Source organism: Ptychodera flava, chromosome 19 (genome assembly GCF_041260155.1).
Source record: "Ptychodera flava strain L36383 chromosome 19, AS_Pfla_20210202, whole genome shotgun sequence".
Lineage (NCBI taxonomy): Eukaryota > Metazoa > Hemichordata > Enteropneusta > Ptychoderidae > Ptychodera > Ptychodera flava.
Window position 1 is genome coordinate 37,469,849 of NC_091946.1, and position 60,948 is coordinate 37,530,796.

The window sequence follows — 60,948 nt, forward strand, 5'->3', positions numbered from 1 at the left end:
TTGACTTATCTCATCTCCAAGTACCCAATAGGCTATGCGCACGGCTTTGAAGATAAAATGGTAATTTTCTTAATATTAAATTGTTTGAAGTACTCGGAACATCTAGGCATGTGTACGTACACACATACATTAACATTTGTTTTTTACATTTACAGAACATAAATACATATATACAATCACACAAACAGATAGACATACACAAACATACACATCGAATGTACATACATATATATCTATCTATCTATAATATATATATATATTATATAAAAAGCTTATATATGTATATATTCATATATACATACATACATACATACATACATACATACATACATACATACATACATACATACATACATACATACATACATACATACATACATACATACATACATACATACATATGCACAGACATAGACCTACATCGTCTGTTTTACCTGTCCTGAGAATGGCATGGCTGTTGATGTTGGCGGTTATTTTATCATGTATCGGAATCTACAGAGAATTTGAACAACAAACTGTACGTCTCGTCTAAAGTGTTGGCAGTCGTCGTGTGTACTTAGAAGTCACCGATTCGTGAAAGATAACGGTTAGCATAAGGAACGCTCTCGAAGACTTGTAGGAAATTATTTCAACTCAAATTACTGTTTTGAATGTTATGCAATCTTCAAGGAAGATTTTCTTACATTAAGATTTTTCTCCATCGATTTGAAATGCATTTTTGCACTTATCATGCATATCGCTTGGTTGAGGATATGGTTTCCAAGGAAACCGTGTTACCGACGAGAGAGGTCGACCATAAATTGCGTTTTTTGTGCTATATGACGTGTAGCAAAAAACACTCTGTTGTTGCCAGAAGCAGTCGAATCTTCCAATCCTAGATAGCGGCTTCTTTTGACCATTCTGTGAAAGATAATTCCTGATTGTCATAGCGTCGTTCCAAGCACAATAACAAATACCTGACATTTTCAGCGCCATTTGCCAGTTGAAAATAAGCTAGAAATCAGGCTTCACGCTACACCGATCAACCATTCCCAAAACCAAAATTTGTAGAAAGTAATTACCCAATACTACAGATGCGAATTTTTTGATCGAGTTCAAGTAATATCGCCTGTGTTTGTCGATATTTCTGAACAATTTCAGACTGTTTTCGTATTCCCTGAAGCATATAGAACGATACACTAATACTCAACGTTTGCATATACACTGCACATCTATGAATAGGATGAATTACGATATCAAGGAGTGAAAATTGAAAGTAGTGCATATTCTATGCCACGATCCTCATTTGACTATCACAGTGTAATTAGTATTCAGTGACTAAAACTTTAGAATATTGCTTTCTATGCGTCACATGTTAAGCTTCCTGAACGTGGTCTACTATAACATCTCGTGTCGCTTAATTGGAATATAGAACGGGATCACAAGAATTTGGTCAAATCTTGGCCAAGGTAATGAATGTAAAATACAATTTCGTCTGTGATGTTTTTGTCGATTAGCATGCATATGTCACCGTATGAACTCTGTCAGGTTAATCAGTTTGTTAATTCAAAAGGGTCGGTACTCTGTGGCATGATATGGAGAATTCCAGCACTACACATCAGTTTTCCAATATCTCAGCCACCGTCCTGCCCAAATGGTACCCTGATAAATATCGAACTGTATCCAAAGTTAGACAAAAGGCTGCCGCTTACAAAATCCTCGGAGGATTATTTCACAGATATTCTCAGGGTTAATTGTTTTCGATTGGAACGGCATTCCTGTTCACCCCTTTTAAACTAAATCTCGTCATTAGTTACTCATTTATCTTCTATTACGTCATTCATCGTTCCTGCTCTGATAAACCCCTGTTCAGGTCACAAAATGTCAAGCGTATAACCCACTCCTCCTCAAAATCATTTTCCATGCTTAACATGTGAGACGTGACTGTGTCTATGGCAAGGTAATTACATCTTGAATTCCGTTAATAGCGTCAGAATCGATTACCTGTGTCTTCATTATCCACTCTACAAAATTGTTCGTCCCCTCTGCCCAAATGGTACAGCCCGATGGTATCGAACTTTCTCTCCGGGAACTCTTCATTTACTGTTTTATTTGAAAATATTTCAGGGAAAAAGTTGGTTAAAGTCATAGGTTCGACTAATTGTGGCATAGATTTTCCCCTTTATCAGTGGCGACTTACAAATTTCACAACAAAAGATATTTTTGCATCGGAAATTTTAGCTGTGGTTAGGATAATTATCCAACCAGAACTGTTGTCTAACTTTTCGTTATCTTTCTGATGCGTAACGTCAAATGACAAAGTATAATAGATTCTGAGATGACTAAACTCGCAAGTATAAGAAGATGCTTCGTAATTCAAGCTGCATGAAGCTTTCTCACTGTCACTTTTACCCAACGTCTATACATCTATAGATCTATACGTCTATACATCTGTTAAAATTCGTTTACTTTGCTCTTTTTTCATTTTATTTCACACTCTATGCAGCAGGGTAGGAAACCCTATAGTAGTTGCCTCACAAGAGCAGATAAATTTTTGGCTTGGCAGGTTACCTTTTACAGTTACAAAACCTGAAACCTGTCTAAAACCCTTTTCCAAGTCCCATTCAAATAGAACTTTATGTTAAAATGACCTCTATAAACCAAACACCTCTCCAAACCGAACAATTTTCTCAGTCCCTTGACGGTTCAGTTGAGACAGGTTTTAGTATACCTGCCCGACGAATGGATGAAATACTGTCCGACCTTTTGGTGGCAAAGATGCGAGGCAAGGTACAACAAGTATAGGGTATGAAACAGGCAATTTATCAAGTTACTTTATTCCTCGAGCAGGAAACTTTTCAACTGAAGTTACCTGCCTGGATGTCTGGCTGGTTATTTTCCAAGAAACTCCTACATCGTATGCATGATTATTCATTAAAACCCTAATGGCTGCGAATGTGTAGTAAACCGACTTCAAAATATCCTCAGTTTTCCAAGAGTTTTCTTTGAATAAAACCCATTTAAGATATTACTGGAAAAAAGTGTATAACACTGTCATAAGTGGCGAAAGTGTCATGTAAATTCACGCGTCGTCAAAGAATTTTAGATTTCCGCCATTTACAAAACCTAATCATGTGACAGGGAAAATAAAGATTACAACAACAAAATGTTGACCATCGTGTGTTGTGCATTCAAGTGAATGGCATCATGTTTGTTTCTTTTATGAGCACGATGTGTATATGCAGGAAATACTGCATTAATTTTACTTTTCCGTGGGGCGCCATTTTATGAGTGCGGCACTCGTTTATTATTTAACCTGTTGAAACCTGTAGTCATAGTCCGAATCAGCGAGCAGTGATACTTCTATACATTTCCTTCAGTTATCACATTTACATAAACCAACTTTGGTTTGAAAATAAAATCACGAAAATGACGCTTAAAATTCTCAGCTATTGGGTCTTTAAGTAAAACATTTGTAGGGAAACAATTACATTAACTCTGATGATACTCACTTGGCACAGCTGTAGACTAGAATTACCTCACACTAAATATTCCCAATGCGGACATCGACACATGATGTGGAAAATACAGCATAATGAGCAGAACGACATCAGAGCAGGTCCAATAATCGGTATCATCAAGGTAGATAATTAATTTACCACGTCCAAGGAACAAATCGAAAATAACCAATAGAGTCATCTTAATTCACTGATCAGTAGTGGTACCAGGTGTCCAGAATGGGTAAGCGTAACCTGCTAGCATGCTACACACGTCAAATTGATCCCAAGTGATAAATTCAGTGTAATTTGACAACGCCTCTACATCAATGTGTGAGTGAAAGCCACCTTGTCACTCATCATTTGAGAAACAGACGTTTCATATTTCAATATCACATCTCCATATCTAAAGAATCGATCTGCTATGACATACCAAGATAATTGTTTTGGATGGAAATATCGCGTGGTACGTTACAGTAATATGGCAAATTACCATTAACAACTGATAACCCTTTTAATTTATTTTGCCAGTTAAAGTTACGGAGCTCACAATCAAGCACTTCTAAAGCAGGTTATCAAATTCTTTAAATTTCAATATGACGGAATCGTCTCAAGTAATTTTAAACACGCGACTTTTATAAAATTATTTTCGTGTAGGCGAAGGAAAAGTAATAGAAATAAAAACACAGAAAAAGTCATCAATCTCTGTAAAGTTTGACTATTCTCTGTCAAGGGTGATCATTTTACCAATACATCAACTGATCATTTAGGTATTCCCAATGAAACTATCAACTAGAAGATAAATTGGCAAACGATTTATCTGAAAATGCACACGGGTAAGGATAATATAACACATAGAAGTTTAAATCGGCAGGTGAATTCCAATCAACGAATTTGTCTCAATAATTTTGACATCTGGCTACCAAAGAACAGTTAAAGATGCGGTCTAATATGCCAATCATTCAACAGTACTTTCTTACATTCGAACCGCTGCAGTGCGACGGTCCCTGACATAGTCTGAATTAGTCAGAAGTCAGCAGGGAAAAAGACAAGGCGTCGCCGTACACATCGTGATAAAAAAGCCAAATCAAATAAACTTTTTAAATTAATATACATATAGAACGGTCGAATTCTTTATCATCTCACGAGAAGATGTTACGGGTTTCGACTATATTAGTCGACAAACACGCCAAAAATTGACAGCTGCGGATATTGATCAGAAATTTCAAAAAATGTCAAATTTGTGTCTCATCCAGCTTTCAGACAATTTTTACATTTCTAGATATGTCAGGTGTTTTAAACATGATCCTTGTACAAATTTAAGATTTTATCAAAATTATTTAATGCCCTGTCCACAAGGACATATAATCAGTTGTGCTATAGCAACAGCGTATTTACATCGGTGGCCGTAGTGTCAGTCACAAAACACATTTGAGTTATCAACACATTTCGTAGCACCGTACGCGTATGAACAATAAATAAGTTGTGGTCGGAGGACAAGCTGGTTGTGTGATCAAATTGTGAACGTTAATTGGTCACAGTACCGAGAAATTCTTTTGTCATATCGTTTTCATTGAAACGAGAGGAAAACTTGCTGGCTATTCTTGCCCCCTGGTGAAGGAGTTTCCGCTAGTACTTCGCGAGAACCAGTATTTGGACAGAATTGAAATCGTTGCTTTTTATAGTAATCCAAAGAATAATAGTGAAGTAACGTGAAAAGAAGTATTTTACGCTTTTTACTCAATGATCCTACTTTAACACCATTCTGAAAAGAGCAAGACTGGGTTGTCGCAACCTCGATCTAGGTCACTTCTAGATCTGAGTAATCGTTGAAATTACCAGTTACTTTCATCATCCATCTCAGTGTTAACTTGCGAGTTTCATTCTCAAAATATAACTCATCGGTGTATAGTTTGCAATCAGCCCTAGTCGTACTTCGAATTTTTCTAAACCACTACACTTCAATATAGCGTATCTATTGCCGGCAATACTGATACTAAGAATAGCTATAGCATTTCAGTGATGTAGCGCAATGATTCGTAAGTGTCATCCGTGTGACGTTCAAGTGTCATTATCGATAGTGCTTCTTTCGGCGTGTTGCAGTAAAAACTAATCGAGGGTAAACCGTAAAGCCAGCAATCTTCTTAACGACTTCGTACCCTTTTAGTGCAAATCATCGCTAAAGATCCATTTTAGATCAATATGTACTCTGAAATCCCGAAAGAGTACATATGTTCCTCTTATACAGGTTACTCCTTCTGTAATGTTCCATCTTTGGGGAAAATGTTCAGAAGCTGAAACTGAATCTGAATCTGTCTTAAAGATAACCAGGCGTCATTGAGGACAATGTGATGTAAGTACATGTACTAATCTGAGGTGAAATTTTTCAGTGCTTCTCCAGAAAGTACATGAGGACATAGAAGCTTTATTCCTGTCACGTTCGTTGATGCATAATCCAGCAGTACCGGCGAGTTTGGCTTGTTTGGCGTATAGAAGAGCGTGGAGACTGTAACTGAAAAAACAACCTTTTACTGGGGCTTTGCGTCACGCCCAAATGTAACAGATATAGATACACCACAAGGCAAAACTAAAATGTCTGTTCGGAGAAAACGCGAGCGCCGATGGTGAGATATTCCGTCGACATTAAGGAAAGGTTGGCTGTTTTGAAACGACATACGTCAAAGACGCTACTGATCGTCATTTGGCGCAGGCGTGTCTCTCAAGTCAAAAATGATTGGTTTTTACCGATGGAACCACTATCTAAGTTGTTCAGTCACGTCTCTGTAAAATATGTTGGATTTATCTTATCTTACCAGCGCTTCAACAGTTTTACAATTCGAAAGCGCAGCCTTTGGTTATTTTTATACAAATCTTCATTTCGTAGAAATATTTACGTCTTTGTAAAACAAAGTCATAGGAATTAAACCAGTTCTAGTTTGTCTCAAGATTGCCTTTAGAAATTTTCAAATTGGAGTGCGATGAAGAAATGCGACAAGAAATAATGAAATGAAATTTCGCACGCACACTCAAAGACTAATTGTATTGTCTTCAGGCTAGAAAAATTGCGATGTTGCATGAATGTAAAACATTTAGTCTAGTAAGAGTTACAAGCATTGCTTCATGAAACAAGATATATTTGACGTGGACGTTTTCGAGCAGACAGGACAGGATTCGTACAAAACAATCACGTTTTGGATTCAGAATTTAGATGCTTACTTTTCTCATAATCATTTATTTCTCAAAACTAATCAGATTGTTTTTCGTTTACGTCACATCTATAGTCGGGTTACTACTCGCTTTCAATTTTAACGTATAATTTGCTTTGCATGTTAAACAAGTTACGACCGAGAATTGGCACACACGCTGCCGCTGGGTTATGTAGCTCACCACATTTCAGTTATTGTAAATATTGTAACTCTTACTAGACTAAATGTTTTACATTCATGCAACATCGCAATTTTTCCAGCCTGAAGAAAATACAATTAGTCTTTGAGTGTGCGTGCGAAATTTCATTTCATTATTTCTTGTCGCATTTCGAAGTTTTAGATGCAGTGAGTTTCCTTTACATCATTGTATGTATCTATATTCCAGTCCTCTGACCTCACTGGCTATGGATGGAAATCCTCCCACACTTTCAAAATCATTAAGGCTGTATTCACAAACACCTCTGGAGGGGGGGGACTCAAAAAGAAAGTTCTCATTTTTTTTATTAAAATTCCCCCTAACAAACTCGCAACGTGTTCAGATCACCCCTTATGACTTGCTATAGCCTAATGTTGAAATCCCCCTCCCCTCAAAGGAAGGCAAAATGTGGCCGATATAGTGCTTCGTCCAAAAATATCAAAGCATAATACACGGAAGTTAAGTCTATTGGGCAAACTATTAACATTTTTTCCTTAAAAACAAGCTATATCTCAACATTTATATGTGTGTGATAATTCATGTAAATGTACCTTGCTTGAAGTGGCAGGTAAAAAGTGCATTTTTTGTGTGTAGGCCTACAAAAATTTGATGTTTGGATTTCATCGATAATGTTGTTTCACTATACATGGTAGTCTATGAGAAAACTATGAACGCGTATTTTCCTATATAAGACTAGCAATGTCTGTTCATCTGTAGACGTTTGATAACTGAATAGGGTGGTTACATGTGCATATGTGTACAAGAAATTTATTTTTGGAATTTCGCCGAAAATGTTGATCCACTATACATGGGGGTCTATGACAAAACAGTGGATATTTTTTTACATTGCAAAACTAGCTAAATCTATGTACTTATAGACGTTCGATAATTGATATTAATGTACTTTATTAGACTAAGATTGTTACAAGTGCATATGTGTGTAAGAAATTTGACTTTTGGAATTTCACTGAACATGATGATTGACTATGTCTCTTAGTCTATGAGGAAACTACGAATAACACATAGGTTATCATCTGCGAAATTGTTATTCAAAAGTTGCTTGACCTAATGCTTCCAGCTATTATTGATGACACTATGCGTTATCCTAAACAGTTTGTATTCTGTCAAAGTCCTCAAAAATAAAATTTTACATACCACGACATGAACGTTCGACACTGACCTAGCCCCAATGTATTGTCAATGGGAGAATGTTATCAAATAAGCTATATCCACAATTGTTATTGAAAGATTAAAGTTGAAACTTTTGGTCATTAGGCCCTATAGAGGACAGTTTTACACAACAGGGGGGTTGGGTAAGTAGAAATCATGACAACCTAAATCTTTTGCCTCAAGGTGGCTGCTTAGATCATCAATAAATTGTCTAATATACCCTTAAACTTGTGCCCGAAAGGCGCGCCGAAAATGGAAATGACAGGAAATGAAAGTGCCATTAGGTATTTGAAAGGAATTTGACATTCAATAAATTTTCAAATCCCCCTTTGCAATGTCAATTTTTTTCAGATCCCCCTTGCATGTTGTAAATTTTTTCAAGTCCCCCTGAAATCCCCCCTCTGGAGGTGTTTGTGAATGCAGCCTATAACTTACAAGGCGCTTTGGCGAGTGAAATTCTCTCTCTCTCTCTCTCTCTCTCTCTCTCTCTCTCTCTCTCTCTCTCTCTCTCTCTCTCTCTCTCTCTCTCTCTCTCTCTCTCACATATATATATATATATATATATATATATATATATATATATATATATATATATATATATATATATATATATATATATATATATATATATATATCTCTCAATACAAATTGTTAATTCTGTTTGGTCTCTGATGCGACATATCACGATGTCCATATTTTTACTACAGATCAGGCTCTGAACGTATCGAGATATACCTGGCTACATACTAGGCACTTTTTCTTCTAGTCAACTGACTGGGAAGGTCTTCATTAGCATTAAGAGTCACGTGACACTCATCTGGAAAAATATTGATTCCCGTAAGAATGGCGGTATTCATCTATCATATCTATCCACAGTCCCTCCCTCCTCCACATTGAGGGACTGTGATCTTTCGTTTTATATATGTTAATACTTTTAATCTTTAAATTTCAAAGCCATAGCGATAGAATTAGAAAAATATTTATTGTACATCAGATATCGGTTGGGTCAAAATCTCTGCTTATCCGATACCAATGCTATCTTAATCTATCGCAATCTTGAAATGAATCATTGAAGGTGACTGTAAGCTAAGTCATCGATAAACACAGACGTCTGGTCGACCGTTAAATGATCAATGTGTCTAGCATTCACGTCTCGGCCACAACGGCGCCGCGTTTTCCTCTGATTCACCCAGTTTTGAGATATTTATAGTAATTTAAAATTCAACATATTTTCGGTATTCTCGCACAATCATATTACCAAAGGATACATTTTTATCTAAATGAATCATAGAGAAAAACATGGAGAGGGTTTTAGTGAGAGTCAAGCAAAGGTGCATAAGTCCTGCAGTTCATGCATCTTTCGTAACAGTAAAAAAACCGTTCTTAATCGTGTAAACATGTGCTTCGATGGGCGTAAAACGCAGATCATCGTCTCGCTGGACTTCAATCGCAACTTTAATTTAGCAATATCCTACGTCACAGACAGTTATGCACATGATGTGAGTACGATGCGCGAACAGTTACTGTAGATTTTTAAAAACGCGCGAATCATTTTAGGTCGCTTCAATTTTTTTATTATTATTCACGATGCCTTTTTTGCAGCTCCAGCGGAGTGTTTATTGCACAGACAAACGTCAGCCGTGTAGAACGTCAGTCCATGCAAATTATCCGTATTTTTTGATCTGTACAATATTATTCCAGATTTCAGTCAGAGACAAATCCTTCTTTTAAACCTTTCACGTCAAAGTTTCAACATTATGGTACAATACATTAGTCTCTACATATGAATCTTTGGAGATGGGCCACCCCGCTGTCTTTACAGTAATCAGTTCAAAAATTAATAATCATACAAAAGAATTCGTTTTGAAAACAAAATAGTATGCAAATTATGCATTGTAAATAATCGGTCTCTGTGAAGAACATAGTGCAGTAATGTACAACCTCGTACGTTGAACTATTGTAGTATAAATTTCGAAGAAACCATTAAATAACCATAAAAGTCACATTCTGCAGGTACTACAAATGTCACAGTTTTGGGAAGCAAGTTATGACCAACTGAAGGGGTCATTCTCTGAAAAAAGGTAGCATGTAAATTTCTCTTGTCTTTTCTATTGGAAAAAATCAATATCCTTTTGTTTCATAAAACAGGTGCAACTAGTCCCCCTACTTTCCATCACTTTATTCTGTATGGCTGAGGACACAATCAGTGGAAAATTTACAAAATTCTTTCTCTTCTCTCAATCAAGCACAATTTTCTTAATCCTTTAAAATGGGAATGGAGAAGAAGTTTTTTAAAAGTACGTTTTCAGAATTTTACAACTAGTCCAGGAATTTGTATACACATGGGAAACATTGTAGACTTCACAGGGGAATCTACGTTGGTACAAATCATGATGTATTATGGGAAATCTCTAGTACTGTGAGCTCGCTCCATGTATACGCAAACCGAGACATGTGATGAAGTGGTTTATCTCAATATACCTATCGCTGGCATGGTTTATTGCTCGATTACAGGACAACGCTTCCATATCCTGCTGTCTCTGGCAGTAAATTAACGCCACAATTGACGTCGATCTTAGAATCAAAACATGAAGCTGTAAATAATTGTACATTTGATTGACAAACAAACCACCGAGAAATGATGAATAGGAGGATGCTGAATGAAAAACAGTGGAATAAATTGTTTAGATACATCCGGGGTACTGTTATAATCTTACAAGAGGTACACTGAACACGCATACTTCAATCTTGAATGTTGTTTTGATAACTTCTTTTCAGTTCGATCACAAGGATTCAATTAAGCCCATTGCCTAATGAAATAAAGAATGTTATCAACAAGAACTGCAAGGTGGTTGAAAGAATTCCAAAAGGAATGATATAAGTTCTCTTCTCAAAATCGACGCTAAACGTGGTATGCACATAACAAAGGCGACCCTGTGTCGCGTATTAGCGACAGGTTGGCACGCAGCAAGGACGATTGGAGCCTTCAACTCAGACATGCCCTGTAAGAATACTTTTCATCACAAAAAATACGCCGGAAGGAGAGGGCGACTTTAAATTTCATGACTGTATAATGACTGTGTACTGATAATCACATCTCCAGGACATGTATTGTGTAAGGACGTCCTTTCAATGCTATCGCAGTAAAAGTATTTCACCTGAATTATTCTCTTCTTGATAGCCACACTGTTGATGAAACAATCAATTAATTAATCATCCAATTATAACTGATTCTTTCCCTGACAGTACAATACACTTACCCAGTCTGCAAAGTATAACGTTTCACCCAAAATGTCATGTCAAAGTTACGATACATTCAGAACCTTTGATATGTTATCATGTACTTTGCTCTGCCACATTACGTAGCCCTTTCTTCTGATGATAGCAACTATTATTTTATTACATCAGCAAATTCATCTCAAGATATAATTCAATATGTATGATTTCACTGCAAGTGGGTGCTTTTATTTTATCCCGTCGTGGGCTATTTCTCAAACGAGCAAAGGCGAGAAACAAGACCATGACTTCGTTAAGTGAATTCCAATGCAATCCAGTATGGCTTCCCGTACTATGGTAAGTTTTCATACGTACCTATTACACCGATGTGCAGCGGCTCGGAAAGTTATCGCTGATTGATAAATTGTAATTATCCCCAACAACTTAAGGAGTTTGAAACCAACGTTATCGTGTAGCTGAGTGGCTGTTTTTAAATGATTCGTTATGTCAATGATATTTAGCGAGCCAATCGGCGGCAGGCTTCTAAGACGCTACACATTGCAGTACATTGCCTGCATGTACGTCATTCAACCATGCAGTCATCATTACGGCAAACATGCACTGCTTCCTTGAGCGTTTTGAGAAAGAGTGCAACCGTTTACCAGAAGACAATCAAAGTAGGGTTCCTAATTTTAATCCAGGTGTGTATCCAATGTCTGTCACGTATTGGTTTGAATTCTACGCCAAACTATGTACGTCTGTCACTGTTGATTTATGATGAAGTGTTTGAGTTTGACTTTGAACGTTCATGGCGGGTTATAAACGATAACTCTTTGTGATTTCTCACGGTCATTGCTAACGTAGTACGCACCTCGAAAGTGAAAGGCAAACACTTACTAAAACTTTCGTCTATGAAACTTTCAACCATACTCCTACTAAATCAAAATAAATCAGGGGTCACCTTGCAAAGTTTGGTACTAGAGAAACAGTTTACTTATATTTACGGATATTTGAAATTCAAAATGGCCGCCATCGCTGTGTTAACTGTTAACCATGAAGAAAAATTTAAAAAAAAACACTTTCGAAAAACTAAGACACTGAAACTTGTTCTTCTTAATTTCTTCGTAAATGTAAGCCTATCACCATATCTATTGACGACTTTGAAACGAAAAATTGACTCTAAACTCGGTATTTCATTCTAAATTTTTGTTTTATCCCAAATGAATACACTGCTGATATTTAAATAAAATACTGGGTCCAAGCCATGCGTCACCGTCACTAAAGAGTTTGTCAGTTCGGAGAAACAGATCGATCTACCCAACCGTGTGACGTCGTCAATTTTTCATCATCAACTTGAAACTCCCTGGCTCGAAACGCTTCACTAACGAGCTGTAAATCTGACGAGCAAGACCTGAAGCGTGAGAAAACGGCTAGTAGTCGTGTGTACTTGAAATTGTTGGAATTGAATACTATCATTTATTGACGTGCTTGTCCATTTGTGGAAACTTACTTCCATGAACCAGGCACAGTCAACCATCTTGAAGGTTACGCTGACCATGAACAATTCCTGTGACCTAAATTTTCACTCGACAGTTTTGCGCATATACGTTTGAGTCAAACAACGCAAGGCTTACATTAATGCTGTTGGTACTTTTGAGGGTTTTTTATACGGTGGCAATGATATAGTGAGAAAGAACAATTCTCGATCAATCTGTTGAACCTGTTTGCAATATTTTTGTCATTTCATATAGGTCAAGTCATTCAATATTGTGTAAAACTAAGGGTACCCAAAAGTTAAACGTAATCTAAGGGGCGAAATACAGGAAGGGGTGCCCATCACCCGCTACCCAATAAACCAATGAGGAGTTAAGTGCCTTGCTCAAGTGCACAACACCATGCGAGAGTCTGGAATTCTCAGACCTCCCGGATAGAAGTCCGGTAACTTAACCACAGCGCAACGATGCCTCCGTAAATCTAAATGTTCACACCGAGAAAAAGCGTTTGTGTTCATGGGTGCTTTTAGGAGTTTCTTGTTGTCGCGTGCGTTAAAATAATTCGAGCAGAACCTGTCTTACTTTACTTGTTTCAACCCCCTTTACGTCGATATCGACAGATGACGCTGGTGGGGTAAACTTCAAGAGTTGTCAGTGTGCAAATAATCTACTACTACTACCGCAAATGTTTGAAATGAAGTACACATGTACTGTGCCGCGGCATATAAGGCTAAATGATAAGACTACGGGAACAAAAATAAAGTGCACGATAACAAATACGGATATAAAAAGCAGTAAAATTGAGAGAGAGAAGCAAATGTTTGTAATTCCAAATAAAACTTTGTAACAGAGTGGGTTTTCAATTAACGTTTAAAAAAGTCTAAAGTATAGATCAATTTTCATTCATATTTGACTTGAGAAGAGAGAAAATACCTTTGCCATCTGTGCTCAGTGACAGCAGATACACGTACTCAGACAGACTTAATGAGAAGAGAATGATTGTAGGAGTGAATGGCTTCTCGTAAGAGAAGACCCTGATTTTCATTGGACGGAAATTGAGTTACATTTCGGAACGGTCCACTGGCACTGTGTTTGCAGACAATGAGTGGCAGCTTCGCTGATACGAGAACTGCACTTTGATACACACGTAAAAGCCTCAAACAGTCTGTGCCACCACTAGGGTTTGACTCGTGGATCCACACAGGGGTTGATTAATTTTGTTTTAATCTAATGAGCGAATATTCGAAAGCCGTTGCAAAAAAGGTTGACGAACAAAAATCGAGTAGAGGTTTCATTCCGAGAAAATGCAGTACATGAATGCTCGGCGTATTCCTAAAAAATGTTAACTCTGTTAGGTTGAAACTGCTCATCTTCGATCCGATCATCCAACCTTCAAAAATCGAATGATGCGTCCCTGTTACTAACACAGGGTTGGTATGATAGCCCCGGGATGACGGTTTCCAACACGTACACAACACTTTCAAAGAAGCGCGGCAGATATATCAAATTTCGAAGGTGATTTGTCCGAGAGCTAGTTTCCAGAAACCTAAGATGTAATACAAATAATTTAAGATATCAAGCCATATTCGCAATTCAAGATTTGTCATATCGATCCAGGCTCGTTGTTTTTGTTTCTGCAATCATGACAGTCCGGAAGGCCTAGTGCTTACGATTGGATAAATTTGGTCACGTCACGTATTACTGTATACGATCTTCACAGTTACACAGTTTGACCCGAGTATGTAGAAAAGTTCCATTGCTAAAATCTACGATATAGGACGTGCTTTGTTCCAAACAAAAAACGTGAGTGCGAATGGAAAATCTATTTTCCGCATATTTACACTTTTCATGTTCTTTTTTGCGATGACGTCACAAGTATTTTTCAAATGTCGCTGTCTTTAACTGCCATATGTTCCGAAGAGTGGGGTTCTTTAAACGAATTATATAGAACAGTTCTTTCCTTTTTGCGTCATTCTCTCCGATTAAAAAGGTGATCTAAATATATTATTGTTGATTTCCTATCCTTTCTCCTTATTCTTAAGTTTGAGTCCATAGAAATTCCAAGCAGATAAATGAAGTTCGTCATACGGAGTTCATCCGTCAATGTCTGTCGCTCTTGAAGAGCTGAGACGGTGACGAAAACAGGAAAGAAGCCCATCGGGTCTTTAGAAGCCGAAAGAATGCAGGTTTACCTCTCCCTGACAAATTCTAGGATTTAATGAAGACGCTGGTGATGCATCCCGTCGAGAAAGAAGATTACCAATGTTCAAAGTGGACATCTGGATTGTGACAACCCTTCGTCAGACAGTCCACAGTACAATGAATGAAAACGATTCAAGTCTGTAGCATACATAGGCAGATTAATTGAATTTATTCAATTCATCGCCGAAGAAAAGCATGCAATGGTGGCTTTAATTAACCGAGAGGCTTTAGCCGTCGACTGTATACCACATACTGGATAGTAACACAGTTTAGTGTAAGAGAGCAAGTCATTTCTTCTTCTCAACTAATCGCCTACTGTACCTCCAAATGTAAAAAATTAAATCATAAAGGTCACAAGTTACGCTACTCTGCTTGTGTACATTATAATAATTTGACATTTGAAAGTTATTGATAACAATCCTATTTATCAACATTTTCTATTCTTTTTTTATTATATGCTAAAGGGTAGAAACGCAGATTTTCTTCCCGTGCTTACGTTCTTTCATCGTGTTCTACGATCAGTCGTGGCATATCACAGTCCAAAGGAGTAATCCGTACACATCCAATGAAACTATAATCCATCTCTTCAAGGACAGGAGATGATATCGCTGCAACATCACAAGTATGGGGTTCCACTTCATTTTTTTTATTCACGAGTAACGATGCCTTGTAAATGTTGTTTTGACCCTTGTCTTGCTGAGTTCATGTGTCACCATCAGCTCGACTTGGTTAAAACCAGTGAGGTATCAGATGTTCCATGTGTCAGATTTTAACAAAAACTTAAACATTAGAAGGGCCCGGAAAAGATCAAGCATTATTTTTCCTGACTGAGGTTGCTGCTATATACCATGCCAAGTAGGTGAAAACACGTATGGTTTTGGCTCAAGAACGGTTTTAATGAGTTGGCAGATGGGGAAGTGATACTGTCGGGCAGGATAAGTCTCTGTCTAAATATGTGTCAGAGCGTGAATGCAGATAAATGTAAAGTTAAATGTTGTGTTACTTCATTAGTGCACCTATTTAAGGCACCTTGGGTATATGTAGAATCTCAAAGTCTTAAAATTATCTTGTCTAATGCTTGGATGAACTAATTTTGAAATCTGATCATGATAATCTGTCACAACAGCTTTTGCTTAGAAACAAAAATTTAGTTTTTCCTAGTTCATGTCACACAGAGTGTGGCAGCCGATATGATTTCAAATCTCGGTGGACCTGAAATGTAGGTATTTTCTTTTCTAATTCAAACCTTACTAAGGCGGTCCCTATTTTTATTACTGAGCATGAAAAAGATTGGTTGATGAGTTTATGGAGATAAATAAAAAAAACACACCTTCAAAGGATCGTATTTCTATAATGGTGACGCAGAGATTAAGAAGCGTGTTTGTTTATCGGTGTGTTGTTTCTTTTCTCCGTATACGCACAAGCCAATAGAGTTTACTTTCAATGTGACCTTTTCCAGGCTACCTTACTGTCGACAGCAGCGTGGGCGGTTTTCGCCCTTTGACTGTTGCTAAGTAACAACTCGGCATTCGCCAGCGTACCGAATGGCTCGACTCTCGCTGAATCAAACAGGTTAACGTAGAGTATGCCCACATACTGACAACTCGTGCTATACGACTTGTTATGGCGATGTGAACAAAATGTCAATGTTTGCAGATACTTTGAGCATATCCATCTCTGTTTAAAAAAAAAAGTCAACGTGCTATCCTTTTTTGGTTGAAAAATGATGAAAGATTAAGCGAAACTTAAAAGTTGTATTGTAATATTTGGATATCGTGTAGGCAAAAGTAGCGATACTTATGCGTATATGAGGCTTGATCGGATGCACGCACGCTAGTACACACATACTTCTAATCGCACTGTATGTATGTATGTATGTATGTATGTATGTATGTATGTATGTATGTATGTATGTATGTATGTATGTATGTATGTATGTATGTATGTATGTATGTATGTATGTATGTATGTATGTATGTATGTATGTATGTATGTATGTATGTATGTATGTATGTATGTATGTATGTATGTATGTATGTATGTATGTATGTATGTATGTATGTATGTATGTCTGTATGTATGTATGTATGTATGTATGTATGTATCTATGTATCTATGTATCTATGTATCTATGTATCTATGTATTTATCTATGTATCTGTGTGTGTATCTATGTATCTATGTATGTATCTATGTATATATCTATGTATCAATGTATGTTTGTAGGTCGGTCGGTCGGTAGGTATCTATGTATCTTTGTATGTACCTATGCATGTATCTCTGTATCTATGTATGTGTATATATGTATGCATGTATCTATCTATGTATCTTCGTTTCTATGTATGTATTTATGTGTTCACGTGTCGCAATCATGTAAATAGTAAATATGTACAAATGTCTGCGGTGTTTACTGTGCATCTGTGTATTGTCTATGTATGTATCCATGTATCCATATGCTTTTGCTGGGGTCTTATATAGATTATATTTTCCGCGACAGTGAATGCCATAATTGTATCGTAAATTAGTATCATATTTTCGCCAAATAAAGCAAGTCCATCTTTCTTATCGTGATTTCTTCAATTGATGGCAACGCTGTATATGCTGGTAGGCGATTTATGGCGGGATAGCTATCAAACAACTTTAGCGCTATGCAATACGAAGCCATAAACAGTAAGCTTAATAAGAAGACTTTTCACAAAGGTAAAACGCAATGACAGCCTTGGGTAATCACATTCTCAATATCGCCACAAATGTCACAGAGACCCGTAAAATTTTTATGGTGATTAATGGCACTCTTTTACCGTCCGTTAGTTAGAATGCAGTAAATTGTGTTCAAGGAGGAATATCTAGGAGGTTAAGCATACTAACGATATCGCTTGTTCCACAGTGTGTATAACTAACAGCAGGATCATCAAAATATTCATTTTCCATGTAAATGCTGGAAGCGTCTCATGTCATTATTCCTAAATGCATAGTGGCAGAAGGATTTGTATGGAAGCGTGTGTTAAAATAGAATAAATAATTCACAACGTTCACAAATATAGCGCATTCTGCATTCGTCTGTTTTCATTTGCCTCATATAAGCTGGTTCGCGCCTCGAAAATAAAAGACTTAACTTTTGATCCACTTTAAATGTACAATATTTTCAACCGTTCTCTTTCAAACTCAAGAATAAAAATTGTGGATCATCGTGCAAACGTTTGAACCAAATTACCCAATATTTAACGATATTTGAAATTCAAAATGGCTGTGTTCTGGGGGAATAAAATTGCCGATTTTCACAAAACTAAACCGGTTAAATTTGATTTATCCCATAAGCTTCAAATTAAACCCCTGCAAGTGGTTAATCAAGAGAATATTGTAAAAATTCGAGAATAGCAATATCTGCTCAAGAGGAGTATTCTTGTCAACACTTTGATCATCTTATGCAAGCTAGACTTTTCACAATATACTGTCTCAACTTTTTAAAAAATCATTCGGTTTTAAAGTACATAATTAATTTTAGGTATAAACTTCACAAAAATCCGTGACTAATAGCTGTAACTCTTGAAATTTTTTGACCTCAAATATCTTCCTATTCTCTCCTGGTTTTCTCTGAATTCTACCCTCTGAAGGGATATGGGCTTTTACTGCATTAGGAAACCATTCCTTTGTGAAACATTTGACAAGTAAATTCAAATTTTAACGGTCATTTTGATTTCCCACCATTTTCAAAAAGTTGTATTATTACAAAGGAAACTGAACATATAATGTCACAGTTGAAAACATTCACCCCTATGCATTACATTGGAATACTCTGTGCAGTTTGTGTAAAAATTTTAGTGCAGATATGCATCGTATCCATGGTTATTGCTTTTCCGCATGGGATTCCTGTTAAATGTTTGGGCTCGCATTTAATCGCAGTGTAATCTTTGTCTCGTTCAAAAGTGCGTATACAGTCCCAGGGGGTTATGAATAATAAGTGTATACATACACGTAAATTAGTACATTCTCACGAACTTATTTCAGCTTGAAAGTAAAATCATAAAATTAATGTTAAAAGATACAGCTAGTGAGACTTTAATTTCTTCAACCAAAGTAAAATCTCACAACAGTCTGGGAACCTCATACATGAAGTAAACCAATGGAAGTCAAGAAAGACTGCTTCCGCAATGTCCTTTTAAACGGAATTAAAAGGCGGATCCTTTAGTTGTGTATTTCGCGTATCGTTTCCACCAGTTGTTGAGAACAGATACATGCATCTCTGAGTAGTAATCGATGACGTCATACCCCAATAGACATTCAACCTTCTTGTAACGATCATGGTGGTGTTGCACAAAAACCACACACTTTAAAAGTTCTAGTAGAACGCGCTTCGGGGACAGAAATTCGGGCTTTAAAATTTTACCAATTCTCTTCTGACCTACCACTTATAGGGCACATTTTAAAGCTCTTTATGAAAGAAAAGTTTCAACCGTCTTAGTTTTTCGAAAGTCGAAAATTTTATTTTTTGCCATAGAGTTACAACAGTGATGGAGGCCATTTTGAATTTCAAATATCGGGAAATCTTAGGTAATTTGTCTCTCTAGTACCAAAGTTTGCAATGTGACCCCTGATTTTATTCTTGATTAGGTAAAAAAATGGTCCAAAGTTTCATTGAGGAAATTTTAATTAGAAGTTTAAGTCTTTTACTTTCGTGGCGCATACTACCTTAAGAAGGGTTGACCATCATCACGCCTAGTGCAGTGAAATATCTAAATTTTCATATTAGAGAAAATGCTGTTATTGGTTTTCAACCATAAAGATCATGAGATTTCTGGCACCGTACTTCTGACGTAATGGGCTAAACAGAGAGTCGTCTAGAGTTTCAATTTCTAGAATTTCATATGATGATACTGCCTAGTACGAAGACTGATACGGAGACAATATATGCATCAATATATCTCCATTTCACTGGTATCTTCACAGAGACACTTTTAGAGATACCCGGACCTAATCTAGTGTCTTTGCTGATGCAGTATCTTCAGATACGTTTCATGAATTTTGAGTTTGTGTTCGTCCTCGATAGCTCCTCAAACTCCCCAGAGCATTGGAGTGAATCGATACCACTGTTTGGATAGATATTCTTTACAGCGAAGAGGTTTCCAACTTGAAATCCGGGTGTTCAAGGATCTGCTGCAGCCCCCGCTGGGCAATGCTATTCATTTTACCTAATTCTGCCTTTCGGCATTTACCTTGCCCGGTCCTTTATCTCAGCCACGCTTATCTTCATTGCGGCATTTATCAGGTATGGAGAATCAGACGATAACAGAAACCAACTGTCCTTGAGTCGACCTCATAGCACTGTCCACATACGCATCCCCTCCCCTCCCCTTGTCAGCCTGCCTCCTCACTAGCACACCTATTACATGTACATCATTTTCGAGCAGAGTATTATTATTACAGGAAATCTATCCCACAGAAATTTACTTCGTAAGTGCCTTCTGAACAAAGAAAAGTAGAAGGACGATGTAATTATTTATGTTCACACATCTAACGAATAGCCGATTTTTAAAGTTTAATGTTATGTGCTAATGTAGAACTCAATTATTCGTACCGAGCCCTGAAGCGTGCACGGTTAGCGAGAGATTTTCCTGTCAACATTATTTCTCTGACACAGAGCTTTACTTCCCGCATGTTCTTTTTTTTGAAACTTTGCCAATATTGTGACGTCTTCTAACAAAATTGTCTTCCATCTGTACGATATACTGTTGAATCAATTAAAAGCGGATTAAATTCGGTCGTCTGCCGTCACATGGTTCCGATGTCGTGATCGTCAAGATCAACAAATCACGCGCCACAAGCTTCGACACCTCTACAAATTGAAACGCTTGCTTTGACTTTTTGAATCCTTACGGTTCCCTGAGGCACAGATTGTGCCCGAGAGCATAAACCGTATGCAGTAATTAATTCCCTTTGGGTGGCACAAAATATCACGTCTCGCGAGCATGCGCACTTGGTTAAGCAGGACTCGGAATATTTCGAAATGTTCGACGTGTAGGGTTTTAAGGGTATCTTAGTCACGTTTTACGAAAAAATAAAGGGTGTTGCAATCATAAAATAATTTAATATCATTATTACAAGTGTACTACGAAATGATTATAGATGCGTGATTCTGCGGAAGAGTTCCAACAAAATAGAGACAAAGTTAACTTAAACTTGTCAGAGAACAGAGAAGGACAAACAGAGACAGAGAGACAGATAGAGACAAAGAGAGAGACAGAGAGAATGAGACAGTGACAGAATGAAGGACAGACAGACTCGGAAGGACAAATAGAAGGGAGTACACAATTCACAACAGTCAACATGTAATGTACGCATTACAAAATGTACGAATCGTTGGATTGAGTCAAGCTGCGAATGACAAGACGACTTCTTGATCGGCAATGCATACGTTTGATTATATTATTGATCGGAAAAGCGAGACATATCCCAGAGTGAATTCGTCTCCATGGTTTATTGAGTTAGTCTCAATTTATCGACTTGGCTGTGTAGATTTTCATTTTGATTTGCTACATGTATCTGTCAATATCAGCGTTTGCTCGTTAAACTTTTTGTGTGTCCGTGTTTATTAATAACTTCAAAATATCGCTTTTGTACGGCTACAAACTTGAAGCGAACAATCCCGGTGGATTTTTACCTTCTCTGAACAGAATTGTGAAATATTTAAAAGCTATATTACATGTGCTAGTTTTTGGCAATATGTGTTCGGGAAAGTTAGGGCTTCACTTTCGCTAAAAGCCATGGCAGTTATAGCATTTACTAACTGTTTTGGCTTGGAGCATATTCATGTCGTGATTGGAAAACGAACAAAATGTCACCCATAAAAAAAACAACAATTAACACGGCGACAGCCTACATATATTTGCATTACACATATTGTATTTAGTAATGCCTCCTAAGGCATGCAGCCACTGACTATGTTAACTTACCAGGCTGTCACGTGACGACAATATTGTAGATGTTGCCATAAGTCAAATTTTACGTGGGACAATAAAAAAACCTAATTATTACAAATCTCATGAAATTTCAAAATAGCTTTGGGTCTTACATGAACATGTATGAGCCGTTTTTGTCACGTGTTCTTTAAGTCGTTTTTCAGTCGTTTGTCTGGAGGGCGGCCATCAAATACATGTTTGTGTTTTATATATAATGTAATAAAAAAGAAACTGAATGAGATTGACTGGTACATAGTTTGAAAGCATTAAAAATGGCAGTAAAAGCAATTTTAATCCGAAACGTAAATGTTTGAAGTGTGTTTTCGATTCAGTACGAAAGAAAATCACATGTATATGTAACGGACTTTAATTCGTCATGACAAGTCACGCTCTACATGACGTACAGGTAGGTACATTGGATCCCGAGGTTGGCATTTCTGCTGATGCAAAGCCGTTCGAGTGCCAGTAGCAGTAATTTTTCATGTTTTTTTTCACCGTTTTTGTTTTCAATGTCAATGATACTTTCTTTTTCTATAAATTCCCAAAGCATCACACGATACACTGTAATCAGCTTGCCATTCAGCTTGTACATGTCGAAACTCCATTGTTATTGTTATCAATTGAATTCTGGTCCGGACTAGAATTCAAATGTAAACAGTAACAGTGCATTCTACACATATAGACACTACTGTTGGCAAGCTAAATGGTAGGTGTTTTTAAATGCTGTCTGGAGTAGAACAAAACTTGCAATTGACATCCTAGATACACACATCATGAATAAGTTACAGCTTTTGGCCCTTTTAGATGTAAACACATACTTTACACTGAGTTTACTCCGCACAGCTTGCTTGCTTTACTTTTCCACTTACATCTTGCCTTCTGCTTCAATGCACGTGTCGTGACCTTGTCAACATCGATCATCCTTACACAGTGTCGCGATTTGTTGATATGACAGATCTTGGAACAAGCTTCGACAGACTATGAACTTCCGACCCATCAGCAGGAATGATCTCCGTCCCATGTTGCTTTTTACAGTGTCAAAGTGTATATTTCACAAAACTATGCGAAAGATAAACTGACAGATGCCCTTGAGGTAGGGCAGATGAGTTCAGGGATTCTCAGTCGACTGTTTGGTTCACAACCTTACTCTTAAAACGGTGTACAATACATTTTTCTAAGATGCATAGCACACGGAAAAAATTACAAACTCGCTTACATAGATACATAGATACATAGATACAAAGCATACATACATAGATAGATACATACATAGCATACATACACACACACATACATACATACATACATACATACATACATACATACATACATACATACATACATACATACATACATACATACAGTCAGTCAGTCAGTCAGTCAGTCAATCAGTCAGTCAGACAGACAGACAGACAGACAGACAGACAGACAGACAGACAGACAGAATATTTTCTTTAAGCGACTGAAATCCAAAAAGATACTGATCATAGACGCGTTAGACCTTTGGAGCAGAAGCAATGAATATTTAGATTATGAGTTAAGAGAATGCAAAGCTTACAAAGATGCCTTGAAATAAATACACATACCGGTATTAGCTGACAGACTGATTGACTATCTATAGGTGCCGTATATCGATGAATCACAGTGGTTAACAGGGACTGAGGGTGGATACGTTATAATATCTCACGAAAATGTGGCATTCTATACAGAAAGAGAGGTTAACGCAGTGATTGGTGATAAAACAGTGAGCGTTCCTCTCTGAACTCAACAAGGTGAAAACCGCTGCACGAAAATGAGAAAAACCTGATGAAATCAAGGTGACTTGCAGTAGAACTGTAAAACCTAAGCCTCTTAGGGAGCGTTCAGTTATTATGGCCGGGGGTGGGCTGGCAATTCTTCCTGCGCATCAGTCAAAATAAGTGAACCCCCCTACCCATTGTACCAAAAACTTGATGAACCCCCCTTTCAAGATGACAAAAATTTCATGACCCCCCCCCCCCCTCACATTGCTTGAGTAAAGATGTGGAGCAATAGAATCCCCCCAAAAAAGAGCTTAGATTTTTCAAATGACCTTCCTTACAAACTCAAAAGGTGTTAAAGCTCAGATTTCCACTTCTGACGTGCTATAATTTTGAAATTACCCTTTAAAGGGGTTGGACAGAAATTACTGGAGGATCGCAATTTTTTTTGCAAGCGTGTGTGTACAAAATTTTGATATTTGGATTTAATTAAAAATCAGCTGTTGATAATGTTGATTCACCATACATGGTATACATATATTTTCTCATACATGTATGAGAAATCTATGTAATACTTATTCAATGCAAAACTATATCTGTGCATTTATAGATAGTTGATAATTTACATAAATGTACTTAAATGAAATATGGTTGTTACAACTGGCATGTGGACAAAAAGTTTGACCTTAGAATTTCACCAAAAATGTTCATCCACTATACATGGGAGTCTATGAGGAAAGTATGAATATTTTTTTTCCAATACAAAAATAGGTAAACCCATGTATTTATGTACTCTCGATTATTGATATCAATGTACTTGATTAGATTAGGGTGGTAGCAAATGGATGTGTTCGCCAGAAATTGGATTTTGGAATTATACCAAAATGTAGATTCACTGTACATAGGAGTCTATGAGGAAAATGAATAATTTTTTTCCAATACAAAACTATCAAAATCTGTGTATTTATAGACATTTGATAATTCATTTTAAAGTACTTAGTTAGCCTAGGATGGTTAAAGGTTGATATGTGTGCAAGAAATTGGATTTTGGAATTTCACCGAAATGTTGATTCACTATACATTGGAGTCTATGAGAAAACTAAGAATAATTTTTTTTACAATGCTAAACTAAATTAATTTGTGCTTTTATAGGTGTTTGATAATTGATACAAATGTACTTGATTCAAATAGGGTATTTAAAAGTTCAAATGTTGACAACAATTATGATATTGGAATTTCACCTAAAAGTATTATTTAACTTTTCATGTTACTAGTAGTCTCAGTACAGGTAACTGTTAAATAATTTCCCTGACAAAACTTGCTATATCTCTAATATGTAAGTAATAGGAATTGTTCATTGCCCTCAGTGCAGTGAGCTTGATTTACAATAAGACAAGCCTCAGAGTTGTCAAGTCAAGATGTTCATGTGACAGATAATTATACTTTTGTTCAGATTTACAGGTGAATAACTTCAGAGAATGAAATCATGCAACGAATCATTTTTATCTCCCAGAAAATTTCTGAACACTGAAACTGCTTTTTGACGGGACGGATACTTATGAAAATTAAGTGACCCCCCCCCCCCTCTGAGCTGTTTGAAAAATACATGACCCCCCCCCCTTGCAGTTTTCAAATTTGAGGTGAAACCCCCCCCCCCTGGATTTTGCCGGCCCACCCCCGGCCATAACAACTGAACGCTAAGCCCTTACAGTAGCAGATAGCGCAGGGGAACATAAGCAATACTAGTGAATGTAAAAAATCCTTCTGAACTGTTGTTCATTGTCTATGTTATGCTGGCAACAATAGATGAAACTGCATATCATGTTGACATATTTACATTTTATATAAAACTTGTCTGCTGCATTGTCCAAGTGAATTAAAGTGTTAAACACGCTTTATAAATTTCACGTGCATCCCGATGGGGGAAATACGGATTCGTTATCCATGAAATAAAGCGAACAAGTTCACTGTGAACTATTTTCAATGCAGCATTTATGATTAAAAGGTAGGTGTGCATGTGTAAGCCTATACAGCTGATGTACAAGTACGTGTCTTCGTTTCTCTCCCCATTAGCGTGTGATTTTTCATTTTCACACGTCTATACTAAAGGCGCCCATCATTACGGTCGACGCAGTGAACAATTTGACACCAAAGTTCACAAGAGCCCATCAATTTCAATCCGGCGTTCCCACTTTCAAATGACAAGCTCGGGGTTTTTACCGGTGAATTTGCATATTTCGTGTTTTTCAGATTACCTGATTCCTTGCTGACAAAATACATGTATCGAAAATCAACAGTGACCTAGGTTTTTTACTGTTTAGATATCCATCAGATAATTGACTTCAGGGACAATTGCAATAACGACCTAATCGTCATCATTCCTAATTATCTATTTTTGCTGTCTGTATCTTTGATCTTTGAACAATCGCAATTTCGCCTTATTTTAAAGGACAAAAGCCATAACTTTTACCACATTTTCACGTTTTCTTAATCTTTTAACTTAATCTGTTTTCGGGGCTAGCTCATCATCAAATTACTAGTTTGTCTATGACACCACAGAGTGACATTTAACAAGGATATTGAATACTATAGTCAGTCTTTTTCCTGTTCTTCACATTCAGACGTACATTACCAGGAAAGAAGAAAAATACAGACGATATACAGCCACATCGGAGGCCTGACACCCTCTGTATTGGATTTCTGACTTAGGTAGTAAAATGAGTAGTGAGATAACTGGTAAAAAACACGTTTCAATTTTGATCGTGATTCTCGAAAATCCAGAAGTAAAATTATCGTATTGATGTTTTCGCACAGAAGATTTCAAAATCCAGCGCCAGCTGTGAACTACTTTACAGACATACATGTCATAAATATGTATGTATCTGGTCATATTCGTATCTACTGGTATGGATTTATCTACGTATGTACTTTTTTGTATCTATGAAAATCTCCCATCGTCAATTATCGACGACATTTCTGTTACTTTTCTTCCACCTGCGATCACAACTCATCGTAACACAACCTTATAGAAAACGTGCATATATATATTTTAAATGCGGCCTCGTTTCTTGCTGAGTCATCGAAAGACGATCCTTTGCAATGCCGCGGTATAAAAAGAGATTAACGGACAACGATAAATTGACCCATTCTTACACAGCAGGGCACGTCTACCTTTACTTGATGAGGAGCATGACCTTGACTTGACTTTCAGGATTCAGTGTGCACATACAAGGAGCACAATCTCGGACATCCGCCGACGAAAACGGGTCATGATCATCGAATTTCCATACTCCAACAGAATTCATATACACACTTTACGTAAATGAATTCTTATATGGCGCACTTCGAGCAGCAGATAATTTATCGTCAACTATGTCTCGTACCCATAGTGCTGTAAGGACCTCACATCTCGATAGTTCTATTGTAATCATATTTAAATAAAATCGTAATCAAATAAATCAAATATTGCAATGAAAGTGGTACGACGGTAGAGATTTTATTTTTTTAAGGATAATGTAAAAACAATGTATACCCTGACAATAAAAGATACTTGTTCATTGAAAACACTTTTCCCTGGGAGTGTGTGAGAATAACAAGGGCTTAGAGTCATGATATAGCGTAATCTTTTTCTGCAAAGAAAGCGCATCTTCATCCAATCTACGTGACATCACCATGGAAACAGAATCGGTACTTTTTCATACTGAGATTAGGGTCGATAAACGAACTTATGACACATGAACGGATGTTTTTTTGTCTCGGAGTGAACTTGCATACCCTTTTAAATGTATGATATCTTTGCGGATCGGAGAGATCGATCTACATTGAATTTGAGTGTGTTATCACCATATGTATGAGCAGCCGTGGGGCACACTGTACCTTGGACAGGCGATCCATACGCTTGGCATACAACAGCCAAACATGGTAACAGATGCAGTGATACGGGCAGACGAATGATGGTAAACACCTTTCGCCGACCAGTAGTGGAGCCATCGATTCGTTTATTCGTTATACATCATGGTGCGAACTATACTCAATATATTATACAGTAGTAGCCTACTAGGCTACAACACACACGAGAGAGAGAGAGAGAGAGAGAGAGAGAGAGAGAGAGAAAGATGTTTTGAATGAGTATGTCGGTGAATCTTTTTCAAGACGGTCAGCTCGAGATAAGACTTGTAATGGCATATATACATCGCTTTCTGCCTCTGTCTATAGATGTCAAGATATTCAATTGAGATATTCAACGGAACGTTTTTTGGCACGACACTGTGATCCTCTTTTTAAGATAATGACTCATTCTTACATAGATGTGCCAAAATTGAATCGTTCAAATCAGTCATTTCGGTAGTAGTCGTTTTACCATAAACAACCAACTGATTTAATGCGGAAGCTCATACAGGTATCCAATTGGCCAATCCAGGTATTTGCCACATATTCGTCTGCGATTCTGATGAGCGATATTGTTGTCACGTGTTTCCGGATTGAAGCAGAGTTTGATTTGATCTGTGAGCGCATCGTATTGCAAATGATTAGGCGTGTAAAACAAAGCGACATCCGTACCCTTAGTTAAAAACAAATACCCTTGAAAGAGGTGTTCTGCTGCTATGATGGTCGGTGATGGAAAGTGAGAATATTAATGTAAAAAATGATCGGTGCTCTGATAAACATATTGCATGTTGCTGCATTGAGATTTGTGTCCTCGTCCTCAGGGACGGTTATTCGGGCTTTCAAACCGTTACAATACTTTTTTGGTCTACCGCTTGCGGGGCTCACCCGGGGTAACTAAATATTTCATCTGCTTATTTTTGGGAACATTTGATTTTTTTCTCCATAGAGTTTACACAGGAATGGTGGCCATTTTGAATTTCAAGTTTCGGTAAATATTGGGTAATTTGTTTCTCTAGTACCCAATTTTGCACGGTAATCCCCGATTTTTATTTTTGACTTCGAAAGAAAACAATTTAAATTTTCCTTGCGGAAAGTTTAAGCAAAAGTAACACGATTGGAACTAATTTGGGATAATTGGATGGTGAAGTAATGTCGATTTAATCTTCAAATGTAATCTCATCTGTTTTTTCTTTTTACATTACACACTTGTTTTTATGAGTAATTTGTAATATCGCAACATTCAGCTATATGGCACCTAACACTTTTGAAAAATTTTATATGAGAATCCAGTTATCCCAAATTAGTTCCAATCGTGTTAAGTGTAAATCTTTTAATGTCGAGGCGCGCACTACGTAAATTAATAATAACCACCCGATGAATAAAATTCTAGAGTAAAATCATTAAACCAGATCAATGATTTCAATTCCACATACATATTAGTGTTTAGTGCTTACCAGCTAAATGACTGTACGTCGTCGTTATTTTTGTTTATTGATTCTTTAAAAAAAACTGATACGGACTCATTAACGTAATCCTGTAGGATTGTAGAAAATGAAAGCCATGTACTTCAATTAACCTCAACGAAGAATCTTTAAGGGATTTAAAAAGGAGTATTAAAAACAAGACGGAAGTATTCATTTGGCCTTACGTCAATCATATTCAAAACAAATTATAGATGAAGATTGTCGAGCTATTAAGTTTAAGGACAATAATTCGATAATATTTGAAAGATGTACTTATTCCGAAGAGGAACAATTGAAAGATTGTAACGATTCATTGGTTTTATTGGACTTAATGTTCCCAATATTGATAGTGTTTGCAATGCTTGTTTGACGTCGATAGATTTCCTAAGTCAGAATGTGTTTTCACTATAGGCCACCTCCTTTTCGACGTGGGTGTAGTCTAGTCACTTCACTTCGCTGTTGCAATAGATGCAGGATTTTCCACCGGTATTGAAACACTAGAGAGGCTATTTGTCTGCCGGCATTTGCTGTTTGTGGGATTTCATCGCAGATGTAATCAGATCGGGGATTATTGCACAAGTTCTACATGACGAGAGAGGGCGCTCGTACAAGTAACTAAAACTTTGGTATACCACATGGGTATATCACCAGGGGAGGGCGCAAGGAATGTGTGCACGTTCCTCATCCTACAAAAGACATTGCTTTGTAATCAAAGGGGGGCAGATATTTGTAGAAATTTGTCAACTTTCACTTTATTGTGTATTTCTTTTCATTTAATCAACTTGATGTTTGCATTTCATCAATTTGCAATTTCATGTGTGATGAGATGTTTTTGTTTGAAATGATAGATTGCCACCACACAGTGAAGCATAACGTAATACAATGCAAGAAGACACCCTTGCACTCAATTTATTACAATAGATATCACAAGATGAAAACACCATTTCACAGATGTAACTGGCATTGCTGGGTACAATTACAAAACAGAGCCCAGTCTTTATTATTTTGTTGTAAGAGTTTTATTCTGATATACAGATAGAAAATTATTTACTAATATATTACTAATACAGTGCAATAGGTACATACATCAATGTTACATCTGTAAAATTAATTTCATAATATATCCAAACTCATTTATTTAAGTACCTCTGCTCAGCCCATAATGGATGAAAGCAAACTCTGCATGACATAATGAATGAGGTGAAGCCGAGTACATTATGGAGTGCAAAGTTTGCTTGAGTCTATTATGGGCTGGTAGAGGGTAAATTATTGCAATTATTTTATAGTTTTGGCAATGCCAGTGAATTTGTAGATGTAGAAAAACATCTTGGTTCAATGTTGGAAATGGGATACATTATCAGCAATAATCTGGGGAATGACGTCACAAATTCACTGATGTTGACAAAACTACAATAGAATAAACTGATGGGAGCAACTTCATTATTTACACCTATCTGCATGCAATCATGCCTGGTACACATTTAAAACAATATTGCATTTAATAGTTGAAGTCATTTTTTGTTCTTAATGCATTGTTTTGTAATAATCAGCGCTGCACTTTGAAGGAGTGTATACAAGTGCATCAGTGTGTGTGTGTGTGTGTGTGTGTGTGTGTGTGTGTGTGTTTAAGAAAGAGAGAGGGACAGAAGGGAGCGATGGAAAGAGAAACAGATGTAGATTGGCTCTATATATGTATGTAATCATTTACCTGTGGTGTATGCCATTTAAGATTAAACTCTACATTTTGTAGGAGCACAAATTAGCAATCATCTCAACCCCTTCTCAACTACAAGTTCATTTTCAAGACCATCTAATAAAATCATTTCTGATCGTACAAGAATACAGTGTCATTTTCATTTTCAGTTCCGGCAATGGGATGGCAATCTTTAAATTCAACAGCTTTCAAGGCTTTGTTTCTGTCTTGCTTTCTCCTTGGTGCTCGATTGTAGACAGCGCTGTTTTAAACTTAGCTGTTAGATAATCATCTTTTCATTCAACAGCTTTTAAAGCTGTGTTTTTATCTTGTTTTCTCATTGGTGCACGACTGCACACAGCACTATTTTCAAATAAACTTTTAGATGATAATCTATAAATTTACCAGCTTTTAAAGCTGTTTCTATCTTACTTTCTCATTGGTGCATGGCTGTAGACAGCTACAATTTCGATTTGGCTTTGGGATGATGATCTTAAAATTCAACAGCCTTCAGGGCTTGTATCACAGCAGCAGCCGATGGTCTCTGTTCTGGTTTCTCATTGGTGCAAACATAGAACAGTTCTATCAGCTGATGATACACCCTGTTTGTTAGTAATTCATCTTCATTCGGGATTGGTGGTCGGGTGCCAAGTGCTGCATTGTACATTTCCTCAGCAAAGCTTTCATCAAAACTTTCACCACTATAGTCTGTCAGGATTAAACCAGATATGAGATCTTGAATTGAAATAATATTTTCATGACTTATTGTGTATTCTTGATGGAACAATAGCAATAACATTTGACAAAATTTTCAGTATTATTGTTCAATGAAACAATTACTCATACATTTTTTTTATTTGCCACCAAAAGTACATTGGAAGATAACAGCGTTTACCTAAGAAAGTGGATGCACTGTGAATTACATACTACTGGCAATGAATTCTACTCTGAACACGATTGGAACTAATTTGGGATAATTGGATTTTCATATTTTTCATATTTCTCAAAAGTGTTAGGTGCTCTATAGCTGAATGTTACAATATTACAAATTACTCATAAAAACAAGTGTATAACTTAAAAAGAAAAGCAGATGAGATTGCAGTTGCAGATTAAATCGACATTACTTCACCATCCTATTATCCCAAATTAGTTCCAATCGTGTTTCTGGACTAAACATTGAAAGTCACTATCGAATGTCCAACCAGCAAACCATGGGTCAATGGAGGACAAAACTCAAACCTCTTCACTCAAGGCTCAATGGAGGACAAAACTCAAACCTCTTCACTCATGGCTCAATGGAGGACAAAACTCAAACCTCTTCACTCTTGGCTCAATGGAGGACAAAACTCAAATCTCTTCACTCATGGCTCAATGGAGGACAAAACTCAAACCTCCTCACTCATGGCTCAATGGAGGACAAAACTCAAACCTGCAAACCATGGGTCAATGGAGGACAAAACTCAAACCTCTTCACTCAGAAGATTGCATTAGACACAAATAACAAAATTATCTTTCATAAAATTTTCTGTCAAAGATAAGAAACCGATGTTACTTTTTCAACTTGCACTTTCGGTGAAGGATTTCTGCAGTGTGATTGGTTTCTGACGATATGCTGTGTTGTGGTCAGACCACAGTGTCATGAACTCTCTTGCTATTTGCTGCATTCTATTTTTGTAAAGGTGTTCTTTTTTCGCTGATATCTTAGCCAGAAACTGTCAACAAGCTTTCATCAACTTGAATCAACGAAGATGAATAAATATCATTGGACATCGTTCACCTGTGTTTTGATGTTTTAAAGCCCCACTAGCTGTAACTCCTGGTTTTCTTTGAATTCTACCGGTACCCTCTGAAGGGATATGGGTTTTAAGTGCATTAGGAAACCATTCCTTTGTGAAACATTTGACGAGAAAATTCAAATTTTAATGGTCATTTTGATTTCCTGCCATTTTCAAAAATTGGTAATATTACAAAGGAAACAGAACGAACATACAATGTCACAGTTGAAAACATTCACCCCTATGCATTACATTGGACTACTCTGAGCAGGTTATTGAAGATTTCAGTGCTGGCAGATGTACGCAGTATCCAAGGTTTTTTGCTTTTCCACATGGACTGCAATTTAATGTTTGGGCACACAGTTAATCACAGTGTAACCTTCATCTTGTTGAAAATTGCATATACAGTCCCTAATTTGGTTCATTCTCACAAACTTATTTTAGCTTGAAAGTAAAATCATAAAAATAATGCTAAAAGATACAGCTAGTGAGACTTTTAGGAAAAACACTGGAAGGATAAAGAAAAATGTGAACACCCAAAACTTGCTATCGTAAAAGTTAGACTGCTTTAATACCCAGTAAATCTGTGTGAGGCACTGAGAGTGTTAGCATCTCCCATATGACGAGTCCATAGGCATAGATATCTGCCTTGTCTGTGATCTCACCACCATGAACTGCTTCACTACACTTCCATGGTTCACTGCCAATGTAGAAATCTCCTTGTCTCTGACAGAAACAAAGACAGAATTTTACTGTAAAGAGACAGTAGCTGTAACTTTTGACAAATTTTTGTTTTGTATTTCAACTACAATTTCTTGTTCTACTCCTCAAAGCATGTTGAGATACACAGTATCCAGCTTGTCAACTCAGCCTGTACATGTGTAGACTGCATTGTTATTGTTGACTAGTGAATTTCGGTCCAGATGAAAAATTCAAATGTAAACAATAATGGCATTTTCAATGTACAGACAATGTGTTTGACAATAGACCCTCGAGAAGAGGGTCTGTGTTTGACAAGCTTATTAGGGGATGTTTCAATTTGCTTTAAGGAGTAGCACAAAAACTTGAGATTGACAAACACACAAAATAGTGAAAAAATCATAAATATTAGTTATACTGACCCTTCAACAAATTCCATCACAAATCTTTCATGATGACCTTAAAATTCACTTAAACAATTACTTTTGGTATACTGACATAATATTTTGATGAAGAAGATACTATCTTACAGTCCTTTACTGATGTTGCTACAAACTTTTGATGCAGCAATGTCAGTCAGGACTTTGATCATGACGATGAGTTCACATCCATCCTTCATCAAACATGATTTCAAATTGGAACATTACTACTGATACTGGAGATGCACCTTTAGCAATGCAAGAAAAAGGATTGCTGTTTTTATAGACTATGAAGTACTCCTTTATACTGTTTTTCTAATTAAAATAGATATACTTACATGTCTCGCTAAAATTTAACACTGAATTTTTTTAACAAATTAAGAAGAAATAACTCCATCTGCTGGAATAGCAAAATATATCACAAAATAAACAAGTTTGTTCTTAACCAACCTTCAATCCAGAAAGGTCATCTTTCAGTTCAAGAGCAACACCAAAGTCACAAAGTTTCACCGATTCAAAGTCTTTACTGATGATTACATTTCCACTTTTCAAATCACCATGGAGGATTTTCTTCTCTGAATGGAGATAGTCTAACGCTGATGCAAGAGACTCGGCAACTTTATAAATTTGTTTCGCCGGAAAGGGACCTGTAACGTCAAATGTGCGAGATTTATCAGAGAAGAAAATGTTCTTTCTGAAATACATCTACCGGTATGTAATTCATGGCATTGTACAATATGATTACACTTTGATAAAATCAAGTTGGCTGGGTAATAGTTCTCAACCACTTCCCAGGAATGCAATCCAATTTGTATATAAAAACAATCATTACAACTGTAGAATCATTTAATACACCAATTTTTTCATGCTGTACTTTAAATTCTGTCACAATTATGTATTTCATAATAAATTAATTTCACAGACACAAGCCTTGAATTGATTGTCAATATTACTCAGGTGGTGGAGACATGTAATGATCAAACTGAGATTTGTTCAGGTACATACCGTACTTTGTGAACAAATCCTACAAGGATGAATAATCAGGAAATTTTGAAGATGTTTTGTCTTTGATTTCCAAAAAGTTCACAGAAGCAAATTCCGGAGGTAGTACCGTAACGATTGTTCAATAGCGGATTGCAATGCTAATATTAGGGATGCAAATTCAGGGACAGTTCAATAGCAGATTGCAATGCTAATATTAGGGATGCAAATTCAGGGACAGTTCATAGGAAATGCAGCAATGTGAATGTAATGTCAATGGTCACATGACAGTTACTCCAAGTGGACAATTAGTCATTTGAAACTTACCCTATACCCTAACTGTGGTGTGTCCCAATGGTAAGTTGATACATGTACAGTAATTGTGTTAAATGTAAGTGTCCTCACACTGTGTGAGACGTTGGTAAGACTATGGCATGCTGGGATACATATCCTTGGACACTGATTGGCCAGTACTATTGATAATTTTTTCCCTACATTTGTTTTGTATGTCAATCGCCAATTCTTGTTCTACTCCCAAAAGCATGTTGAAATACCTACTAAACAGCTTACCAACTCAGTGCTTGTATGTGTAGAATGTGCATTTATTGTTCATATTTGAATTCTAGTCAGGACCAGAATTCACTTGTCAACAATAACAATGCAGTTTACACAAGCTCAATACTGAGTATCTCACCATGCTAGTAGACTGAGAAACTGTTGTTACCATTAAAAAATTAAAATAGTGAAAAATAATCATCAAAAGTTACAGCTACTGGCCCTGTAGTGGACCAGACACTCATACCCTAACCCTAGCCTAATCCGTATTAGTGACTGTGAAATGTCCCAAGGGTAGATATCCATGAATTAACCATTCTGAGACCAATGTCAGAAGAAATACTGATGTATGGCAATGTTGGTTGTGTAGATTTACAGATGTTTATTGTGCCCTTGACAAACAGTGATCAAATATTGAAAAGCTGAAGATTTACATGCAACCACAGTGCAATGAGAGATGTGCAGTAAAGAACTTTTGTGATGTGTAATTCTACACACCAACCAAAAGCTGAAAAGCCGAGGGTTTTATGAAGTTTTGAACTCCTATCCATCTTTATAATTATACCAGCACTGACACATAGTGAGATCATTTGTTTCCTATGGAAAGTGTGAAATAATTTTTAGAAACTTGCACTCTGTGAGGTGGAATGTGATAAATGTTTCAGCCCGTATTTTTATATCAATGTCTTTAGGTGTAAATGTCTAGTTTTTAAATTAGTCTGATTTCATAAAAAAGCTAAGATAATGGAAATAAGGCTACAAACAAAGGTGTCATACCAAAAGATTCATAAATTGTTCATAAATGTCTCATTTGAATGCACATTTGTTATTTGTTATTATCTACTTTTGTTTCTCAGCCCTGGTCAATGACTCATTTGCTTTGAATGATACTGATTATTGGACCTCAGCCCTGGTCAATTATTCATTTGCTTTGAATGATACTGATTATTGGACCTCAGCCCTGGTCAATTATTCATTTGCTTTGAATGATACTGATTATTGGACCTCAGCCCTGGTCAATTATTCATTTGCTTTGAATGATACTGATTATTGGACCTCAGCCCTGGTTAATGACTCATTAACTTTGAATGATACTGATTATTGGACCTCTTTTGATATCACATGGAATACGCATTTACAAGATCATATAAATCACAGACTTGAAACCCTCACTGGGGTATACCAGTAGTCTTAACAGGTATAAGTAGAGATATTGACAGGCGAAAGCTTTAAAAAGACAAAACAATTATAGAAAAACAAGAAAGTATTTTCTTACCCCTGTCATTATCTTGTCTTTCATCAATCAAATCCTGCAGTGATTTTTCTCCACTTTCCATTGTCAGACACATCTTGCCATCGGATGATTTTGTAAAACCACGATATCCAACAATGTTAGGGTGAGTCAAGGTCTACATGCAGTATAGGAGATACAATAGAGAGTGTGTGTGTGTAGTAAATAATAAAACCACAAAACTTATGATACACATACCGGTAAGTACTGTGAATTAATATGAACAAATTAATAATTTAATACAAACTTAAAGGGATAAAATCATAGAGTCAGTAAAAATCATGTTTACAGTATCTCTGTCTTCAGAGACCTTAAAATCTTCAAGTCTTTGTAAAATGCACCGTATTGGAAATGTTTTGCTTCGCTAGTTTTAACCAACTTGACCTGAAATATGAACTTGGCAGGAAATGTCCGATATACATGTGTATATGTACATGTATGTGTAGGACTACCATGTCAGATGTATTACTGAAAATGAAGGTCCTATTTAGCTGGTACAGTGCTAGAAAGAGATATCCAGCTGTGTGCAGGAGATCCCTTGCTCCTCTAGGTCCTGTTTCAAACTCAGCATCTAGCACATGTACATCTCAATTAAAAAGACATTCTCACCATAGTCAATATTGTCATAGTCAATAGCCATAGTCAATATCTTAAATACTTGAACGCTAATTACCAAAGTTTGCTAAATGCACTAAAATGGATGCTACTGTAGCTAAAAATACATGTTTACAAAATATTTTTACACTGTGTTACCTGTAACTGATGCTAATGCTTGCATTCACATTTTACATCACAGCTAATTTTACATTAAAGTATGTAGGATTGACCATCCATCAGTTGGTCTGCTTGGCTCACCAGAGGTCAAACCTTATTCATCTATTGACTGACCTGCAAGTTTTTACTTAAAACCATATTTAACTCACTTTCAATATATCAGCTTCCTTCTTCAGTCTCCTTTGCATATTTTTGCCGAGTGATAACGTCCTTGCCTTCACTTTCTTGATTGCCCATGGTGATCTGGTGACACCACCTTCCATTGGACTCCTTAAAAGTTAAATGAAATTAATTTTAAAATACATGTGCAGCACACATTGTACACTATGAAATGAGAAACATAATAGTGTGCTAGTGGTCTGTGGCAATGTTACACAATAGAACACTGTACATATCACTCACACTACCTGTGGAAATTCAGAAAAAAACTCTGTCTACATGTGTGCTAGATGACAAGTTTGACACTGGAGGTAGAGGAGCAAAGAATCTCCTGCGGACAACTGAATCTGTCGGTCTACTTACAGTATAAGCATGCCTAAATGTCTAATGCCCATAAATTGTATGCACCTTGGGGACAGATATTTAGACTCTAAAACCTTTACAATTTTCTTCTGATCTACCACTTTGTGCTCATTTTAAAGTGCTCGGCGTCTTCACAGTCTTATTTTATCAGAAAATTTTATTTTCCACCATACTTTTAACACAGCCTACTGGGATGATGGCCATTTTGAATTTCAAATATCGGTAAATATCAGGTACTTTGTTTCTCTGTTACTAAACTTTGGACTGTGATCCCCAATTTTTATTTTTTATTTGGTGAGAGAATGACTGAAAGTTCCATTGAGGAAAGTTTTGAGCAAAAGTTTATCTTTCACTTTTCACTTTTGAGGTGCATGTAACTTTAAATGTAATTCCTATAAAAGTCAAGTGCATAATTTCCAAGATCCTTGTAAAAATTGCCAACAAACTTTTCTCAATGGGCACTGTGTTTTTGGCAATATCAAATGCAGGAAGCCGGAAGTTTTCTTTGAGACACTTGTATGTATACAGAAATACAGAAACCAAGAGTCTATTCCCTCACAGTGCTGAAAATAACCAAACTAAAACCCAATCAGAGAATGGTTTACATGCGACCAATGAAATTGTAGCTTTCAGACATATGACAATATAGTTGCTCTGTGACTTCCCTCCATCAGTCCATAGGCTAACTGACACACTGCATTACTGTTACACAGCTAGTGGTTCTTTCTCCCCTATACTCATCTTTTTTCTGGTGTGGCATTTGCCTCCCAGGCGACAAATTTTGTTTTTTTCTCCTGTCTCCCTCTATTCTTTTATCTCTCTCTCTCTCCCTATCTGTTTGCCCACACAGTGACCCTTCCCTCTGGCCCCATCTCCGCCCATTTTCTTCATCCAAAGTGTTTAATGCATTGAAACTACTTATCACCTAGGCCTCAACTTTCATTTTTATGGTCTGAGCATTATGAAACACAATATACTGGAAAAAAGTATCGTTTCATGCTATAGGCAGAGATGTCAACAGTGAAGCATAAGCACTGTGATGTGATGCTGAGGCAGCTACGCTGACAAAATAAATAATAATAAAAAGGTAACTTTACTCTATGCCTCTAAAACATACCATGCTGCACTATTGAGCCAGCCTGCTTACCATTCTATGATATAGTATGAAATAGAATATTTCAGTGTATTATTTAGGCTACAGTACATGACATAAAAATTGGTACGAATGCACATCCTACTTTTTCAAAGATTGCAGTTGAATATCTTGTGTATACAAATGTAGCACTATGGATCCTTAGAAGAGGAACTCTGGACATTTAATGGCGGTTTTCAAGCATTGATACACCAAGACTAGACACATATTTTAACGTCATAATAGTATTCAGTTGGATTGCTCAAAGATCATTAAAATATAATCGATTAAAAGAGTTGCATTGTGCCGCAGTCAGGGAGTCATGTCAACCAGTGTTAGCTCTGATACTCGTGCAGCACCATGCATTAGCCAGTTGATGTGAGCGCCACTGACCATGAAGGTAGAAAGAAAGAAAGAAAGAGTCTTTTTTTCTACCTCCATGCACTGACAATCTTAACTGGGCTTTCCATTTCAATAATGTCTTTAATCATGCCTTTTTGCAATTTTTGTCTCTAAGACTGACCCCTGCAGGGAAAATAAGGAGTTTACATTCCTTATTCACACCGTTGCGGGGTGACACTGACTAAGAAATTTACAGTCCTTGTCCACACCATTGCAGGGCAAATAAGAAATTTACATATCTTATTCCCACTGCTGCGGGGCAAATAACATCTTCCACACAGAAGCACTGAGAGGCATAGATGGGCACATACCGGAATGTAAAAAAGAGATCCCCCCCTCCCCCCCATTCAGACCGGACCGTTCACGAGTTCAGACAAACATGTCTGAGTGTTTAAAATACATAACGTTTATCTATTTATCACATTTTATGAATCACGATCCTTTTGATGAAACCTCTCCGTTTTTCAAAACATTGAGGAACACTTCAAATTACCTTTCGTATAAATAAACTGTCACGCCGGTTCCAACTCCGAGAGTCTTCATGAGTGGCGATGCGGGAATCGTTATTGATGAGGCTGGGGACCTGAATGATGCTTCTGCATTTGACAGCAGTCGAGTTTTCGTAGGCAGGTGCACCGGAGTCGAAAATTGCTGTGGTTCAGCCATACCGACGTCAATCATGTATATCGTTATCCTTTCAGTACGAGGCAACCTACAAAGGTTTGTTGAAAAGCCCACGACGGCTTCGTGTCTTCTTCGTCCTATGGAAGGGTGATGTACTGTGTTTTCACAATTTGAATTTGGCGCTTCCGGTCTGATAGTGACGTAATGGGGTAACTCTTTGTGATGGGTACCAGCTCAATGTAAGGTGCCTTGTTAAGTACCATCGCATGATCTTTAACTTGAAATAAAGAAAAGACTGGCTGTTCACTGTGTTTACCCTCTTCTTCAAAATTCTACTGCCTAATCGCATCTCAAAAATAGTGGGAATAGGGTCGTACCATGGTCGTACTAATTTGCTGGAGTAAACCCCCTGGTGAGGTCAAATGAGTTCATTCCTTTGAAGTGACCTTGGAAGCTGACAACCATTATTAGTTTCAGCATCAGATGCAAAATCATTCGATAACTACATCAACACCCTTTCGTTCGGATTGCCTAGATCTTAAAGAAAAGACCATCCCGGGTTTTTTGAAAATAAATATTCCATTTTCGACGAGTACTTTTTTAAGTGATGACGTGGATTTTGTGGCTTTAGCCGATTTGATATATGACCCTTTTCTCTGAAAGCGAATCTGAATCTGATGTGACACTGGTTGAAATCAGGCGAAGCACTCGTGACACTAACATGGCGGAGACAGAAAACGAGAAGTCGCCTCTTCTGAGGGATAAAAATCTTCCGAAGTCTGATGATGTTGAACTCACGGGTTGTGGTGCGATGGCCGCATGTAACCCAAGAAATCGACTACACAGATATCTGGTCCTAATATTGATGTGTTTTCTAAGCTACGGTAAGAAAATCGAACTGCAGTGCAATCATAATGTTTTGTGATCGTGTTGTGCTGCCACAGGACACTTTCACGTGACAATTACAAGTACGGCCTGAGTGTACAACAACCAAGGGCAAGGCTATATCTTTTCCGGTACCGCCTTGAGAAAGCAGAAATGCTCAAAAGCTGTGAACTAATACTCGAAGACAACAGAGTTGAACTGTTACGTTAAACAAGGTGTGGTTTTGATCAGAATAACATGATAGTAATTGTTGTCATCGCGTTCCATTCAAGAATGATTCAACCCCGGAAGTATTTACTAAAGTCCATCATACCATGGTTCCATAATTTTTTTAGCTCTATCATCATACCCATGCCATGTTCACGTAGATACAGCGAAAGGGCTGAGTTATAGTGGACACAAATCTTCTGTTATTTCTAAAAGGGTTTTTCTTGGAGGCTGTTGTTTTACCGCATAACCTATATGCAGCTCTGTATGGCAGTGCTGTTTGCTGTTACCCGCTGTGCTTCCAATCACAGCCCTGCTGACTGCCATGGGCTAAACTGCTGACATGCGCATCAGTTTCATAGAGAATGGACTTTTCTCACTGAAAATAACTGACTTTTAATCCTGCTTAATTTCTCTTCTTTTGAAGGCTTTATAATAATAAAATAATAATAATAATAATAATAATAATAATAATCCAAAACTTGCGTCGATCATAGTTTTCGCTACCAGTACCTCATCAAGGCACACAGTATGCTCAGCTGCGCTTCTTGCAAACTTACACAAAGCCCACTTTTCTGCCTGTATGCAAGGAAATTGTCTGTATCTGCCAACATTGCAATGACAGAGGATACTGATTGTTCTGGTTTCCTATAAATGCGGAGATAAGATACAGCCCTGTCGCATAGAGCTATCAGTGACCCTTACCCTAATGACTCTGCAGTTTGCTAATGATTACTACTGAAACTGTCTGTGTCCTCTAATATACACTTCTGCAGAGTTTTAAGAGTCTATGATGATGCAATTCAAAAAACAAACAGCTGAACAAAAACTGAAGTTATTGTCGACCAGTTCACAATTTGGCCAACGTGAGCATGCTGGTCAGTCATATTAATTAGTAAGCCAACAAAAACAGCTTGTATCAAATTCTATTTCATTAAAATTCATCATATATCCTCAACATATGTCTGTGATTGCATCGATTTTCAAAGCTATGTCCCTTTTACCACATTGCATTATCTACAATGTGCATGTACAGTATGTTGCTGTAGCTTTCATGGCTTTAATGACCGCTTACTGTAACCGAGCAGCCAGCAAGGGCTGCTTAGCCTGGCTTGTGTAGGCATTTCCATGCATGATATGTAGGGCCACCCAGCTCTCAAGATATTACAACTATGCCTGATTTCTGAAGGAGTTGAATTTTTTTTTTTTACTTTTCAGATAAATTGAAGCATCCAAGATTTTCGTTATCTCTTTTGTGTGAAGTTAGAGGTCATTAATATTGTTGTGTTGAACTGTTCGGCTGCAGGCAAACTTTCTCAGTAGGTGACTTAACCCAAATGAATGCTGGCCAACTTTTGTAGTGACCTACATGAAGTAAACGTGTTACCCTAAACAAGCATCTCAGATTGAGATCTTCTGTGTTAGATCAGCCTATGATGTGACTTTTGTAAATGCTTCGTAATTAGTTATCACTTGATCAAAGGAACAGTGGGAGTATAGAGTGATTCACACCCGCTGTTCATGCCCCTTTGGTGTTGACACTTTTAGGAAAAAGGTTACAGTCTTCCCGTTTTATTGTTATAAGGGAATGCTTTCTATTTGTCATCAGTGTTCATAAAATCAAATAATAAGGAAAAATTACTTATAGAACAGATAAGAATAAGGTAATGTCACCTACAAAGAATTAACTGTACAATGGTATGAAGTTTTCAATTTTGAAAATATGGCTGTTTTCCATTTCTGATAACCTCCTATATTTTATCCAAAAGCATTCCAGAAATAGGATATTTTTAAATTTATGAGAATAAGTACTGCATATCCAGCCATCTTTTTGGAATCATCTTCAACTTTATTCTACAGTAAACTTTATTAAATGCCATTGTTAGGTTTATATAAGGGTACATGTACGGTAAATTAAAACTGATGTGGTACATAGCATGTATTTTTAGCCCCTTTATGTGTTAGTTGTAGTAAATTTAGTGATAGGAACCCAAGTGAGACGTGTTTTTCCAAATGTTAGCTCTGCAACAATTGGTTGAAGATCTGACCTGTTGAAATAGATTTGACTCTTTTCAAGGGTAAGTCCACATCTATGCTTACACTAGTGTACCGGTAATCTTATTTGTATTAAATGTGAAATTTGTCGAACTTTTTCCTTTGCAGGAAGCTACTTTGTCTATGATAACCCTGCTGCCTTGCAAAAACATATGAAGGAGGTAAGAATTAAAACTCTCTACAAACATTAAGAAAATTTAACCTGTCCACCCCTTATGCCCTGTAAACAGGTCCACATTTACCATTCATAACAATTGGTTTGGGCTAAACCATAGTGGTGACAGGGTTAAAAAGCCTGAAACAAAGGAAACTGTACCACAATATGATATCATGAATATTTTTATAGACGCAGTGTTTGGATAATTTATTGCCTAATAATTCTTATTGTGACTTGATCATGGGTCAATTTCATTCACCTCTCCTTTTATGGGTTGTAAGTCTCTTTGTATGCAAATTACCAATGAATGATGTTTTGATGTGTAGTCGTTAAATTTTACAGTGTGTGATCTAAGCAACATGAATATTCACCATTTGAATCATCGTCACTGGAGAATCACAAATGAACACAAATTCAGTAAAATCCTGCTGCAAGCATTGGATAGTGCTGGCATACAGTGTATACTGGTACTTCACACTTTCAGGGACACAATCAGATCAGACATTAATTCATGTATGGAGGATAATTGGTATAATATTGCACAATTTGGCAAAACAAACGTATCATTTATCAAATCATTTAAAAATCTGATTTTTAGGAAGTGTTTCTTCAGCAAAGGTAACACAACTGTAGGAAATGTTTCTTTGACCAAAATACCACAACTGTACATTTAGCTTTAACTTCTGACGGTATTTTTTACTGTTTGTGACAATATTTAATGGCTGGTTCTAATTCTAGTTCTTGTTCATTTTTTTTTTCTATGCACAAAGCATGTTAAAATGACAATTATACAACATATCTACTTCACAGTCAGAATTGCTGACTACTATGTATATTTTATCTCCATGAAGCACACAGCATTTCAGAACAGTTGAATCATATCAGCTGATAAGATGATTACAGAGGTGTAGCTTTGGTGTTTGAAGTTTGTTTAGAGAAATTGACGTACTGATAAATCTAGAAAAGAAGACATTTGATGAACACTGAACTGTTTACCATTCACATCAACAAATACAACGGTGTTGAATTATTATTGCCTGTTACAAAAGAACTAAAATATGTGGTTAGATATTGACATGTTGGTACTAGCCCATTCAACATACCTTATCATCTACCTGGTACTGCACAACACGACAAACTTGTTTAAGGCAGTATGCACCTCTAAGGTGAAAGACTTAAACTTTTGCTCAAACTTTCCTCATTGAAGCTTTCGACCATTCTCTTAGAATCAAAAATAAAAATCAGGGGTCACCATGCAAAATTTGGTACCAGAGAGATATATTACCTGAGATTTTCTCGATATTTGAAATTCAAAATGGCTGCCATTCCTGTGATAGCTCTATGTGGAAAAATAAAATGTTTGATTTACAAAAAAACTAAGATGGTGGAAAGTTTTTGTACACCAAGAGCTTTAAAATGAACCCCCACAAGTGGTTAAAATGAACCCCCACAAGTGGTAGATCAGAAAAGAATTGGGAACAGTTTGAGAGTCAAAATAGCTGTCCCTTAGGCTCGTTCTATCATAAGTTAATCAAATTAATTTATTTGTATTCATTCTCTCACAAGGACCTTGACTTGAATACTAGTGACTTCATGATGTTCTATTCGTTGTACTCCTGGCCAAATGTCATTCTCTGTTTCTTCGGAGGATTTCTCTTAGACAGAGTGTTCGGTGTAAGGTAAGCATATACAAATCACAGAACCATTTCCATGTGTAATGTGCTGTTACTACACTCCTCTATTATTCATATTATTGCCCCTGTCCCACCTCCTCTTTTGTGAGCTGCACTTCTGAATGTCCAAATACTGCAGTGATTTAGATATTTGAATGTTCTCCGCTGATGAGTCATCGTCATCAGATTTGTATATTTAAACAATGCTGATGATGCGTGAATGAATATTCCTTTATGAAAGCAATCATTTGTCATTGATCGATGGCAAAATAGCAAAGACAGGGACAGAGTTCTCAGTTTTGTATTCTAAAATGTTGAGCGTTTTGAGTGCAAAAGCTGTTAGATACACTGATGTCAACTCAACCTCTATTGATTTTTTTTAATTTTCAGATTGGGAGCTATTATTTTCAGCACTTTTGTTGTAATTGGTCAGGTATGATATTTTCTATCTATGTCTTCAAGGAATTATTTTCAAAGATTTGCAGAATGTCGATGTACATTGCTATTTTTTTAACAAATGCAACTTCTCAGGTAGCTTTAAGCTTTGCCAAAATAAAGATTTGAAGAATTACCTGTATCTCTTTCTTAATTTATAAAACATGGAGAACACTTTGTCTTATCTTCTTCATGAAGACAACATGGTTTTCTCAAGGAACCTTTCTTTAGCTTTGATACAGGGAAACCATCATCAGAACTGCATCTGTGCTAGTTTCTTGTTAACTGCATCTGTACAAGTTTCTTGTTTACAAACAATGTATTTTGTGCACTATATTTAGATGCAACTTATCATCGTAGCTGCAACATCTAAATTAAATACAAAATGTGTACTTAAATACAAAATGTGTACTTAAATACAGAAATGAGAGCAAATTGCTGTTCAGTAGAAGTAATAATTTTCCAATTTTCTTCGTAGAAGACGAGTCGAATGTTAGCATTCTCAGAGATATTCAAACACCTTCAGTTAATCAGCAGAAAAGTTGAACTTTGTTTTCTTTCTACCATTGCAGTGTGTATTTGCCCTTGGAGCTACTCTGGGTGGTCATGTTGGCTACATTGTAATGTGTACAGGAAGATTCATATTTGGGTAAGAAAATTTCAAATTCATAAATCCCTGTTATACTTTGAATTTATTTCTGTGTACTTAAAGGGCCAGTAATGCTAACTTTTGATGATTTTGTCATTTTTTTATAGCATATATCAATTGTAACTTCTTATTCTATTCCCCAAAGAATGTTGAAACACCCACTATTAAGCTCATCATCTTAGCCATTATATGTGTAAAATGCATTGTTATTGTTTACATTTGAATTCTAGTCCAGACCAGAAGTCACTTTTCAACAATAACAATACAGTTAACACACATTTGGGCTGAGTCAACAAGCTGAATGCTGTGTATATCAACATTCTTTGGGGAGAAGAACAAGGAATTACGGTTCACATTCAAATTTAAAAATGCTGAAAATATTATGAAAAGTTAGCATTACTGGCCTTTTAATCTGATCATATTTATTAAATCTTGAACAAGAAGATCATTTAAAGGGCAGATTGTTTATCAACTTGATCTGAAGCAAATTGACCAACCTGATAACAATTTCAGTGGAAAACAGTGGTCTAACACCATGTAAATACTTAATGTCAGCATGAACTAATGTGAGAACCAGGGATTGAGTACTGCCCCTTTAAGTACAGTGCATTGGTTTAATGAAAGGATAGCCTTTACAGGTTCTCATAATTCATCTTTCATTTTACTGACGTTGTCACGTTTGTTATCACAGATTAGGAGGTGAGAATCTTGCAGTTGCACAGAACACCTATGCTGTAAGTTGGTTCAAAGGCAAGGAACTGAACATGGTATTTGGTATTCAGCTTAGCTTTGGAAGAGTGGTAAGTGAATCATGTTCCGTGTCTCAACCAATCAGTGAGCACATTGTACATGCAACCAGCCAATCAGCAATGGTTTTCCTTGTGAAATAACAAGGAACAACAGTATGTCTTTTCACAGATTTGTGCAATTATCTTTCATACTTTTGACAGTCAGGACTGCTTAGTTAGTTTCAAATCTTAAAATTGCAATCTATTTTGATGAACAGTTCAAAGCACTGGTGGTCACGTATTTACTTCAATTTTTGATAATCTCACATCTAAAGGAATTCTACTTTTCAAAGCACTATATAAACTGCACATGCAGCTGTAAAAGTAAACAAATTGCTTCATTCTCTGTGAGGCTGTGAAATAATGGGGCATTGATCTGATGTACATGAGATGTAGTGAACTCGTATTTTGTGTACATGTAACCTGTTCATCCCCAAATCCCTGTTAACTGGTCCTTAATCACCATTGATTACAATTGGTTTGGACTAAACCATGGTGGTGACAGGGTTGAATGCTTCAAACTGAAAATCATAAAAATAGAAAGCATGAGAAAAGGTCATATGAACAAGAATGCCCTGCTGTGTGCAGATTAAATCTTGCTCAAAATGATGGTATTTTGTGTGTTTATCAACTTTCAGGGGAGTACTGTCAACATGAATATTATGGGACCAATTTACAGTTTGATTGCTCACTCAAATCCTGACTGGGAAGGCTATAGAGTATTAGGTTATACTCTCTGGGTTGGTGAGTACTCCTGTCGTTGACTTATTCATGCTTTTCCAAAAAAGACACTGTTACTCTGACTGGTGCTTGGCAGTATCAGCTATATCCTTGATCTGTGTAGAATGTGACAGTTGACCCTTGTGTACCACTTTATCAAAATTATATTTATTTGATGACATGAAGGAAATTGACTTTGCATTAAAATCATGACAAGGTCAATATCTCATCACTAAGACATTTGTGTACTCTGAATTCAAATGAACAGGAAAATCCATCTTATGTCAGTGCTGTGTGTATCAGCAGTTACTCATTCCTGTATTTCTTTTAAGGTGCTGGGATGTGTGTTTTTTCATTACTTTGTGCAATTATGCTTGGGTATTTTGACAAGAGGGCATCAAGAATTCTGAGGAAAGAAGACAGTAAAACAGGTTTGTTTCATCTCCACCAGTATTTTGAGGTTTCTTGCAGAAGAATGGGAGAAGATATGTTTGTGTAATTATAGAACAAAAAAGTGAAAATATAAGCCAGAGTATACACTCCTTTATAAACTGTAACCCAGATAAAATTTCTGATCAATGATTTTTTCTAGATTTTTACTATAACTTTAATCAAAAACCGTAGCCCTTGAAGTGATATTAGTGTGATCCAAAATAATCCAAAAATTACAATTCAACATGGCTGCCATCCCTGTGTTAACTCTATGCAGAAAAATAAAATTTTCAATTTAAAAAAACTAAGACGGTAAAAATTTTTCTTACACCAAGATCTTTAAAATGAGTCCCCATAAGTGGTAGATCAGAAAAGAATTGTAAAAGTTTGAGAGTCCGACTATATGACCCCGAGGCGCATTTGACCTTAACTTGAACAGTCAAATGAAAGAGTTCACAATTCAACAGTGACCTCAATCAAGTGTGAACTCTTCACTTTTAATGATGTTGTATTCCTATCCTGTCCGTCTCACTCTTCCAGAGACTGAACAAATTTAAAACCAGCCACATCGACAAAGGTTGTATTGCCGCCTCATGCTGTGCAACAAGTAGCACTCTACAGAAACTCAACCACAAATTTGATTTGATTTAGTTTACAAAAATAATAATCCTGTGTTTAACTGTTCCATAAATTTTCATTCCATTCTAGGTGAAGTCATTCAGTTTTCCGATATCAAGAATTTCCCGGCTGAATTGTGGTTGATATTTATTATCTGTGTCACCTATTACGTCACCATTTTTCCATTCATCGACCTTGGTGTGTAAGTTATCAGATTTTATTTTGGTTTCGTCCCTGATAGCTCTCTTGAATATTGTCAATTGTTGTTTATAATTTAATAAGAGTACATTTTTCAAAGTGGCCTGAGGTTTGCTGATTTCAAAGAATGTAGTTTACTTCTCACTGTACATGTAGGATCTGGAATTGATTACTTAGTGTGTAGACATGTATCTGTGTGTATTTGTCATCAGATATTTTCCCTGGTGTTGATAATCTACTACATATTTAGCTCTGTTTCAATATTTTCTCCAGCTTCATAGATTGGTAAAAATTGTTTTCTTTTCCAAGAGGGCAACTGATCTTACTGTATCCTTGATACTGTAATAAACTCTATCCAGCAATATGACACACCCATCAGTGGTGAACAAATTCTTTTCGGCTCCACTAGTCCCTGGGCGAGTAGGTCCAGAAATAAGCACCAGCAAACTGTCAGAATTCACTGGCCCCTAGGTCAACACAGTTGTAAATTCTGTTCAAGTTGTATTATAACACACTCATCCACAGTCTGTGTTCTAATTCGTCAATTGATAGTCACGTGGGATGCGTTCTTTTTGTGCTGATCCACGTAAACGATGTCATCAGGCATCATTTGTCGGAACTGTTGCCTGCCAGGCATCAGTTCCGAAAAATGATGCCCGCCGACTTCCAAAATGACATTTGCGCCATGTGCGAACTGGAATGTAATAAAAATGTTGTCTGCAGCTGAGCGAAACAATAGTCGAGAAATTTCTCAGGTTATCCTACTTTCTGAAGAAGACTGAATGCTGATGTTTCCAATAAGGGTTTGAATAATAACGATAATCAAAGGTGCATTGAACATTTCGCAGAAGTATTGTGATGCTGTCATGAAAAACTTTTTCTTACTTAACCACTCGGATATATTATATGCAACAAGTTTTGTGTATGGTACGTTTTTATGCATGACTGTGGATGAGGTGTGTTATAAAACACATATTGACTGGCCATGAGGGCAACAGCATACGTCTTTAACCCCTTGGGCCCGTGAGTCACCCCAAAAAACAGACTGTTTCCCTATGCCTTTGGCCTCAGGAAACAGTCAGTTTTTCAAAGTGACTCACGGTCCCTCGGGATAAAATCATATGCTGTTGCCCTCATGGCCAGTCAATATGTGCAAACTGTCTCCTGTCGAACTAATCAACCATCTTCAGAAAGTGTTTGCATGTTGGAAATATTTAATATGTTGCAGATTCCTAGCAATGACATTGCAGTTTGTTGAGTTTCATGCAGTACAATCTTTCTCCTCATCGATTTCCCAAATTCATCAGTTTGCTAGATTAGTAGATGTGAAAAAGTACTAGCCAGGACAGAAGAACTTCTAACCCATGAGGTCGACCGGTCCAGCGAGTGTATTTGCTCACCGCTGCACATTATATATCGCCCTCAGTGGCAAAGATGAGCAGTCCTTTTGATTTTTGCATAGCTCAATCATATTGCTTGCATCAACCATCTTTGCTGCTGATGTTTCATTTAACTTTTTCACTGACATGGTTTGTCTCACACTAGTTTTCAATTTTCAAGTTAGGACCTGTAATCAAGGATATAGCGATGAAAATGTTACTTCGTACTCAAAGTGACTAGATTTTGCTATTTGGAGTTAGCAATCTATCAGCAAGCCCATTTGTGAACAGATAATTTCCATTTTTAGGTAGCAGTTTGATAAACCAATGTCCTATTATTCAGGGCTCGCAACTAACACAAGACAATTCTATGTCGGCAGGGTTTTCTTTGAAGAAAAGTTTGGCATGGATCCCAGTCAAGCCAATGCTGTTAACAGGTTTGTAGGTTTCTTGAATTTAATCTTCAAGTAAAATAATGAATTCCTTGGGATAATGAATGCAAGTGCGTATCATGTTTGGACTCAAGAAATAGACTTTGATTTAAAGAATATCATTGAGTATTAAAATCACATATGCTCCACTATTTTCGCCTACTTCAGTTTTCGTGTCAATCTCAATTAAGCATTAATATCTGATCCACTGATAATCATCATTGTTAAATGCTTACCAGGTTTACACATGGTCCACAGTCCATTGCAATGAACAGGTCTGCAATTCAGCATGGAGCCAACACAACACATTCAGCAATTGCACTGCAGTCTAATTCAGTGACGTGTGAAGAAGTGGCAACTGTTTTGAGAAATTAGTAGTCTGTAGACAAGATTCATTCATCATTTTACCAGGGACAACCATTAATTTTGAGCCCTGGAAGCATAGGATGTAGTTGATTTAAATCTGCACACAATAATAAACAGCGATTTTGGTCTTCCAAATTCATGTTTTAATTGCCCCTTGGCCCTGAATCTTACTATTGATTTTCTGTGTTAATTTTTTTTTCCCAGTCTGGTCTACATCTTGTCAGCTGTGGCGTCCCCATTCTTGGGTTTCTTGGTTGATAGAGTTGGAAAGAATATATTCTGGGTGTTTTTAGCCGTCGTCGGCACACTAGGAGCTCACATGATGCTTGCATTTACATTTTTGAACCCCTATGTTGCAATGGTAAGTAAACCATGAATATTAAATTGTATGTTAATGAGATGCAGAAAATTCAAATTCACAACGTCTTTCATACTGCTTACATATAAATGCTCAGAAATCAATAATTTCACAGATGATAAGCATATTGTCCTGAGGGTCTGTTTGTGTGCATAAAAGAACCAGTTTCTGTTTTCATGTTGTACCTTTGTCTAGGTCATGCAGACCTAGACAAAGGTATTATATTGTCCATTTGATAAACTGAAAGAGTCAGTTTACTCTCTGTAAATAATACCACATGTATGTATGTATGTTGATTTGATACTGTAAATATTAATTGTGTGATAATGGTACGTGTACACAAATTCAAATAAATCTGTGACAGAAAATATCGGAATGCTAGATTATTAGCCCCTCACAAGAATAACCACAGATTCATGTTGCCGAACCAGCGTTTTATAAGTTATACTCAGATGAACTTGGTAGTTTTACTTGTTTATGATGTCAATAACATGGTGTCATTTGTTAAGTAATTGTATTAGTTATGCAGTTAGGCACAGTTGTTTACAATATGAGATCCTTTCTTTACAATAGGGTATTTATTTCAGTCAGGTAGCATTGCTCCAAATTGGTTCAGTTTGTCTATTTACTTTCAATTCCAATTCTGTACTTCTCATCTCATCCCTGCAGGTTCTGATGGGAATGTCATACTCTTTGTTGGCTTGTGCACTGTGGCCATTGGTGGCGTTTGTTGTTCCTGAAAATCAGCTCGGCACTGCCTATGGTTGGTAAGTGAGATCCTGAAACAGATTCTCAGAAATATTTACTTGATAAAAGTGGTGTTTCAGTGGTCTGACTTCACAATCTTTGCCCATCGTTTACACTCTAGTTTCATTTAATCAATCATTTTCATTGCAGATGAGTATTATTTAATAATTTAAGAAAAGTTATGACAAAAGGACAAACTGATTGATTTACAGGGCCAATAGGTATAAATAACTTTGATGATTTTTTTACTATTTTTCTCGCTGAGGAGATGAGAGGGAAGGGAGATGTTATGATGATGTGGACATCTCAAGCTCATATGATATCACTTCTGTAAACATCTACTTCTGTCACAGACTTCAGTCAAATTCCTACATGTTCCAGTCTTATTTAAGGGGGGATTCTATGGCTGGGGTGTGTGTTATTTTCTTTTCTGTACATGTACAGAACAGATTAGCCACAGCCAGACACAGCTGTGATCTGTGTGTCAGTGCACAGTCTGCACTTGACTCTAGAGCGGAGAGATTCCAGAAATACTGGTTAACATCAAAGGTATACTGTCACCTTTACCACAGTTACCATTGAAAGAGAAAATCTAACCAATCACAGATTTTAAGCGGGTGGCCGCGTTTTAAAAACAGCGCCCTCACATGGGCATTTTGAATACCAAGGAACGCCCCTTTGACCGTATATGGGCACATTTAGATTACAGGTGACTGTATACCTTTAATTCTTATGAGAATATATAAAAGGAGATTAAATTGTATGCAAATATTAGTATGGTTTGTTAGAAAATTTGACCCACCGCACAGATGATGTTACTGGTATATGTCAACCCCTTCATCCCCCAAAAACTAACAATATAAACAATTTTCTGACACACTGAATAGGAAAAATGTCTTTTCTCACAAAGCAGTGCTTTCCAATACATGCTCAGACCACATTTGTTAAATGTTTCATTTCTTTACTTCAATCATAGCATGCAGTCGATACAGAATCTTGGTCTCGCTGTGATTGCCATTGTTGCTGGAAAATTGGTAGACATCAAGGGATACTTGCTTCTTGAAGTCTTCTTCCTTGCCTGGCTGTGTCGTAAGTCCTGATCTTTAATTGCATTTATCTTTCATTGTGTGACTTCTGCTGCCATTTGCATTCATTAATTTCAAAATAAGTTATGAAATTACTGACAAGGGAAATATTTTTGTGTTAATGCAAATTGTCAAACTATTAACATCCAATGACGAAGCAATAATATTTTTACAAATCTTACCCAGACTTAAAATCAACAAAGATAGATGACACTGATGTTGTGATTGAAATTTTCATGAGGCAAATGTTAAAGCTGAATTTCAAACTTGTGTGGTTTACTTTATTTGCCAGTTGCACTCACTGGTATTTTAAAACTGTATCTTTTAAAATCTGTTGTTTGCTGTTTTCCAGTTGCGCTCACTGGTGTTTTAAAGCTCTAACTTGTAAATTCTAAATTCTGTTGTTTTCTTTTTTTTTCCAGTTGCACTCATTGGTGTTGTAATGCTGTATCTTGTCAACTCATCCAGAGGAGGAACTCTGAATCTATCATCCTGGGCTCGCAACAAAGCTGCTTTACAAGAAGAGTAAGTAACAATTTCAACCATTATCGTCTCCTGCAATGTTTTTTACCTATAAATGTTGCACCATTATCCTGACAAGTCTAAGAGATGCAGGGTCCATACACTCCTGGAATGTCCTGGAAAGTCCTTCAAAATGAATTTGAGTCTTTGAAAGTTGTTGAAAGATGACGGATCCACCCCCAGTTTTCAAAATGACAAGATGATCAGTTGTGAGAATGTAAAAATGATATACAAAATGAAATATAAAATGATATAATGCAATAATGACACATGGAAAGTGGTATTTGGACCTTTAAAGTGTCCTTAGAAATTGCTGAAAATGTCTTTGAAAGTTCTTGAATTTGAAGTGATTTTGAGCGTGTTGACCAAGAAGATGGTAAAGAGCCAAAATCTATTTTTAGCATGTGTCATATACAGGAATGTACCGTCATTTGCTCAGCTTTGCAGTTTTATCAGCCCTCAGAATCCACCAAACATAGACTTGGCTTGCAATTCCATAGACATTACTTGATTTCACTAACTTGGCAGATAAGAACCTGTGAATACCAGATTCAGGGCAGCCGGTAAATTCAGTGACTATGTAGGATTATGGATAAAGGAAGATATATCTTTCCCTAAGATTTGGTTGTACAAGCCATCACAGAAGTAATTGTCCCACCTTGAAATAGACATGATGGAATGTTTTTTCCAAACAGCCTGTGTAGCCATTTGATTACTATTAATCAGTACATGCTTGGTTTTGATGTTGTCTAGCCTGAATACAATACTATTTGTTTTTTTCCTTGAAGAGCACGAGAGAAGGAAAAGAAAGCTGAAGTTACAAGTCCCATCCGACCTAGGTCTGACTTCCAACTCAGAAACAGATACTTATCAAGAATTGGTGCAAAGGTAAGTAGTTTAAAATAGTCCTTCACACTCTACAATGATCAATAAAATAAAGAAAATTCCTTTTTTTTTGGACCGACTTACATCATTTTTTGATAGTTTATTGTTGTGCAAAAAGACTAACAAAACAGAAAAAAACAAAAACTCAATGTATGGCCTGTGAATATGATTTGAATGTCAGATATTATGCCAGTTTTGAGTTAACAAGAGTATCGTTCAATGAGTGCCAAGATTTTAGCCTTCATTTTGAGAAAATCTTGAATGCCCTACGGCAACTTAACTTGAAAATGTTGTCAGAATATAAACACTGCCCTCTTTTGTCAGGAAAGAGAAATTCTAGTGTGGTAGACTAGCCAAGTTATGCTTTAACCTATCTTTGTCAACTCTCTCAACAAATGTTAGGCTTTAGGGATCTACTCATAACTACCATTTGAACTCAGCAAAAATCTTTGATCAAAGGAAAATATAAAATTTACCACGTTTCATTTTCTGATCTAGGGATCTAGATTTTCCTAGAAAACCACTGAATTATTTATTTGGTTTTTCGTAACAAGTAGGTCACAAGGTTAATGTTCAATTACAACCACATACTTGGCCATTGAACTTTACTTAACACATACTTGTAAGGTAATTCATTCATTTTCTTTACTTACTCAGCTTCCAGAACACTACAACCATCATCTGTCAACGCTGTCAAGAAGAGGTGTACTGCAGTAAAATTCAAATTTTTATTTCTTCGTTTAAGTGTGCTGTACTTGTACTTTTTACATGTTGTTCCATCAAATGGCAAATCTTATGTGTATTAATCACGGTTTTTGTCAAAATAGGGTGTTGTGTATTCAAGCAAGAGAGGTAAAGAGCCTTGCATTAAAGTCACACAGGAGAAATTGATTTCTTTTTCCCATTGCATTCTACTTTAAAACATGGCTGGAAATGACGTAAAAATTCTGTGACTCAATGGCTCGCACTCACTGAGAATAAATATGAACTTTTTGCAGAAATTTCACTTGATCAAGAGAATACAGAAAACTAATTGTTGGTCATTGTCAATATTTTTCATGCCACTGTTTAGCCCTTTTAAGGAAGGCTTTGGACAATATTGTCGAACAATAATTGATATATATGGAATGAAATATTGAATTCCAAAGGGAGTGTCTGTTCAGTATCAATCCTTTCATTGTTACAAACTACACCATGGCATTACATAACAACAATGTGAACACAGATCAGTCCCATTCAACTTCAGGTCAAAAATAACACCATGGCTTGTGAGAAACAAATCAGTCTTACTCCACATCTACAACTGATTAGGTGCTAGTTTTACTTACCATGGTACTATTCAGTCACTTTTTTATCGGGAATAAATCAATATAACAATTTGAAGAAGCTATAATATGTGAATTTACGACAGGAAAATTTTGTTTTGCCTGTGGATTCAAGACTTACAAAGATGTGTTCAGTAGCAGTGTGATGTAAAGTTAAGAAGTGTATATGACCTCATTTGCATTTGGCTGCCAGAAAAGAAAGAAAAAAAAGACCAGGGTTATACATGGTTTCCTTCTGTATGATATTTACCAAGAATAACTGCCTTCAGTGTGAGTACTAACACTTTTTGTATTTTTTTTTAAGCACCTTCTAGTTTTTCCCAATTAATTTCTGTATAATGCACTTATTTACCGACATTGACCAACATTGCTGTACTGTGCATAAGTTGAAGTATAATTGATGAAATAGTTATCACTGATGAAAATGTAACCATTGTTAATATTTACATTTGCCCGGTCAAGTCAGGAATTGTAAATTTTTTTCTGATAGTTTATGAGTTCATGGAATCATAGAGTGCCCACTGAGACTGTGATGGTATCATTGTATCATGTTGTTATTTATTTTTCTGAATAATGAATTAGGACTTTATTAGGAGCAAGAGTAAAAAACGGTTTTGTCATATAACGTCTTTTTGGTATTACAAATATTGTCATTTATACCAGTAGCTTTACAGTGGTATGTATCCATCTTGTAGATGTTGAGTTGCCCAGATTGTGCATGTCAGATATCAATGTATAGGCAATTCTTTGATGTTCACAAATGTCTTAAAAACGGTTTTGTCATATAACGTCTTAACATCCAAAACTTCTTCACAAGTGTCATATGAATCCAGTGTTTCTGACTTTAAATTTTGTTTCTCCAAATATGTATGACCATTGATCGGAAAAGAATGAACTTGGTTGTCACAAGCTGAAGGCACAAACAGCACTCCAATGTATTCAACATACTGGATTCATAGCCATTTATGACAAGGAGTTTGAAAGGGCAGACTTGTTTTCTTCTGAAACCTGAAATATGTCATTTTACTCAGTTACCGACAGTAACCAGGGTACATAATCAGGGTATGTTTATCATGGTAAGTTACAACTTAACACAACTCTGCGGCTGTCGTCATTCACTAACATCGATGTTGCTGCAGTCTTGTCTGCTCTGGGAACAATAGGGTAAAAAAATTCGGCTGACTCGCAGCGTGTTTGCAAGGTTATATCTGATTGGTCGATTGTCACTATTCACAGCAACTTAGGGAGTTTATTTGTATTATTTCATTATAACGGTACGATTCTGCCAACCAATTGGATAACAGCTTCGAAATCGCTGCAAGTCGGCCCAAAAAATTTCAAACACAAGAGTTTCCGAAAAGTACAACAAGGATCAAACCAAAATTATGTATTGAAAACCCCCCCATGTAAATGTTTGCAGTGTGTGTGATCTTGATATTCAGAATAAACCATCGAGTGAGACACACTTCTGATATTAGCAATAGTCTGACTACACAGGATGCAAGTCCATTCTTTGATAATGGGGTGATTTTCAAATTTCTCTTTTCTCACACAAGGACAAACCATGCCAGATTTCATGTACTTACATTAAGCTGTGATATCAAATGCATCAACTCATACCGTTAAGCACATCGGAAGATTCTATTGTATATATTTTTCAAAGTTTCAAACTTTCATTTACGATCCATTTAGTCATTTAATTCTTCTGACTGTCGTTCATGGCTCACTGAATTTGAATTACACTGGTGCCTTTTCACTGTGGCATAGTCTCTAATTGTAAGTTTCAAATTTAAGCCAGAAGAATACCTGCAAAGATTGCCGTTATCTCAGAGAGTGTCTTTCAGTTTGTTAACATTTCAGCATTAGGACTTTTCTTCTTCCATTTAAATGGAACTGTTTTTCTGAGCTGCGCCTGTGTGAGTTTGTTTACAAACAATGTATTTCATGCACGATATCAAGATGCATCTCATCATCATAGCTGCAACATTTAAATTTAACTTTCATCAATGACCATCGTACCTTGGATACAGTATTTGCATTGGTCGTACAGGTCTTCATACGACCTTTGAGCGCAGTTCCGATGACTGTACCCCTTTTATTTTGTTTGGTCCTTCTTCTTACACACAGAGATTTTTTTATAAAATCAGCCAGTGAGATGAAATTCCCTTATCCCTGTAATTTATGTGAGCATACACATCGGTAAATAGTTCAAATAATCCATATGAATTTTTGTATCCTGAGGAATCTACTATATTGATGGTTTGAATAAAGATGATACAACATTTTACATTACTGTACTGAGATCTCATGTATACACCATTGTTCAGCGCCTGTGGTTGTCATTAAACCTTATCAGGTAAAAACAGCTTATCCAAAGTTCATGTCATGAAAATTTTGTGGCTTGATAAATTCTTGTCTGCCTGACAGAAATGTTCAGATTTGTGAATTGATATTTTTGTGACGAGTTGGTCCAAGTCTTTAAAAATTCATGTTGATGCTTTGGTGACATTTGAAAAGATCACTAGAAAAGGTGACAGTATACTCAGAATGACAAAGCAATTCACAGTTGCTGGAATATTCTTTTTTTTCTAAAGTTTCGGGATCAAGACCTTCCACAGGGATTTTTGAAGGGAATTGTAAAGACCTGGTGTAACTGGAGCGTATCTTCCTGTCCACAAGGTACCTTTCTAAAAATGTCATTTGATATATTCCTCCAGGTATTACATCCTGTCTGAAATTTAAGACATGACTTCCAGTACAATGGTGTATTTTGTACAGGTTGTGCTGAATTTTTTAGTGTAAGAAATGGTGATATTGTGAAAACAGGTTGCGAGTCAACATTTAAAAATTGACAACCATGGCTGTACCATCTACATATGAATACACATACCATCTGTCATCTGCAGTTTGTCAGTTGTTTCTAATAAACTCTGTACATTTTCTTTATGTATTTTACTTTCTTTACATATTTGAACATTGTCATCAACTGTCCATTTATTTGAAAATGAGTAAATTTGCTGCAAATTAATTGTGGTTCTTGTAAATTATTCCAATCCAGTTTGCCATCTGAACAATGAAATAGTGACTCACTCTAATCATTGAGCATTATCTTCAGACCATTTTTTGAAATATTTATATTTGTTCAGTGATAGTATTCATGATGATTGCAAAGGTACAGCATATTCACGACATTAAGGTGAGATGTAAAGCAGTATTGACTTCCTCCCATCATCACATTAGCAACTGATTTTAATAAATATGTGTACTTGCTGCTCAGATTTCTTCATGCACATGCTGGCATACACACCTCCATTGTACACTGATTGAACAGATTTGTTACTTCTGTGCTTTATTTCACAGTTTGAGTCAGAAAACAGACACAAAGCGTAACATGTACATGAAAAGTTAGGTCTTAAAGAAGGCATATAGTGACACTTTTTATGTCTTTTCACGGTTTTAAAGTGCCATGCAAACTAAAAAAAACATGAAAAATCAAATCTGGAAATTTTTTTAAAATAATCTAAAAACTGAACATAGTCAACAGAGTGTCTTCTGAAGGTACGTAACAAAATTATTCTTACAAATACTCATAATTTAGAAAGTTGGCTAACATATACCAGGATATACATGCAGGGTGCAATTACTTATCCATAGTTTTTCAGAATGCTCATATAAGATGAAGAGTGCCCTCTATATCTGTCAGATTCAAGCAGGGATGGGTTTGTAAATTTCTTGCACCGTGCACATGTCAAACGCTATTGCACAGTAAAGTCTTGTAAGTGAATTAGTCTGTGAGCATATATCAATACTGCTTGCTACATGCTGCTGAGGTAGTACCAGTGTGACCAGATACCAACACTTCATTGACGTAATGTCTGAAAAAATTCAAAAAATCATAAAAGGCCTCACTTTCTGTCACAAAATTTCTGGCGTTGCCTGTGAAAGGTTCTACATGTTAAAGTCTTATCCCAACAGTGATTTCACTGGAAAATTATGATATAATCCTGGTAAAGGCATTGGAAATATCGATACAGACCCTAATTTGCATTTGATATGAGCAATTGCACAGTACAGAATATGATTCCCTGGTTCATCGATGTTCTTTGGTATGTGGAACTGAAGATCAATGCACACACCAGTCTCACTTAAATAGGTGTTCCTTTTCTCTCCATGTTGAGTCACATTGTACAAGCAAAGAGTACTGTCAAAATGATCTGTGCAATCATATCAGGAAACAACTTGTACAGAAAACTCAAATTTTATTTAAGGATTAAAACAAACATTTTAGACATTAATACAGATCTCAATCACAGTGACTCAGTAAGACTTTCAACTAAACTTAACTGTGACCAGTCCCTGTAGGATCTAACTACCATCCAACCAGGCCCTAACCTCTTGCTTATCAAAAAGTGTGGCCATAAATTAAATTACACACGGCAGGTGAAAGATCACCTCACCAGTGGCTTACATATATGCTTATAACAGACGCTATGATTCTTCAAGCAAAGACTGTCTTCACCTAAGCAATGTATTTTTGACAATTAGTCACACTCCACAGAGTGAGCTTAAAATAGGCATGCTGAGAAAGTCACTTTTTCAGTGATTTGGCTAATTTACCTGAATGCAGCAATATGCCGACAATAAATATATATCAAAGCAACATAAGGCTTGAAGTAAACTTGGCTGCTAGTTTGATAAATTGCATGACATGTTCATTTGCTGCAGCACGCAAGGAGAGAATTCAAATTACATTTGATGTGTCACAGCAAAGTAGAATCATTTGGCATTTAAGTGAATCCTAGACATGAATCTAATCCTACCATTGCTATCCTCTTTCAAAAATCTATACAAGTCACTAATGGCAGTACTCTGTAATACATTATAGCTGAATGAAAGTTTGAAAAAAAATACAAAAAATCTATTGCCTCTACTACATCTCCTCAAATAATATTCAGAGACACACTTTTAATGGTAAAAACCACTAGGAAAAGGTATAATGGTTGCCATGATAACATGTTACCATGGCAACCGTTCTAGAACTCTTTATCCATAAGACTGATTCTGAACTCTGAAAGGTCTTGCATGATTGACAGATTTACAAAAACTTTGATGCAGAGAAAACAAACCTGCATGAAGACACCATTGAAACTGGACTTTTGACA

The 60,948-nt window shown here is 36.6% G+C and overlaps 2 protein-coding genes across 2 annotated transcripts; one reads left to right on the top strand and one right to left on the bottom strand.

The window, feature by feature from the left end:
• Window positions 1-30,004: 30,004 nt before the first annotated feature.
• On the bottom strand, window positions 30,005-40,142 carry LOC139119450 (lymphokine-activated killer T-cell-originated protein kinase-like). The gene is made up of 6 exons (XM_070683266.1): window positions 39,741-40,142; window positions 37,341-37,461; window positions 36,403-36,535; window positions 34,041-34,237; window positions 33,048-33,198; window positions 30,005-31,405 (listed from the first exon to the last, which is right to left on the bottom strand). Exons 1-6 carry the CDS (start codon window positions 39,926-39,928, stop codon window positions 31,191-31,193), a joined length of 1,005 nt encoding a protein of 334 aa, XP_070539367.1. The 5' UTR covers window positions 39,929-40,142; the 3' UTR covers window positions 30,005-31,190.
• A 406-nt stretch (window positions 40,143-40,548) lies between these two features.
• Window positions 40,549-58,073, top strand: LOC139119452 (lysosomal dipeptide transporter MFSD1-like). Its single transcript, XM_070683268.1, has 16 exons — window positions 40,549-40,755; window positions 43,127-43,179; window positions 44,742-44,854; window positions 45,239-45,281; window positions 45,856-45,932; window positions 46,624-46,732; window positions 47,359-47,464; window positions 47,773-47,871; window positions 48,581-48,692; window positions 50,448-50,504; window positions 51,069-51,225; window positions 51,892-51,989; window positions 52,946-53,058; window positions 53,477-53,579; window positions 54,365-54,464; window positions 55,119-58,073. The coding sequence occupies exons 1-16, from the start codon at window positions 40,593-40,595 to the stop codon at window positions 55,176-55,178; spliced, it is 1,563 nt and encodes a 520-aa protein (XP_070539369.1). The 5' UTR covers window positions 40,549-40,592; the 3' UTR covers window positions 55,179-58,073.
• The last annotated feature ends 2,875 nt before the right edge of the window (window positions 58,074-60,948 follow it).

Excerpts from the sequence above, each read along its gene's own strand:
- LOC139119452 (XM_070683268.1), top strand. The coding sequence starts at position 40,593 with ATGGCGGAGACAGAAAACGAGAAGTCGCCTCTTCTGAGGGATAAAAAT. Across the intron at positions 48,693-50,447 it reads CCATTCATCGACCTTGGTGT|GGTTTTCTTTGAAGAAAAGT; the intron begins GTAAGTTATCAG and ends CTATGTCGGCAG. Across the intron at positions 51,990-52,945 it reads CTCGGCACTGCCTATGGTTG|CATGCAGTCGATACAGAATC; the intron begins GTAAGTGAGATC and ends CTTCAATCATAG.
- LOC139119450 (XM_070683266.1), bottom strand. The coding sequence starts at position 39,928 with ATGATTGACGTCGGTATGGCTGAACCACAGCAATTTTCGACTCCGGTG. Across the intron at positions 37,462-39,740 it reads ACAGTTTATTTATACGAAAG|GAGTCCAATGGAAGGTGGTG; the intron begins GTAATTTGAAGT and ends TTAACTTTTAAG. Across the intron at positions 34,238-36,402 it reads AAGACAAGATAATGACAGGG|GTCCCTTTCCGGCGAAACAA; the intron begins GTAAGAAAATAC and ends TTGACGTTACAG.